The sequence below is a fragment of the Nuphar pumila genome, chromosome 5 (assembly GCF_984573655.1).
Source record: "Nuphar pumila chromosome 5, dmNupPumi1.hap1.1, whole genome shotgun sequence".
Classification (NCBI taxonomy): Eukaryota; Viridiplantae; Streptophyta; class Magnoliopsida; order Nymphaeales; family Nymphaeaceae; genus Nuphar; species Nuphar pumila.
In genome coordinates, this window is record NC_143253.1 from 101473721 (window position 1) to 101545809 (window position 72089).

The following is a 72089-nucleotide window of genomic DNA, read 5'->3' on the forward strand; positions in this document are numbered from 1 at the left end:
TTGTCTTGTCAAAGGGTCTCAAAAAATAAAAATGATATTAGTTATAGCAATTTTAACCAAAGCTATTTGAAAAATTAATTTGTAAAAGCACACTCAAAGGAGCAATATTATTTTGTTCCTATGACTTGTTCTCAAAATAAGAATCATTTTTTCTCTCAAAATAAGAAACCAAAGTCTAAATGAGTTTGGGTTCCTAAAGCTAACTCCAAGAGACCCAACCTTTTGGGTACCAAAAGGTTCACTTGCCTCTTGTGCTGTAGATAATTAAGAAAAAGAACAAGTAGATTTTGGACAGCGGGTGCTCAAAGCATAAGATGGGAAGAACCAAAATTTTCAGCACCTTGGAAAGAAAAGGAAGAGATGTAACCTCCGGAGACAACAAGAAATGTACTGCAAAATTAGAGATAATGTAATAAAAAATTAGCACCAAAACTTGAACGCTATTGCCCTAGCATTACCAAAAATCACTTCACCAGATTACTTGGGAAGATTGAACTGCAAAAATACACCATAAACTTGGACTTAATCACCCACCATGTTCATATTTTCAAAAGTAATCAGCTGCACTAAAGGAAACCTTTAAATATTGCCTGGAAAACGTGGAGAACCACCAAACTGTATCCTCATAAACAGTACAACTGCTCCAACCTCTTCTACGCGTCCCCTAAAAGCCTTATCCAACAAAGTAGAAATCGAGAGAACCACCAAGTAGATTCTCCTCTCAGAATCCACCTCAGGCCAAACATAAAAACAATCCATCCTTCTCACACTAAGAACAACAATGATCACATCCTTGTTTTAGAATTTTCCATCAGTAAACTACAACACTAAAATTAATCCATACCCAAGTACCCATCTATGAACAACACCATATTCCCAAACAAACTAATGATAATTTGCACCTGAAACAGAAGGAATAACCATAAGGGTCTTAAAAACGGAAGGAATAAACATAAGGGTCTTAAAACCAATGAAGAAGCCAGAAATGAGCAAAGAGCTTGGAAGCAAACACAGAATGAGGAAACTAGAGTTGGAGTGCAGATATTTGGATGAACTACCTCATACTTGGGTGGAAACATGGGTCTGAAAGGAGTAAAAGCTCCTTCCTCTAGGAATGAGTGGGAGGCCCATTTTCTTCATCGTCGGGATGGAGCGAGAAGGACGAGCTTGGACATTGTTGTCCAAGCTCATTACGTTAATTACACCATATGCCACATATAAAAGATGTGGCATTAGGGTTTATGGCATTCTGTAAATACATTTGGTGCCCCAGAGGCTTAGTCTTCGCCCATCCCTCCCTCCTCAACACCGTTCTTCAGGACAAAACATCATCAACAGTAGAACCGTCAGTGGCTAGGTGAGTTTCAGACTCTCGCTCTCTCTCATTACAAGGTCATATTTTGCTCCTGTCTGTATGGTTGAACACCTTGTTAATTTAATCTACAAGGAAACAGAAGGCCTATGAACTGCGTCGGCTATCAAAATTACCAGGGTAATGAGCTTCTGTGTTGATACTTGATCTTATACATGTACCTCTCTTTCTCTTTCCAGAACATCAAAGAGATGCGGCCTCTGGACGAGAAGGAGACGACGGCCGTCTTCGAGAAGCTCTTCAAGTTCGTGGGCAGCAACCTCAAGGACATCGTCGAGCGCCGGACCTCCAGCGACGGCCCAGGCGGCGAGTCCGGCCGCTTCTGCTTCCGCCTCCAGAAGAACCGCGTCTTCTACGCTGCCGAGCCCCTCGTCCGCCGTGCCACCAACGTCTCCCGCGACCGCCTCGTTGGCGTCGGCACCTGCATCGGCAAATTCACCAAGGGTGGCGACTTCCGCCTCACCGTCCAGTGCCTGGACCTCCTCGCCGCCCACGCCAAGCACAAGGTCTGGCTCAAGCCCGCCTCCGAGATGTCCTTCCTCTACGGCAACCACGTCCTCAAGGGCGGCGTCGGCAGGATCTCTGACGGCATCTCTGCCAACGATGGCGTCGTCGTCTTCTCCATGTCCGATATCTCCCTCGGCTTCGGCGTCGCCACCAAGTCGACCCAGGACTCCCGGAAGCTCGATCCCAACGGGATCGTCGTCCTGCATCAGGCGGATATCGGCGAGTACTTGAGGACGGAGGACGATCTGTAAGAGTTTCATCCTTTTTTTCGGGGTAGGGTGCTTGATTTTGGCCGTGAATTATGAGTTTGAGATGTTTTCTTTTGAGGAATTTTTGGGAAATTGGATTTCGGTATATGCTTGTTTCGTTCTTCACTAAATTATCAGAGAAATATTTGGTTAGGAGACGTTGGTCTTGCTATGTGTTTGTGATTGACCTGATTTTGGGGTTTATTTTCATGTCATTTGAGTTTTTTTAGGTATGCAGGCTGTTTGATTGGTTTTGTGGATGTTGGTGGTTTGTTATGATGAAAGTTTTGCCCTTTTTATATGAACAAGGGTAATTCTGCTACTGTATCCGTGTTGGAATGGTACTTGTATATGATTAGGCTTGTTTTATGTTATGAATTATGTGGATTTTATTGATTTTGAGTAGACTTGTTGAAGCTGGAAGAGTTTTACTAAGCTTATGTTGGTTGAGTCTTGCTATGCAGTGAGCAATCTGTTTCCATTCTTGTAGTAAGAAACAATGACTAAACACCAATGTTAAGGACATCAATTTTCATGGAAGAGGGGCTTTGATAAGTTGCTCCAGTTAAGAGACTTCTCCAATGTGCATGATTGTTTGGAGTTTGCTCTATACAACCATTGGGGTTTTCTGTTTTCTCTGATGAAGTGTGCAAATTTTCCTCCTCCCTTTTCTCTGTTGAATTACACGACCCTGTGACATTTAAAAAAGGTAAAGAGGAAGGTATATGCATAGCTGAAGCTTTTGAGATGTCCATAAGTCTTAGAATTAGCACTATAACATAGTTCCCATATACTTTTCAGACACAAGCAATCAGAAGCTACTGCTATAAACTAAAATAGGAAGCTGCGACACATTTAGGGAGCAAGCCAACTCCATTCTTACATCTTCAGCATTCCTGCAATGATTAAATATTATCTCATGTTACACCCATTGATATTCGGAAGCAGATCAGGTCATGCTGAACATGAGCATCCAAAATGCAAACAGAGGGCCACGATGTCGGCATGAGCAAAAACGCTCATGTTCAGCATGACCTGATCTGCTTCCTTGATATTCTATCTTTTTCGAATTTATCAAAAATTTCACTGCTTTTGCAGACACAAAAAAAAGGAAATTGAAAAATACCCTTTTTTGCTCTCTCTCATGAGCGAGAAAGTAAGACCCTTTTCTTTCTATAGATACCAAAAGAGCCAAGGCCTAAAACCCTCTTGAGAACCCTTCTCTCTCAACCTCCACCCACCTCTCTTTCTCTCTCTAGAATATCAAAGAGATGCAACATCTGGACGAGAAGGAGACGACGACCGTCTTCGAGAAGCTCTTCAAGTTCGTGGGCAACAACCTCAAGGACATCGTCGAGCGCCAGAGCTCCAGCGACGGCCCAGGAGGCGAGTTCGGCCACTTCTGCTTCTGCCTCCAGGAGAACCGCGTCTTCTGCGCCACCGAGATCCTCGTCCGTCTTGCCACCAACGTCCCCCGCGATTGCCTCGTCGGCCTCGGCACCTGCATCGACAAATTCACCAAGGGTGGCGACTTCCACCTCACCGTCTAGTGCCTGGACCTCCTCGCCGCCCACGCCAAGCACAAAGTCTGGCTCAAGCCTGCCTCTGAGATCTCCCTTGGCTTCGGCGTCGCCACCAAGTCGACCCAGGACTCCCGGAAGCTCGACCCCAATGGGATCGTCGTCCTGCATCAGGCGGATATCGATGAGTACTTGAGGACGGAGGACGATCTGTACGCGTTTCATCCTTTTTTTCGAGGTAGGGTGCTTGATTTTGGCCGTGAATTATATGAGTTTGAGATGTTTTCTTATGAGGAATTTTTGGGAAATTGGATTTCGGTATATGCTTATTTCGTTCTTCACTAAAGTATCAGAGAAATATTTGGTTAAGAGACGTTGGTCTTGCTATGTGTTTGTGATTGACCTAATTTTGGGGTTCATTTTCATGTCATTTGAGTTGTTTTTTAGGTATACAGGTTGTTTGATTGGTTTTGTGGATGTTGGTGGTTTGTTATGATGAAAGTTTTGCTCTTTTTATATGAACAAGGGTAATTCTGCTATTGTATTCGTGTTGAAATGATACTTGTATATGATTAGGCTAGTTTTATGTTATGAATTATGTGGATTTTATTGATTCTGAGTAGACTTGTTGAAGCTGGAAGAGTTTTACTAAGCTTATGTTGGTTGAGTCTTGCTAGCACCAGTGAGCAATCTGTTTTTATTCTTGTAGTAAGAAAACAATGACTAAACACCAATGTTAAGGACATCAATTTTCATGGAGGGGCTTTGATAAGTTGCTTCAGTTAAGAGACTTCTTCAACGTGCATGATTGTTTGGAGTTTGCTCTATACAACCTTTGGGGTTTTCTATTTTCTTTGATAAAGTGTGCAAATTTTCCTCCCTTTTCTTTGTTGAATTACACGACCCTGTTGTGAGAAAACGACAAGAGAGGAGAGAGAGGCTCTGATGGCGGTAGAAGAAACCCCAATAGGGTCTGCGGTTTTTGCTTCGGTTTTTGCTTCACATTAAGTATGCACAGGTACAATAATTAGGGTACAAAAGTACCCATTACATAATATACTAAAATTACAACATGCCATTAATGAGCATGTGTTTTAATAAATAAAACGAATTGGGTTTGAACCCTGAGATCCAGACCCAGTCGTGAATGGCGACATCTTTTCACCCTCCCTCAAGTTGTACATGGTTCAACTTGCCTTTTAACATCCAAAATATGTCTTTGATAAGTCCTTTTATAAACAATTCAGCAACTTGATCAGCAGTCCGAACATATTTTGGTTCAATTTTCTTTTCTTCGACCTTCTGTCTTACAAAATGTTGATCAATTTCAATATGCTTGGCACGACTGCGGTAGATAGGATTGAATGACATATTGATAACACTTTGATTGTCACACAAGAGAACGCTTTTAGAAATCGATTCTCCTACTCTGGCTGTAGCAATTGCCATTGATCTATATTCAACTTCTGTGCTCGACCTTGCTATGACCTTTTGTTTCCTATTGCTCCAGGAGACAAGATTTAGGCCAATAAAAACACATTATCCTGAGACGGACCTACGCTCATCTGGATCTCCTGCCCAATCTGCATTTGTGTAACTAAGAAGTTCATGCATGTGATGGCCATGCATACTCTTTCTGTACAGAAGATCATCTCCAATAGTTCCCTTCAAATATCGAAGAATGCGTTTAACAACTTTCATATGCCCAATATGTGGTTCATGCATGAACTGAGATACCTGATTGATAGAATAGACAATGTCAGGCCGAGTGAAGGTAAGATATTGAAGCATTCATACTATCCTGCGATATCCTGTAGGGTCCTCATACAAATCTCTATCCTGGAAACTGAGTTTCTGATGAAGTACACTGGGTGTGCTTAGAGGCTTGCAATTTGTCATATCTGCCTTGCTTCAATATCTTATGTTGGGTATACTTATGTTGAGTAAGTGTCATGCCTTCAAGAGTCCTGTCAACTTCTACTCTAAGAAAGTATCGCAATTTACCAAGATCCTTCATTTTGAATCTATGGTTCAGAAGTTCTTTAACCTGTTCAATATGTTCATTAGAGTTACCTGTAATGATAATGTCATCAACATATATCAATAACATGGTAACTATATCTTTGCATTTGAATATGAAAAGAGAATGGTCAAGAAGAGACCTAATAAAGCCATATTTTTCTACTTCAAGCGAAAAACTGTCAAACCAAGATTGAGATGTTGCTTCAGACCATATATAGCTCTCTTTAACCTACACACGTATTCTTTAGAGTTCCCTTCTGCATTCCCAGTGGGCTTCTCCATGTGTACTTCCTCCTTTAGAGTTTCATGTAGAAACACATTTTTCACATCCAGTTGGTTGAGAGTCCACTGGTGCTCAAGAGCCAATGATAGTATGATGCGGATAGTGCTCATTTTCACGATCGGACTGAAAGTCTCATCATAGTCTTGTCCTTGTTCCTGTGTGAAGCCTTTGGCAACCAGCCTAGCCTTGTATCGCTCAATAGTACCATCTGGCTTATACTTTATCTTATACACCCACTTTGAGCCAACCACATTTTGATTGTGTGGTCTGGTAACAATATCCCAAGTGCCACATTCAGGAAGAGCCTTCATTTCTTCGTTCATAGCTTCAATCCATCTCTTAGAATTTATTGCTTGATAAAATGTTGTGGGTTGATCTTTCTTGCCCAAAGAGGCTAAGAAGAGTTGAAAATTCATTGTGAAGTTCTCATAACTAACCCACCTATCAATTGGATGTCGAGATCGGGTAGACTTTCTGTGAAAAGGTGATTGAATGGAAACAGAAGGAGAATTCTGCTTCTGATTAGAGCTAAGAGGTATCTCCTTCTCTCGTCGAGAGTAAACAATGCCTTTATACCTTTCGGAGGCCGATAGTGGCTCAAAAATCACACTTTTCTGAGTTCTTTGCTGAGCAGTAGATACATTTCCCTCATCTCTTTGATTACATTCAGAAGAACAAACATCATTAATACTAGAAAAGAGATTTGAGTTCAACCAAGGGTGATAAACTTCAATTTCAGGAGGAGTGGTAGCATTATGACCAAAATTTGATTCGTCAAACACAACATTTTTGGATATTTTGATGTGCTTGCTCATGGGATCATAGCATCTGTAGCCTTTGTAATCATCAGCGTACCCAACGAATCTGCACTTTAAGGCCTTATCCTGAAACTTATGCCACATTGAACTGTCAACATGAACATAACATACACACCCGAATACACGCAAATCATGTTAATTTGGATGCACACCATGCAAAGAGAAATAGGGTGATTTGTTTTTCAAGATGTTCATGGGCAATCGATTTATGACATAGACTGTTGTATGAAAGGCCTCTGTCCAGAAGGTAACTGGAAGATTACTATCATGCATCATGCTCATTGCACTCTCGATAATATGACGATGCTTTCGATCAGCAATCCCATTCTGTTGAGGTGTATGAGGGCAAGACACCTGCCTACTTATCCCATTTGTCTGTAGGAAACTAATAGTCATTTGAAGAGAATTCATCTCTCCATCACATTGGAAACAAATGATATTCTAAGAGAATTGATTTTGAACAAAGGAATGAAAGTTCTGAAATAACTTGAAGGTTTCAGATTTACTTTTCATAAAGAAGATCCATGTATATCGAGAATAGCTATCAACAAAGATGAGATAATATCTAGTGCTAAACACGGAAGGAACTGGAGCCTGACCCCAAACATCAGAACATATAATCTCAAATGGTCTTGAAGCTCTTTTATCAATGGAATGAAAAGAAAGAACATGACTCCTACACTGAAGACAACTTGAACATTTTTTATTGTCGACACTTAAATTTAGACTTGACTTGGGAATAAGACTACTTGAAACAAGTTTATCAATAAAACGACTATTATAATGACCCAGACGACCATGCCAAAGATTTGGCTCAATACTTTCAGAAAGATTAAAAATACTGTTAGGAGGAACTAAAGATGATGATGCAAGCTTCAAGATGGAATCAACGGGCTGAACACGAGAGGAAGGATTCTCTTGGAACACATACATATTCCCTTGTCGTTTTCCTTCAGAGAACGTTTCCCTCGTGTGAAGGTCCTTAACACAAACAGAAAAATGAGTAAACTCAACTGAAGCATTAATGTCATCTACAAGCTTAGAGACAAAAACAATATTTTTCTTGATATTAGGAACATGAATGACATTTGAAAGAGTAAGAGAAAAGTTGGACATAGGAATTACAGAATTTCCAATGTGCAAAATATGGTGGTGAGACCCATCTCCAGTGACTATACTATTTCTACCAACATAAGGAACACGATTTAGGAGCTTACCAGCATCACCAGTGACATGAGTGGCTGCACCAGAATCAACATACCAAGTGCCTTGTTCATTCTGTTTGATATTTAATTCAGCCAAGGCAGATAATAACAGTTCTTTGACTTCTCCACTATTCTTCAATGTATATGTTCCCTTTTTTGTCTCCAATTGCTTTTCTCTATTTTGCGAGTTAAACCAGCGATTTGCCTTTATGTGCCCCCTTTTATTGCAGAGAAAGCATGTAGTTATTGTCCTTTGCCTTTGCAGATTAGGAGGCATACTGGGAGTAGGTAATATTCCACGAGCTCCTTGTCTATTCCTCTTTTGACCTCCCCTTTCTCGAGATTCATACCTGCCACGTCCTCGACCATAGGTAACTCTTGTGGCAAGAACGTCGTGGGCTCCAATGGGATTATGATTACCTTCAGAGAATCCTTTCAAAGTCATCTCATACTGTAAGAGCTTAGCACGAAGATCTTCAAATGTAGATAAGTCTAGCAAACACAACAAGGAAGTAACCATCATATGATAATTGGGTCCCAGCCCACTCAAAGTTTGTTGCACCATATTTTTGTCACTGGCCGCGCAACCCATGATGGCCAACTGATCTGTGATCATTTTCATTTTGTTTAAGTACTTCTTTCTTAGCATTTGAAACTCTATCTTTAAAAATAAAACTCTAGCTTGAGAAACTTGAGAATACGTCTGAACAAGACGATGCCATAACTGCATAGCTGTGCAGTCATCTGGGATTGCCACAAGCACCTCCTGTGACAAGGTGGAAGTGATGTAGGCAACCAAAGCTTGATCTCGCTTCATCCAGGATATATATTCTGGATTTCTGACAAAAGTAATGGAAGTGTCACATCTGGATGTCCAGAAAGATCCTGACTTCTTATGAATGAGATGATTTGTCTTTCCAGGTGAGAAAATTGGAGTTGTTCAATTTTTCAGATACAAGTTGGCTAAAAAAGTTGGAAGAAAGGCCAGATTGAGAAGAAAAAAAAAATCCATTAGCGATTGAAGGTGAAAGCAAGATAAAATTAGAAACAAGACTGGAGTAGAACAAAAGAAGTAAAAGACCGGCAAATAAAACTCAGAAATAAAAGTCAGTGACTAAGTAATTTCAGAGAACTCGGCTGCCTGACCTTTTTTTTATTTTTTTATTTTTACAGCATACGCGAGACAGAAACCGAGGTTATGCAGTAAACTGATCTGAATAAAGATCAATCAATGAAATGCAAAACAGAAACACATTATTTGGATGTAACGTGTTTTTCTTTTCAAAAAATGCAAAGAGGAATAAAAGAAAGGAAATCCAAAAAGAAAAGAAATCTAATATTTTACTCAGATTTGAATCTGTCCTTACCTTTTTTTTTGAAGAAAATGAGGAACAACTTATGAAATCACGCAAAAGATTTGCTCTTGCTTGATCATATGAAATCACGTCAAACAGTGTGAGAAGAAAAGGAAAATGCAAATGGACGTGAGATGCAGATTTTAGAATAAGGAGGATAACGATTAGATGTGAAAAGAGAAAGATTAGATGCAGATTTTAGAAATAGGGAAAATAGAATACGTTCATTGGAAAGAGATATTCTACAGAATACGTTGGTTGAGAGATTCAGAAAGAATAAGAAAAAGAATACCTTGGAAGAAGACGTTGGAGAGGATCAATGCTCTGATACCATGTGAGAAAACGACGAGAGAGGAGAGAGAGGCTCTGATGGCTGCAGAAGAAACCCCAATAGGGTCTGCGATTTTTGCTTCAGTTTTTGCTTCACATTAAGTATGCACAGGTACAGTAATTAGGGTACGAAAATACCTATTACATAATATACTAAAATTACAACATGCCATTAATGAGCATGTGTTTTAATAAATAAAACGAATTGGTCTGAATGACGTCTTTTCACCTGTGACATTTAAAAAGTCTAAAGATGTAGGTATATGCATAGCTGAAGCTTTTGAGATGTCCATAAGTCTTAGAATTAGCACTATAACATAGTTCCCGTATACTTTTCAAACACAAGCAATCAGAAGCTACTGCTATAAACTAAAATGGGAAGCTTTGACACATTTAGGGAGCAAGCCAACTCCATTCTTACATCTTTAGCATTCCTGCAATGATTAAATATTATCTCATGTTACACCCATTGATATTCGGAAGCAGATCAGGTCATGCTGAACATGAGCGTTTTTGCTCATACTGACATGGTGGCCATCCGTTTTGATCTTCACATCGTGACTCTCTCTGGGATGAGATGGAGTCATTATCTTTTCAGCCTGAAATCCCATATTCGTGGGTTGTTGTGGAGATTGCTTTGACATCCCATATTAGGTGGGAAACATGGTATGGTAGATCTGGATCTTGGATCAGTATTAGTTCTGCGGCTTCAATCTGGGTTGGGGAGATGTCTACAACCAAGTTTAGGCCTGAGAAACTGAAAAGTCCGTTTAGTAAGAGGCTTAGTAAAAATATCGGCCACTTGAAGATGTGATGGAACGAAAGCAGTAATAAGTTGCCATTGAGCCACATTTTCCCGGACAAAATAATAGTCAAGCTCAATGTGATTAGACTGATTATGAGACACAGGATTATGTAAAGGGCAGAAAGATTATCACAATAAATGGTAGGAGCTTGAGGATTATAAACATCAAGATCTAGTAAAATAAAATTATAAAGGTGATCCAAGTAATTTCTGCAGTAGCTGAGGCAAGAGAGCGATATTCTGCTTTGGTGCTGCTTAAAGGGCATTCATCTTTGAGGCAATTGCATATCTTGGAGTGATATATTAAAGGCATATTACACCTTGGCATTCGTTGGTTTTTCAAACTCCAAAATATGCAATTGCCTCCAAGATAAATGCAATAGCCACTAGTTGATCAATGAGTGATAGGGCAGTTGGCATCAGAAAATCCATATAAAACAAGTGGATTTTTGTCAAGTAAATGAATGCCAAGGTATTTTGTGCCTTTAATATATCTCAAAATCCACTTAACTAACAAAAAGTAATAATTTATAGGAGCATGAGGTCAAATTAGGCCTGGTGAAAGTGAGGTATTGAACTACCCACAAGGCTCTAGTAATAGCGGATATCATGAAATGGTTGATCATCTGACAGGGCAACAGTCTATCATAGCAGCCGTATCAAGAATCTGACAGGCATAATGACTTTGATCGAGAAAGATGCCATCATTAAAACGAGTTACTTGAATCCTCAAAAAATGGTGCAGAACACCTAAGTCTTTCATAGAAAATTAGGCATGCAAATGAGACAGAAGAGCAGGTAAGAACCTATGATAATTATATCATCAATGTAAATTAAGAGGAATATGCATATGTGAGAGCTCTTATAAATGAATAGCGAGGAGTCAGCAAAACTGCAATAAAAACTCAAGGAAAGCAGGAAAATACTGAAGCGATCAAACTATGTACGTGATGATGGACACAGGCCATAAAGAGCTTTCTTAAGACGACAAATATGATTGAGCTTGTCTAGATCATGAAAACCAGGTGGTTGATCCATAAAAACAAGCTCATCCAACAACCCATGCAAGAAAACTTTTTTTATATCAAGTTGCAAAATAAGCCATCTGTAGGCTAAGGCAATGGACAAGACAATGTGAATGGTTGTAAGTTTAATAATGGGAGAGAAAGTTTCAAGAAAGTCCACTATGGGAAGTTGGGTAAAGCCTTTGGCAATGAGTCTTGCCTTAAAACAATCTAAAGATCCGTATGATTTAAGTTTGATTTTAAAGATCTATTTGCAATCGACAATGTTCAGGTTGTTTGGGAACAAGATTCCAAGTGTTGGTCCGGGTTAAAGTAGACATTTTTTCCTACATGGCTCGGTACCACCATGGGTCGGCTAAGGCATAATTGACAGTTTTTGGTTCAAGAGGAATAGATAATTCAGCTAAGAAATACTTGGGATTAGGTTTGATAATACCATGCTTGACTCTTGTATTTATTTCATGCTGGTTAATAGGTGTAGACTGTAGAGGTAGCGCCTTGAACAAAAAAGGGTATTGGGATCAAGGTTGCCGCAGGGGAGGAGGTTTCTATAGGAGGGGTTGGTTGGGATGTCTGAGTCATAGTTTCCTCACTATAAGATATTGCTGCTTAAGAATCTTAATCCCCCATAGTAGTTTAAGCTACTTCAGGACGATCTTGTCTACTGAAAATATGATGATCAATCTCAAATGGCTCTTGTGATATATGATTATTTTCCTTTTTGATATCAGAAAACCACTGAAAAGAATCGATGAGCACAAGGGAATCACTATGAGGAAAACTGCGAAAAGGAAAACTCACCCCATTAAAAATAATGTGTTTACTCATGTAAATCTTTCGAGACTGAACATGTAAACATTTATATCCCTTATAAATATCATTGTAGCCCAAGAATATGCATGGAAGAGATCGGGGCCCAAGCTTACATTTAGCATAATATCTCAGATGAGGAAAACATTGAGTCTTAAAAATATGAAGGTAATCATATTTTGGTGTTTTCAAAAAAAGTTTCTCAAAAGGTGACATCATGCCCAAGATTGAACTGGGTAACTGATTGATAAGCCAAGTGGCAGTAAGAAAGGTTTCTACCCAATATTTCAAAGGTTTAGCATGTAATAGCATAGCAAGTCCTAGTTAAACAATGCTATGATGTTTCCTTTCCACCTGTGTGTTTTATTCAGGTGATATATTCCATCATCTTTCAAATATTTATCAAATTTATGGTTCATAAATTCTCCTCATTCATCAGATTGAAAATTTTTAATATTCCTTTAAAAACTATTCATGATCATCTTATAAAATTCATAAAATTTACTTATGAATTCAAACTTAAATATGAGTGAGTAAAACCACACATAAAGAGTGCAATCATCAACCATCACCACGTGATATTTAAAACCTTGACATGAAAGTTTAGGTGCAGGACCCTAGATATCACAATGAACTTTATCAAATGGTTCGCCACAAGAAGACTTAGAATTAAAAAATGGTAAACAACTTGACTTAGCCATTGAACAATCATGGCAAATATAATTATTCTTACTGCTTGAAAATGAAATAAAGTTTTTTCTTCTCAAAAAATCAATTGTATCTATATTGGGATGTCACGAACGATGGTGCCATTCTTCCCTACTCACGTGCCTCTGACGGTTTGAGAAGAAAACTTCTTTATTGCTCAGCTCTAGAATATAAAGATCGCCTGCCATCACTCTCTTGGTCTCCTTGTCCTTTACAAAAAATTTGTCATCATAAAATTCAAAAATTAATGACTAGTCAGATGTTAATTGACTCAGATAAAAGATTCTTCTTTATGTTAGAAACAACCAAAACATTCTCAAGCTTTAACTTTCCCAAACTAGTTGAACCATATGAGTAATTTGAAGCATATTCTCATTTTCAACCATAATTTTTTCAGACCCAAAATATGGAGAGAGTTGATTAAGATTACCTGAATCTCTGGTAACATAAAAACTAGCACCTGTGTTCGAGAACCAGACATGATCCTGTCCATCATAAACTAGCATAGCCGCCAATACTTGAGAAATATCACCAGCTTGATACATCTGATTGAATATGTGATAACACTTCAACGTTGTGTGATTAGGCTTGGGACATATCTAGCAGACAATGTTCTTAACTTTTGGTTGGTTGTTTTGGGTAGGTTTGTTGGGATGATTTTTGTTATTTAGGGAATTCTATTGATTCTGACTTGGGTTTGAATTTTGTCGGTAGGATTGATTTTCCATTTGAGTGAATCCATGGCCTCTTGAAGAAAAACAGTTTTGGAAGCCACCCCTTCTATCGAGATTCTTGTCTTGACATTGAAAAAAAAAGGCCATGTTCTGATTTGGGCAGTTTAATGGTTCAGAAGATTGAAGACTCTTAAAGGTTTCATGTCCCTGAAGAAGGGAGATGAGTTGTTTGTACGTAGGGATTGGAGGCTTCATCATTGAAGTAACAAAAGTCTCATATTCTTGTCCCAATCCATAAAATAATGAAAAACCTTTTGCCCGATCATCAACGGGCTTGCCAATGGCAGCCAACTCATCACGTGTAGTCTTTCCGGATGAACTGTATTAAGAGATAGATAGATTATCCTCACGATATGCTTGAAGTTTTTGTATGAGATAGCATTCGCACTCATGGGAATCTAATGTGAATGCTTCCTCCAGTGCCGACCATACCTGGGCTGCTGTGTTCGGGCCGACAACAAATCCGAGGACCTCCTCAGACAAGGTCCCATTGATCCAGCCTCTGAGAAGCCGATCGGATTTTTTCCATGCAACATATTCATCATTTTGAATATGGGTAGCATCGGTGCCAACCATGAACTGCTCTAGGGGAGTGACGTTGACGAAGACTTGAAGATCTTGGCTCTATATTAGGCTGAGTAACTATGTCCTCCATAGTAGGTAATTAGAACGTGTGAGTTTCATCGACACAAAGTTGGCAATGTTTAAAGTTGTTGGGTTTGGAAACAAGTAGGTCGGTATTAGACCTCTTGCTCTGATACCATAAACAAAAAGAGAATAGAGAGAGAGGAGAGAAGAGTGATATACGTGGTTCAGCAATTGGGTGCCTACGTCCACGGAGCCAAGGAAAAGATTCTAATTTCTTCAATGATTTACAAGAACTCTTGTAGCCCGTTTTATACTTTACATTTTGAGATAGAATTCTCTCTCTTTTCATGTTCATCATCTGCTTACAGTCTCCACGCTCTCCTTTCTTGTTCTTCACGTTGGACTCTCTCTAAGATGAGATAGTCTTTATCTCCTTAGCTTGAGATCCCACATTTCGTGGGTTGTTGTGGTTCTTGATCTTCACGTTGTGACTCTCTAGGATGAAATGGAGTCATTATCTCTTCAGCCTGAAATCCCATATTTTGAAGATTGCTTTGACGCCCCATATTTGGTGAGAAACATGGTACGGTAGATCCGGGTTTTTGATCAGTATTAGTTCTGCTAATACAAGGGACCTAGCTTTCTTGAACAAAATCATATTATTAATATGTTGATAATTTGACTCTTCAAGCCCACAAGGGCTCAGCTCATCTGGTAGGGGTGACTTGTGAATGTCACGAAGTTGAAGGACTTACAAGTTTAAAACCCATGAGGCTTTTTTCTACCAAATTAGATAGATATCTGGATATGAAGGATACCTGAATTTGATTACATGTAAAAAATCAGATTTAGTATGAGCTTTTGGCTATTTGAATCTAAATCTGAATCAAATTAGCCAACATCTGTGATTAGTCAGACTTGGTATTGGCCACAACTAACCCATTTACATCTCTAGCTTGTGCGCACTTTCATAATCGTTGTGCCACAGCTTAAAAGTTTTTACATATAAAATCTTATAAGGTTCATGTACATTTTTTGTTGTGACCTTTTTTTTAATAGATTTTAATTTACATTTGTCTTTGCTTTATGTGTCCACATTCACTGAGGTTAAAGTGCAGTCATAATATTTAGATGGTCAAGAGTGCCGATCAATTGCGGTTTGGATCATACTAGATCTATGTCTGAATTCTAAATGCAGAGAGTATAATAAAAGTCAGATCTGGGTCTTATCTGGTGAGGTAGAATTGAATCTGGATCTGAAATATATGTGGCAATACTAGATCCACTAAGAAAATATTAAAAGAAAAATATTTATATAAAAGTTGAAATTGAATGGGCTTTAATCCAAACCTTAAATATTGATTCAAATCTGATCTGAATCTGGAAAGAAGTCCCAATGAGCAAATCTTAATGCACGGTTGGATCCTATTTTAAGGATCTGAATCTGAAAATAGTACCTGAGATTCAGATCAGATATCTGACTGTACCAGGCAGGTTTGCATCTCTAAATCTTATAAAGTTTACACCTTTTGGCCTTGTAACAAGTATGTTTCATATTTCCCAACATGATCTCTCTCTCTCTCTCTCTCTCTCTCTCTCTATATATATATATATATATATATATATATATATATATATATATATATATATATATATATATATATATATATATATATATGCAGACGTGATGGATCCAACAGAGGCAACCTTTTAGATGCAAAAAGGTGTTACTAGCCTTGAAGTTTTATGTTGTCGGCACAACGACTGTAGGTATGGCAGGCTGAGCCAGCACGACCAGGTATTCATGCCGGGTGCGGTTACTTTGGGTTATAAATAAATAAAAAAAATGAGAAACATTTTTGTGACCAAGTTGATGAGTTTGAAAGTTAAACCCTGCCAGGCGAAAAGGGTTTGATAGCATTTTCATGATCTCTCCATCTTTCACTTGCGTTTTTTTTATGCTCAGGACAACTCATCCAAAACAAGTTGTCCAGGACAAGTTTGCCCCACCAAAGTGGGATGTAAGTGACATTTTGGTTGGACGTTGTCTTGCATTTTGATGGTGACCGCATAGTTAGCAATATGTGAAACAACAAAAAACTGTTCAATGTTTGTCTTTTAGAATAATGAAGAAACCATTTATTAGATCAGAGAAGACGACGAGAAGTCGTCAAACATAGAAAAGTAAAGATGGACTAACAGATGAAACAAATTCAAAAGACAAGATGAGATAACTCATCAAATAAAAGGACTCAAGAGGCGACTTCTGATCCACGATAAGTCTTGGTTTGGCCAAGATGCCCTGGCGGAGTGAAACAAATTTGATTGAACAACAAGGATAACACTCCTCTCATGACCAAATGAATCCTTAAACATCCTGCCATTTCTCTCCTTTCATGTTTTTCTAACCCAACGCCATCTCTTAGAGTACTTGACAAAAAGGGGTGGCCAAGGACCAGATCTCTAAGGGCTGAGCTTTGGCGAACCATGATTGTCAACTCCCCCCATGCTGCCATAAAAAGCGATTGGAATGAGGGACAATACCAAAACAAGTGCATCTCTGATGCTCATACATGCAGCAACGATTTGGAAATTGCACCCCCTACTTATTAATATGATCAAGAGTATTAACATGGCCAGCCAACAAAGTCCAAGACAGAAATTGTGCTCCCCAAATCAATCCCTTAGGTAGCCAATCCAAGTTTGGGTCTAAACATGAAGCCACCGAGAACTCACCACTTGAAGAGAGAGAGACCATTGTACTCCCGATCCATCACTAGATACCACTAAGAAGGAAGAGAAAGTATGAAAGGATTTGGATATTGCCTTTCAAATGGGAGAGCCACTTTTCCAAGAATAATGCTCAGTCCATTCAAGTGGGTTTTCACCCAATTTATATTTATGCTTCAAGAAATCAATAAAAATGCAATTTTCGGGTTGCGCCACCACCAGCGAAAGAGAGCAATGTTGAAAATTGACAGTCTCTTAATGCCTAAACCCCGACGTTGAATTGGGAAAGAAGCCCCTATTCGAATTAACAAGCAGTTTAAAGGAGTCCGATCTGCCCCAAAGGAAATTAGAGATTCACATTTCTTTTGCATGTGAAAAATGGCCAGATGATGAAGCAAAAGGCTATTAAGCACATGGCGAATAAGAATTACCTTGAATGGTTTGGTAAAGGTACATTTTGTCTCAAGTTTCAATTCTTGACCGAATTTTCTCTTCAAGAGCAAGGGATTCTTTTGGAAGATTTTGAGCGCTAAATAGTCCATAGGAAGCGCCGGATAGCCTACATCCAAAAAAGATTTTGGCTAGACGAACTTAACTCGGGTTTGCATTGATAGCGGCTGTCTTGCACTTGTTTTCACTAATTTTCAAACTTGAAACTGCTTCAAGGGCCCTTAACACCAACCAAATACGAAACATTTACGTTGGGCAGGCATCACCAAATATCAACACATCATCCGTGAATTGAAGCTGAAGCCCATCAAGGGGGATAGTTCATATAAAATGGGAATCCAAGGCCTTGTTGAACATTGTATTGAGAGCCCTGATCGCCGGGGGGGGAGGGGGGGGAGGGCAACCTTGACAAAGACCACCACGTTTCATCTCAAAGTAGGAGCCCTGATAAAATCACAAATTGTGCCCAAGAGATCAGCCACTCAATATAATTGGTGCCTGATTTTGTGAGGGAGTGCACCATTTCGTTAGCCAACAAGACCCGGTCATGAAGAAGGCGACCCTTTAAAAAAGCCTATTGGCATGGGGATATAATAGGTAGAGGAGGGCGGCACACGTTTTAGTCTTTCAACGACCACTTTCGCCAAGATCTTAACAGTGCTCTATTTAGGAGGAAAGTTGGACGGAATCCCGAAATGTCTTCGGCATGCATATCCTTTGGAAATCCCTCAAAATAAACTCAGCGATTAAGTTCTTTAAGCAGGGAAAAAATTCAAACATAAAAAGAAAGTGATTAAATGGGTGGAAAAGTCATCCGATCCAGGGGCCTTACCCGACGCTAGGGCACTAACCGCTGATCCGAGAGTAAGGGGCTGCACCAAATCATTAGGATAACCGCAAAGGGAGGGTTGACTAATTGTCCAATAGGTGCTCTTTGTAATGCCATCAATCATTGGGTCAAGTATTTTTTCAAGAAGCTATTGAAGTCCCGCATTGATCTAGTTGATTTAACTGGAAGATTGCACTCATCAGAAGAACGATGGCAATTGAAGTCGTCGATAAGGCACCAATGCAGGGGAGCTTGAGCAGCAACATTATTCAATTCATTCCAGAAAAAATATACTTTCTGGAACCAGTAGTAGGATCATATACGAGCAAAGGAGCTTTGAGAGAAGAACCAGACAAGGAGATTGACAAAAAAAAATCACCCATATCCAAAAGAGCACCAATCCAGTCAAACCGCCAAAATGCAATAATTCCACCAGAAGCCCCCAAAGAAGGTTTAATCTCTCTACATAGAGTTTGCAAAAAACAGAATCAACAAAATCAAATTTTGATTCAACTACCCCTAAAAAAACCTGGGGCAATTAGCAAGATAAAGTTGCCTGTCCCTCGCATTCTAAACATTAAAAAAAAAAACAGCTGGAAAAAAGGCATAAAAAAAAGAGTTGCTAAAAAAGGACAAAGATTCATTTTTTTATTTTATAAAATGGGTTTCAAAAAAACGGATCATGTGTATGAGTTTTTTCCTTGAAAAACGAGTTAGGGTATAGGAACCGTGAGATTCAGATTCAAGAACTGCTATGATCCAATCCAATTGGATCCATAATTGAGTTTTTTTTTTCAGTATTTTTTAAAATATATATTTTTGTGTCCTGAACGCTTCTATCAAAAGAAGGGATTTTTTTTTTTTTTTAAAAAGACGCATTTTAAGCAGAGTTTTGCTAACTATGGGTGACCGTGGGCTGCCAAACAAACAACCCTTAAGGGTGCATTTGAATACTTAGGATCTCAAATCTACATACCGACCTTGATGTTGATCTTAGATCTCCAAAAGAACATCTGAAATTCCAATTTCAGTAGAGATCCGTGTATCTTTGGAACTTGTCGATATAATCTCAGCATGACATTGGGAACTTAGACATTTAGGTACTTTCCCCATCTACCTAAAAAAAAAAGAACGAAATTTGTGGCACATAAGCCTGAAATTGACCTCGACTTGACACACTTTAATTATGTCCAATTCACATGTTGCACACTTTCACTATGGTTTGACGACTCAAGCAAGCTTGACTTGGGCATTAGGACCAGGAGCCCCCACGGTCCCACTACAGTGAACACTTCAGGACTCAAGGGGAGTTTTGCTATATATATATATATATATATATATGTGTGTGTGTGTGTGTGTGTGTGTGTGTGTGTGAGAACTGAACATATTATGATACGTTTTTAAATGTTTTATGATAGATCTGAACCGTTAGATGTGTTTAGCATGCTCCATTTAATGAGAATAGACTCTTGGATCATGTTTTTTTAACAAAAAAATATATTTTTATGAGCTGGAAAAAACTGGTACCTTCATAGCCATTGATTTTCGATCACCGAAAAAACATGTATACAGGTCAGATTCCGGTGATCCAAAAGCTGGTTCCCACTAAACAAAACCTATAGATCACATCGACCATGTTAGCCGTGAGAAAAAATACTTAAAAACATGATTTCTGAAGCGGCCTAACGAGACCTAACAAAAAAGGGCCCCAAGGAACGCGTTGCTCATATACATATACATATATCATGTTCAAGTGCATATGTTTGTGTCGTGTGTGCAGGTTTTGCTTCACTCTTACACTTCATGAAAGCCAACTTAGTGGATCAGTTTTATCAAAAACTTATGTACCCAATTCAGTCTGTAACATATACGAGCAAATGTCTGATTCACCTCACAGATTTTGAGCATTCATATATTTGTGAACAAAACCTGTAAATGGCGCAAGCCACCATGTTGAGTGAAGAATGGACTATCATCCAAAAAAACTAGTCTTCCAAAACCTTCTCTTGTACTGAAATCTCCAACCTTTGGTTTGTATACCGTTTGGCAGTTTTTCTGCTTTATACGATCAAGGCTCCAACGACACTTCCACTCGTTAGTCAAGGCTACAATACATATCATTCATCAACTTGATGTTACTCTGACAGGGTCCCATGTCCCACCAATCATGGTGCCAACTTTCTCGCCCATGATCGCTTTTGAGATGTTACCAGGCTTTGTTAAGTTGAATACAACAACTGCAACCATGTGGATCAACAATAACTGAAAAAAAACTAGACTTATAAAGAAAAGAAATGGTCTAACGTGAATACCTGGGATGTTGTTTTCTTGACACAGGGTGATAGCAGTTAAATCCATAACAGAAAGATCATTTGAAGTGACATCCTGGTAGTTAAGAGTCTCATGAAGCCGTGCATTTGGGTTTGTTCTAGGATCATCATCATAGACCCCATCAACATTTGTTGCTTTCAACACAACCTCAGCATTAACTGTATAAAGTCATGATTTTAATAGCAAGTATAGAAACATTTGCTTGTTGCGTGGGAGTATGGGCGGGTGCAGGTGTGCACGTGTGTGTGAGTTGGTGAGTGAGTGAGTGTATGCGGAGGAGGGGAAGGAGAGCGAGAGAGAGGCCAATGACTTACTTTCAGCACAGCGGAGGGCAGCTGCTGTATCCGTTGTAAAAAATGGGTTGCCAGTCCCAGCAGCAAAGATTACAACTCGTCCCTTTTCTAAATGTCTGATGGCTCTTCTTCTTATATATGGTTCTGCCACTTCTGACATGCGAAATGCAGTCTGGACTCTTGTTGGTATACCAATGCTTTCCATTGTTGCTTGCAAGAATATCGCATTCATAACAGTTGCCAACATGCTAAGATAAACCGACTTAATTAGCATATGATTCTAGCAAAACAAAATGGCAGAAATACAATATAACAAATTTCAAGCCACATCAAAAATCCAATATCAAAAGAAAGCAACCGGAAAATAATGGAAAAAAGTACCCAGGCATATACAATCTCAACATCAGGTATCATAGAAAGACCTAGTGAAGATGCAAATAGAAAACTGAAAATCATGTACTCCCTTACAGAGTTTGAGCCGAGCAACTTATCAAGCTAGCAGTGTCACAGTGCAGTACCAATATTGGCAAGAGAACAATATTTTCTTGTGCCGCTAACTCAAATTGGACATATAGCACGGATACTTCACCCTATTGGACTCTAATCTGGCAGATACTGTTTGTTTACTAATCGAAGCATCAGATTGTCCACCAGCTTAGTACATGATCACATCCAACACTCTCCAAAGTACCATTCCAATAAGAAAACAACAGACCTTGTACAGGATAAAAAGAAACCAAAAAATGTGCTCTTCAAAGCTTGAATTAAAATGCTCAGCTCTCTGTCCAGCGGTACAAGCAAATGTCTTCCAAGAGCTACTCAAATATTCAACTCAACCTCTCAAAGATCCGACTCTTTGTTCCATAATGCAGCTTCTGCCCAATGCCATGGAAAACAGATGCACAAACACTCATGCAATTTAGCAATCTTCCACCACCATTTTACTCATTGGCGAACACATGCTTATGCACATGCATTGAGATGGGAAAGCAATCTAGTTATTATACCAGAGCCTACTTCTAGAATTCGATCCTACAGTAGTCAAGTCAAGCCATTAAAGCATGTTTGGATGCCACTAAATCAAATATAAATCTTAATTGGTCCATCCATGCCTCCTCCATATATCCCCATTTGGCATCTAACTACATAAAATTTTAAACGGAACAATTGACTAAAAATATAATAAATAAACGAACAATGTAAAATAAAGTGTTCACATTATGAAAGCAAGGCTAGAAATTTCAAAGATATCCATGAGATCTATGCCATATAATTTTGCAGATATATTTTTTAAAATTACCACCATTTTTGTACTTTTCAAAAGACAATTAATATGTTGTACAAGAACACTGTGAACATCCCATGCTTGGATCAAAAACATTTATTCCCTGAGTCATAGCCCTGACCTTGTCGTTTCAAACATAGGAGGCTGACTGCCTCCTTGATGGTTTTCTGCAGTTTTTTTATCACTTATCTAGCTATCCATAGGATACGTTAACCATGCGGACCCATTGGGATCTCTTTTAGCATTCATCAATGTCAATTTCCTTGGTATCTTGTGCTTTGTTATGGGTGACACATGATGTAGGCACTGTCATATGCTGTTGCCAACAATAAGCTCATGCATACTGCTGTTATGATGTGTTTGTGAACATTTTGGAAATGACACATGCATGACAAATTGCAGAAATGGAGCATTAGCAGCACTATTAACCTACATACCTAGCTCTCAGGAAGTAATAGTGACAGGCTGCTGCACCCAGTTTTATGTGAAGTGCAGTAACCACTATATCATTGAGCATTGCATGTGACAAAGCAATTGTAGCAACACTCTGCATCATTAAGCATGTAATAGAGCATTAATAGTTGTCAGAACTAACAATTAGATGCATCTGAAAAAGGTGAATAGTGTTTCGGGTCTGGATCCTGTACCAGACCCGAATTCACTCATGTATTAGCCCAGACCCGAGTTCATTCATGTATAAGCCTGTTTTTTATTTGTATCCGGGTTCGGATATTACACCAGACCCGACCCGACCCACTGTGTACACTTAAGTGTATTAATATAGGCATTAGGTCACGATTTCTGGACGAAGAAATCGTGACAGCCGCAATCGATCTTTTGGGTTCTCTCTCTCTCTCTCTCTCTCTCTCTCTCTCTCAATACAAGTACAGATGAAAAACTTTCATGGTATCAGAGCGTAGATCCCCTAAAGGCTGAAAAGGAATTTCGGCAGAGTCGACGATCTGAAAATCCAAGGTTTTTCGTTCCTCTCTTACTCCCCTTTCTTGTTTACCTTTTCTTTTCCCCCCTTTTCTGAAGTCCCCTGCGTTCTCACATCTCCCGTGAGACTACTTCTGTCAATCTGTGATTCACGTGAAATCCATTCACGAGAACCCAGATCGTGAAAAAGGGGGGCTACAGGATTCCAAGTGTATAGATTCACGTGAACCCATTCACGAGAACCACTATTATCCATTGTTCGATCATCTTTTGCTTGTTGCCCTATCTTTCAAAATCTATATCTACATATTTGAATGCTAACGTTTGCAGTTTTCCCATGATTTCATATTCGAATGCTACAGTTTTCCCATGATTTCTCATTGCTTCGCTGTGCAATCTATCCTTTGATTACTCGTTTCTACATTTGTCAAAAAGGGAGAGGTATATTTAACGTGTGAAGGTGTTTTTCACACGTCGTTGAATATAAGTTTTCACAAGTTGAACATCAGTTCCTGCATCCTCCGATTCTGACAATTTACGACCCTCTGTTCCAAAAAAAAAGGAGGGGGGGGATTAAAATTTTTCGTGGATACTCCTATTGATTCTTATTCTCAATGGATCCTTATCACACTCAATCAAACCTTTCTTCAAGTTTTCTCAACCAGCTTGTTTCTGAAAAGTTAAACACTTCAAATTTCTTGATTTAGAAGAGACAAATTATTCCTTTCATAAGGAGTCAAGGCCTCTCAGGTCACCTGGATGGAACCACTTCAGTCCCACCAGAATTTGTCTCGAGAGAAGAAAAAGATGATAAAGGGGCGAGTTCAATCGTGTATGTCAAAAATGTTGAATTTCTCAATTGGGAAAGGAAAGATCAATCAGTTGTTGCATACATCACATCAACTTTGTCTCAAGAGATTCTCGTTGTCATTCCTGACAACTGTACAACGCTACAACTCTGAGAACGATTGGTTCAAACATATTCGCAGGTTTCTTAAGCAAGGGTTGTTTTTTTTGAAAAGGGAATTTCAGTTGCTAAGAAAAGATTCTATGACCATCATGGAATATTTGAACAAGATAAAGATCACCATAGACCAACTTGCAGTTATAGGGTGTGCCGTTAGTGATAATGACATGGTGCAACAAACTCTGAGTGGATTGGGATCTGACTACAATATGATAGTTACTTCACTATTGTGCCTTCCTGTTCTTCCTACCTTCGATGAGCTACAAGCCAAATTGATCCAGTATGAAATGACTCTGAAGAGATTCTCTGAAGAAATTCATAATCATCCAAATACTCAAGAAGTTTTGATCACAGGAGTGACTTATGGTAGAAGACGGAGATGAGGAGGACAAGGGCGAAGTGGACACGGAGGGCGTGGTTTGCTTCCCACTCCAAACATGTTAACTCATGCGCAGAGACCAAGACCCATTCCTACTTGCTTCCTTTGTAACAAGAAGGGGCATATCAATGCGATTTGTTGGCATAATCCAGAGAATAAAGGAAAGGGTCCACAGACAGAAACCAAAAGAAAGTTCTCAAATACCAGAGACAGTGGAGAGATTAAAGAATTGTTGATATCTGCCTTGTCAGAGTTAAAATTGAAGCAGAGTGATGAAAGCACCTGGTTTATCGATTCAGGGGCAGCAACTCATGTAACCGGCGATGCAGGTAAAATTTCTAACCCTATTCCTTATTTCGGAAAAAGCAAGATTGTCACTGGAGACGGATCCCACCATCCTGTTTCTCATGTTGAAAAGACTGTCATTCCCATGTCACATTCCACTCTTACTCTTTCTGACGTTCTTCATGCTCCTGACATTAAGAAAAGTATTGTCTCCGTCTCCAAACTTATTGATGATAATAATGCTTCAGTTGAATTCACTCCCTTCTCTGTGTAGGTCAAGGACCTACGCACGAGAGAAACATTCGTTGAAGGAAAGAGACGAGACAACATGTATGTCTTTGAAGAAGCCCCATGTCATGATGTTCGCCCTTCTCACCTGATTTCGAAGCCTTTATCAGAGTCATGTTCATCCTCTTCTACCAGTGTTTTTAGTATCTCTGAATGTAATAAGTCATTCTTATGGCATAGTAGGTTAGGACATTGTGGGAGTCATTTTATTGAGAAACTTGTTTCTAATAATCTCATTCCAAAAGAAAGTCTTAATGGGGATGAGAGCAGTCATAAATGTTTCAGTTGTCTTTTATGCAAGAGTCATGTATTGCCTTTCCATTCCATTAATAAGAGAGCTTCAAAACCTTTTGAGATTATTTGTTCTGATGTGTAGGGACCAGTGTTGTTAAAAGCGTTGAGGCGTAGCGAGGCGCTCCACCAAAATCTGAGGCGAGGCGTAAGCCTCGAGGCGCAAAGCGTAAGCCTCAAATTTTTTTTTTTAACTTAAAAAAAACTATAAAAATGATCTAAAATTATAAATAAATAAGAAATGCAGATTGATATTCGCCACTATGAAAAGCAAATGATGCTTTCCAAAAGAATAATAAAATATGCAAATTTAGCAGCAAGGAATTAATTTCTGGACTGTATTCTGCACAAGATGTCCAGGCTCTCTCTCTCTCTCTCACATGCCTCAAGTAAGCAAGCATTATTGACGAAAAACCAAATCAATGCATGCTTAAACAATTCAGGACATCGCATATTTGATTGCACACCAAGAAATCATCATCGCTACAGTTATATGGACAAAAAAGGAAAACAAGGGACCGCAGTCATATGGACAAAAAATGGCTACAATTATTAATAAAAATCTATTTCATATGGACAAATCAAACTATTTGCTGCAGTCAGGGCTGGGCTAGGACTGGGCTGAGCTACAAAAATGGATAAAAATCTATTTCATATGGAATCAGGGTTGGGGTAAGACTGGGCTTTTAAAAAAAAAAAAAATTAATTGTTTCGATTGGCAGGACTGGGCTACAGCCCCCCCTAGCTACGCCCCTGGTTAATAAAAAAAAAACGAAAAAGCCATACCTGAAGGAAAACGATGATCAGCGACGGGTGGTGGCCGACAGCAGTGGCGGCGGCGAGTGGTCGCACTGCGAGTGATCCCTTATCAGCAGAGGCGGTGATCGGCGAGTGGTGGCCGGTGGCGAGCAGTGGCCGGCGGCGAGCAGTGGCGGTGGACGAAAGGGGACGGAGTGGAGAGAGAAGGGGCGAGGGCTTTCCCTCGCCCTGAAGCGCCTGTGTCTTTTTTAAAGACACAGGTTCTCGATCTTTCGAGAATACGGGCCCGGATCCGGGTCGAACTCGGGTCCGGGCCATCCGATGTTTAATGCGCGCCTCACTTTGAGGCGCGCCTCGCCTCAAGGCGCATGAGGCGTACGCCTTGAGGCTGTTGCGCTTTTTACGTGCGCCTCAAGGCGAAAAGGGCCTCGCCTCGAGGCGAGGCGCGCTTTTTGCGCTTTGAGGCGCGCTTTTAACAACACTGGTAGGGACCCACCCTAATTGTCTCTAGGCCTGGAAGCAGATAATATCTAATCTTTGTTGATAGTTATTCTCAATACACTTGGATATATTTCATAAAAAATAAGTCAGAAGTCTTCTCTTTGTTTCAAAATTTCCTTTTCTTGGTCAAAAACCAATTTTCTTAGTTCATTCAATTTTTCCAATGTGATGGAGGTGGGGAATTTTCATCCCGTGATTTTATTTCTTTTCTTCAAAATAACGGAATAGGAAGAAGGGTGTCCTGCCCTCACACTCCTCAACAAAATGGGATTGTTGAACAAAAACATAGACATATCGTTGAAAGTGCCATGAGTATGCTTCATGACATCAATCTTCCCATCAACCTATGGACAAAAGCTTTTCATTCTGCCGTGCATGTGATAAATAGATTGCCGATGGTCGTTCTGGAAAATAAGTCTTCTTATCACTGTCTCTTTGGAGCTCATCCCAGTTATCATGATCTGTGTGTTTTTGGATGTGTTTGCTATGTGCGTATTGATCGGTCCCTGAGAAACAAGTTTCAAGACAAGGCCCAGAAGTGTAGGTTTGTGGGATACGCAGATGACTACAAAGGAAATAGGTGTTATGATCCCACCAACAAACGTATCAGAATCTCAAGAAATGTTGTCTTTGATGAACAAAATTTTGATGATAAAGCTAATGCAACGAATTTACCAACTGAAGTTTACTATCCTTGGTTGAGTTCAAAACTTTTTGCTGGCTCCAGTGAAGCATGTTCATCGGATTGCGTGCAGCAAGAAGAAGAGATGTCTGAAAACACTGAGACGTCGGAGCCACAGAATTCAGAAAAAGTACCGGGCAGATACAAAGGCATTGTCTATTCTAGACAGAGACCGACAACATCAAGCCATTCAGATCATGTCTCAGTCAGCAATCTGACTCCTTCTCACACTCTTGAGGTCAGAAAATCGAGCCGCATACGACATCCCATTGACAAGTGGGTTAGCTATAACAACTTCTCCTTGGATCTTCAACTTTTTTTTAACTGCTCTCAATAAGATGAGCCCACTATGTACTACCAGGCAGCCACTTCTACCAAGTGGGTAGAAGCCATGAATGATGAAATGCAAGCTTTGCATGAATGTGGAACTTGGGAAGTTGTTCCCAGACCGCCTGACAAAAATGTGGTCAGATGTAAATGGGTCTACAAGATAAAGTACAAGCCAGATGGAACCATTGAACGATACAAGGCAAGGCTCGTGGCCAGTGTTGTGAAAAGCGTTGAGGCGTAGCGAGGCGCTCCACCAAAATTTGAGGCGAGGCGTAAGCCTCGAGGCGCAAAGCGTAAGCCTCAAAAAAAAAATTTATTAAAACTTAAAAAAAAACTATAAAAATTATCTAAAATTATAAATAAATAAGAAATGCTTTATTGATGAAGCAAGAACCAACAAAAAATAAAAAATCTCAAATAAATATAGAAAAAATATGAGATTAACATGTAAAAGTAACATTAATGCAACAACAAAAAATAAAAAATCCCATCCTACATCTTTAATTGTTGGTCAACTTTACCACATGAAAAATAAACACAGAATGCATATAATAAACATGATCCAAGGATTGGTTTTGGCCTTTGAGTTTGGATCTATAGAAAACACATAATGTACTGCTAGAATGAGTCAAATAACCTGTCATTTTGCATCTGGTTACATGTGTTCTAAATCAATAGACAGAGAAAAGAAAGCATAGTTCAATGGCACATATATAAAGCAGCACATGTAGGTGCAAGCGTTGGTTTGTTACCACTAGCTAGCTAGCTAGCAACTAATGCTGTTGACCCGAGTCATAATGCAAGTGGGGAACCCAGAAACAGATTCATACTTCAACTCAAAGGGGCTGGTAGAATATGCATGGAGTCATGCAGTCATACCAGACAACATGTATCTCCTCATATCTCACGTTTGTGATTTCAAGTTTCTCAACTGAACAAATGAATGTGAAACTGCGAGTTGAAAAAGTTTCTCAAGTTTCTCACGTGATACAACATTAAACTGTACAAAGATGGGTAAAAACAGATACAGGGTAGAGAAAAAAGCAAAAATGAAAAAGAGAGAGGGGCGACTGTATCACGCGCGAGAGAGAGAGAATGTTGTATCACGTGAGAGAGGAGAGAAGAGATAAGAAGAAGAAGAAGAGGAGAACGAGAGAGAAAAGAAAACCCGTACCTGTTTCTGGTCTCCACCACAAGAGAGAATGCTCTGTCGTGAGGGAGAGAAGGTTGCCGTGAGGGAGAGAAGGTCGTGAGAAAAAAAACAACGATAGGGTGAGAAAAAAAGTAAAGGAATAACATAAAAGAGTCAGTAGGGCTTTGTTTAAGTCCTAGTTTTTGGTCGAATGAGGGTTTTGACCCTCATTTGACCAAATCAATTGAGGCGTGTACGCTTCATTCTGAGGCGCGCCTCGCCTCGAGGCGTGCGCCTCAAGGCCTATGAGGCGCACGCCTCATAGGTTTTGCGCTTTACCCATGCGCCTCAAGGCATGAAGCCCCTCGCCTTGAGGCGAGGCACGCTTTTTGCGCCTTGAGGCACGTTTTTAATAACATTGCTCGTGGCAAAAGGATTCACTCAAGAAGCAGGGCAAGACTATGATGAGACTTTTAGTTCGGTTGTAAGAATGGGAACAATTCAGATTATTATCTCTCTGGCTGTTGAACATGGATGGAAGTTGAGTCAGCTTGATGTAAAAAATGCTTTCTTGCATGGGGACTTGAAGGAGGAAGTGTACATGGAGCAACCCTCTGGATATCAAGAACAAAATTGTAAAACTCATGTGTGCAAGTTAAAGAGAGCTATCTATGGTTTGAAGCAAGCATCTCGCTCTTGGTTTGATAGCTTCTCACTAGAGATTCAGAAACATGGATTTTCACGTTCCATGCTGGACCACTCATTGTTTATTTTCAGAAGTTAGACTGTGACCACTCTGTTATTAATTTATGTCAATGATATTGTTATCACAGGAAACTCTGCGGCCCACATCCAAGAAGTAAAAGACTTACTAGGTCAGAGGTTCAAAATGAAAGATCTTGGAGCTCTGCGCTATTTTCTTGGTGTGGAAGTTGATAATCAGGCTCATGGCTTGACACTCACTCAACACAAGTACATCATAGATGTTCTCAACAAGGCAGGCATGAAAAACTGCAAACCTCTGAGAACTCCGAGTGTGCTTCATCAAAAACTTAGCGTTCATGATAGAGATCTATGTGATGACCCCACCAGGTATCGAAGCATAATAGGAATGTTACAGTACCTCACATTCACTAGACCTGATATTGTTTATTCAGTCAATCAAGTGTCTCAATTTATGCATGCGCCACGTACTGGACATATGGAAGTTGTCAAGAGGATCCTTAGATATCTGAAAGGGACTATTGGGGATGGATTGACATACTCACCACAGCCATATGGCAAAGATGAGCATAGACTCACTGTATATTGTGATGCAGACTGGGCAGGAGATCCTGATGAACGAAAATCTACATCAGGATATTGTGCCTTCATTGGAAGAAATTTAGTCTCTTAGAGCAGTAGAAAACAAAAGGCTATCGCAAGATCAAGTACTGAGGCTGAGTATAGATCTATGGCTGCTGCTACTGCCGAAGTCACATGGATCAGACATCTACTGACTGAAGTAGGAGAAAAGATCTCCCACAGTATCTTGCTATGTGACAACCTGATCATGCATATATTTCAGGGTTAATTAACATTAAAATATGCATGATTTCATGAAAAAATGTTTCTAAAACCCAATTTTATGCTGGTTTTGAGTGAATGAGCTAAAATGAATTAAAAATTAGAAAATGTTTGAAAATTAGTGTTATTTTGCAATTTAATGAATATTTTAATGTTTGTCATTATGAGTTCCTAAAAATAAAATAAAAATTAGAGTTAAAAATAGAGTTAGTTAGTTTTTAAAAAAAAAATAAGTTGAAATGAGGTTTAGTGTAAATATTTTTAAGAAGTAGTCTTTAGATCAAAATAGTCAAATGAGGTTTTTAGCAAATAAGTTTTTTTTTAAACAGTTTTTTTTTTGAAAATCAATAACAAACCGGTTTACATGGTTTTGGGCTTTTTGAAAATACAACAACAACAACAACTACGCCTTCATCCCAAAACAATTGGGGTCGGCGATATGAACCAACAAAGAAAATCATTATGGGTCTTCCAGATGAATCCTTCTCCTTCATTCATTTCTATCCAATGCCATGTCCTCGGTGAGGTTCAAAGCATTCATATCCTTTCTTATCACCTCCATCCATGTCTTCCTAGGCCTACCCCGACCTCTTTTAACTAATATATTTTCCCATTTCTCCATCCTTCTAACTGGAGCATCATTAGGCCTTCGTCGAATATGTCCAAACCACCGTAAACGATTCTCTCTCATCTAATTTTCAATGGGTGCAACGCCTACCTTCTTACGTATCTCCTCGTTCCGAATCTTATCTTTTATTGTATTTCCACACATCCATCTCAGCATACGCATCTCAGCTACACTCATTTTTTGAATATGATGTCTCTTGGCAGCCCAACATTCCGTACAATATAGTAAAGCGGGCCTAATAGTCGTCCTATAAAACTTTTCCTTCAACCGCAATGGCATTCTACGATCGCACAACACTCCAGTTGCACTCTTCCATTTCATCCACCCAACCTTTATCCTATGATTTATATATCCATCAATTTCTCCATACTTTTGCATGATAGATCCCAAATATTTGAAAGAATCATCCACCGGTATTTCGTGCTCACCAAGCTTCACTACACTCCCATCACTACTTTGTTGCTTACTAAATCGACATTCCATGTATTCTGTCTTACTCTTACTCAACTTAAAACCTCTTGCTTCCAATGTCTGTCTCCATAATTCTAACTTAGCATTAACCCCAGCTCTAGACTCATCAATCAAAACAATATCATCAGCAAACAACATACACCACAACACATTTTCTTGAATTGATCTCGTAAGCCCATCCATCACTATAGCAAATAGGAAAGGGCTTAAAGCAGATCCTTGATGTAACCCAACCGTTATAGGAAAATTGGTTGTCACCCCTCCACAAGTGCGGACATTGGTTACTACTCCTTCATACATATCTTTAATTATACTAATGTACTTGAGGAAACACCTTTCTTCATCATTGTCCACCAGAGAACGTCCCTAGGTACTCTATCGTAAGCCTTCTCCAAATCAATAAAAACCATATGCAAATCTTTGTTCCTCTCTCTATTTCTCTCAATAAGTTGTCTAAGAAGATGTATAGCTTCCATAGTTGATCTTCCAGGCATAAAACCAAATTGATTCTCCGATATCATGACAATCTTCCTCAACCTAGACTCAATCACCCTCTCCCAAAGTTTCATAGTATGACTCATGAGTTTTACACCACGATAGTTTAGGCTTTTTGAAAATAACAAACCGGTTTATACGGTTTGTGCTTTTTAAAAATCGATTTGCTTTCTTTAAAAAACTTAAAAAAAAAAACTGAAACGGAAAAACAAACAGTAACAAACCGGTTCAAACCGGTTTGCTTGTTTTTAAAACCCAAAAAAATGAAAAAAGAGGCGTCTTCACCCATTCTCGCCTGAACCTCTTCCTATTTCCCCTCTTTCCCTCTCTTCTCACCTCCACTACCGGCGGTGGTTTCTAACCTCCTCCTTCCCCTTCTCCCTCTTTCTCTGTTCAATATCCAGCCGGTGGTGGTGGTGGATCTTCAGTCCGGCGACGGCGTGGACGGTGGAGGCCGCCATTTCTCTTCTAACCCCTCTGGTACGGTAGGTAATCCTCTTCTTCTTCTTCTTCTTCTTCTTCTTCTTCTTCTTCTTCTTCTTCTTCTTCTTCTTCTTCTTCTTCTTCTTCTTCAAATTCTCTTCTTCTTTTTCTTTCAAATCAATTTTTGTCGTGTTGTGTTAGTTCTGAAAAAAAAAACCGAAAAACAAAAAAGAAAAAGAAAAAAAATCGATAGTTGTTTCAGATTTGTGTCATCGTCCGATCTTATGTTTCTTTTATTCGTTATTTGGATTTTTTTAATTCATTGGATTTAATTGTTTGTTAACATTTAAGTTTCATTAGTTTAGTTCATTAGTTATTTGTTAAATCCTGTTTTCGTTCATTACATTAAGTAAATTTCTGCTGTTCAGTTTTTTTTAATTTCCTGTTACCGATTATTCCTGTTTTGTTACATTTTTCATTGTAATTTCCTGTTTTTTTATTGCATCTTTTATTTCCTTTTTAGTGTAATCAATCATTTTCTGTATTTCCTGTTTTGCTTAGTATTCTTTGTTGTTCTATTGTTTTTTTTTTACTTACGAATTTCCTGTTTCAAGTGTTCTTCATTTTCTGTATTTCCTGTTTGATTTGTTTGTTACAGTATTGCAGTTCATCTTCATAATTCTCATTCATTAGTTGTTTGCATCATGTTTTCATTTATCACATTAAATTTCTTATTGTTCTCTCATTTTTTATCTTTCATTCTCTGTTTTTCTCTGCATTAAAGTCTTGTGTTCATTCAATTTCTGCCGATCAATTGTTAGATGCTTGTTTGTTCATTTACTGAAATTAATTTCCTGTTTTTCTTTAGTTGTGTAATTGCTTGTGTGTCAAGTGATTTCCTGTTGTGTATTCATCCGATCATCGTTAATTTTCTTGTTGTTTATGTCATTTTCAATTTCTGTTTTGATTCATTATCAGATTTCCCGTTTTTCTTTTAAATCCATTTCCTGTTGTGTCCAATTCATTTAGTGATTGTTCTCTTTTTATCTTTCATTCTCCTGTTTTTTCATTCTTTAAGTCCAGTTTTAATTCATTTCATGTCCTGTTTATAGTTAGTGCAGTTTCCAGGTTTTGCATTAAGTCTGTTTTCCTGTTTCACGTTTTGTTTTTTTTTACTTCAAGTCATTTTTTCTTGTTTACTTCATTTTCCAGTCTTTTAGTTCATTTCCTGTCATTGATTTCCTGTCATTCAATTAATTGTCAGTTCATTTTCTTGTTTTTGTTAAGTAAGTATTAGTTGTTAGTTAAGTAAACAGTTAGTTAATTGATTTGTAATTAGTTAGTTAGTAGTAGATTTAATTAGAATCAGTTTTCAATTGTAAGTAGTCATTTAGGTTTCTTTTCTGATTTCTTTCATATTTCTAGCAATTAATTAGTTTTTTTTTAGTATACGTGTTATTTCTTCTATCTCTAGTACTGCTCGTGTTCATTTGATTTGTGCAGGATAGCACAGGAGTGGAGCTGAAGCGATTACGTGACACGAAGTACGAAGATAGAAGATTTTTACTTTTCAGTTTAGAATTAGGAATTTAATTGGGTTTGTAAATATTGCATTTTACGTCCTCTGCGAAGGGTATTCATTTGTTGTAATAGATAGTTGTTTTTACTTTTCTCGAACATTTTCCTTTTAATAATTCGGCAATAAAGAAATAGTTTAGACTTGTGTGTTTGAATACGAAATATTCCCGTTCCTTGAGTTCGACTCGGTCTCATCACTAGTGAGAACCGGTTTTTATTATTTGATGTCTGGTTTTCGCATGTTTTACATATAAAAATCTTTTCAAAATTACAACGATTTAAAAGAAGACATCAATTTTTTTGCGCCGTTGCCGGGGAACAGCGAAATACTAGTATTCACTTTATTGCCTAGTGTTTGTTTGCATTTAGGTTTAGAACCACGTAGACGAACTTACTTTTCTGCACAGCCCACCTACTAGGATCCCCTTAGAGGTGACTGTGTACGATTGGTACCGTACACATAGATTTCATATTTCTTTTGCATAATCTCTGTTATGTGTAATTGCATGGTGTTTGTTTAGTTTTTGTTGTTTTTAGTCTACTCGCTTTGTGGTTTGCGTGGTTTGACCGCTTAGTGTGTTAGTTAGGTAGAAAACCCAAAGTTAGGACGCGTGCTACACCGGTCTACTCCAATGTGTACGCAATAGCTGACGATCATCATTTGATCTGTCCTTTGAGGGAGTACTTCATGCCAAATACGTATACTCCCGCCTCCTGCATCACGAGACCTGATGTAGGAGCGAGCCATTTTGAGATTAAAGCCAATGTGATTCAAATGCTACCTTTGTTTTATGGCCTTAGCAATGAGGACCCATATCGTCATCTCGACGAATTCCTTGAGATTTGCTCGACAGTGCGAATCAATAACTTTGAAGATGACGCTATGAGGTTGACTTTGTTTTCGTTCTCTCTCAAAGATAAAGCCAAGCACTGGCTAAAATCTCTTGAGACGGTTCGTATTACTACTTGGGAAGGAATGCAGCGCGAATTTCTCAAAAAGTACTTCCCAATTGGTAAAACGAATCAGTTTCGTAAAGCTATAACCAGTTTTTCTCAAATTGAGGGAGAACAGTTTCATGAGTCTTGGGAGAGATTGAAAGATCTCCCCAAGTGTCCCCATCACCAGGTACCTCGTTGGCAGTTGGTGCAGTATTTTTATGACGAGCTTACTGAGAAGCACCGTCAAATGGTTGATTCGTCTTGTGGGGGCACTTTTATGCTCAAGAGTGAGGACGAGGTGTGGTCTCTATTCGGGACCTTGAGTGAAAACACAATGCATCATACCTTGTCTTCACGGCTCGATAGGACTACATCTCTGTCTAGTGGTCCTAGGAAAGTTGGGATTTCCGAAGTTGGGTCTGAGTTAGAATTGCGTACCATGGTTGACCAGTTGACTAGGAAGTTAGATCAACTCCTAGCCAATTCTTCGCGAAATCCAATAGAAAGAGTGCGCGAGCTATGTGCTAGCCCTGCACATTGTGTTTCAGATTGTCCGACAGCACCGCTATATCCTGAATTCGTTCAGGAGCAGGTGAATGCTGCCCAAGGTTTCGCTAGACCCATGCTTGATTCAGTTACACCACCCTATAACCCAGGTTGGCGAAACCAGTCCATACCCTCATCCCATCAGCCCTCCCAGACACAGTATAGACAGAGTAACCCTTCACAAGGTTACTTGCATCCCATATTTCCACAGGTTCATCCCCAATATAGTCTACCGTCTCTTCAGGAGCCCATTCCAAGTTCATCATTTCAGGAGAAGATGTTAGAGGCCTTTTCTGATATCAAGGCCACTCTTTGCGCCCATACGCAGTCAATAGCCAAGCTAGAGGCTCAAATGGGACAGTTAGCTCAGACATTGAGTAGACAAAGCCATGGGAACCTTCATAGTCAGTCTGTTGTTACATCCAAGGGAGAGGATCCCATGTCATTTGACTTGCAACCCACTGCTTCACATCATGAGCAAGTCAAATCTCTTACATCCCTTCAGAGCGGAAAGGCGTGTCACCTCATTCAGGAATCGACTCATGAGCCTCATATCATTTCTACTGACGAGTCGATCGCCATGATACCTCAACAGAAGGGGCAAGAGCATCAGCTGTTACATTCTTCACATATTCATAAAGCCCCGTTTTCTCAGCCTTTAGGATCACCGATTCCTTTTAGTAAACAGGAGATACAGATGTAGAAGGTACTTGACCAAGTCAAGCCTGATCATATTCACCACTTGTCTGAAGTTGCCTTCATTGATAATCGGTCGATCCTAGACTCTCATTTCTTGACCAGTCTCTCAGATGAGACTAATCTTTGTTCTTCATGTCGAGAGAGATTTGATAATACATTTAGAGGTAGACGGGATGGAAACACAGTGCGTAGTGTCACAGATGACACTCTTTTCTTTATAGAGCCCGATTGAGCCTGACTTCATGTCCATTGATCTCATGGACGATGAAGGTTTTTCCAGGGATCCGTCTGGCTGGGGACGTGAAACTTAACGCTTTATGCGAGGCAACCCATATTTTGTATAGTATTACATTCGTTATTAAGAATTGTAGATTTTCTTTGGTTTTATTTTTTGTTTTCTATCTTTTTCTATGAGTTTTATGTTTTGTAATGTAGACATTGATTACATTCATAGAACGTGCATTTTTAATTCATGTCAAGTTGTTTCTACTCTTTTCCCTCATTTATTTCCTCTCATGTGCATTCACTTAGTTTCATATAAGCATGGAGGAGTGTCACCGGGACGGTGTCATTCAAGCATAGGGGAGGGTGTAGTTTGCACACCTTGATATTTGTGTTCACGTTCTTGCACATGTTTACATATCTCTCATGAAAAGTAGGTTTTTTAAGAAAGAGTTTGAACTTATATGAATGTTATTTCAAATCTGATGTTTTTAGAGGATTTTTAAGCCCCATGAAAAAAAAATTCTGACATAGATCTAAAAATTATGGTTGTTTATGCGAATTTCAAAGAAATGATGATAGATACATATTAGAATTTATTTTGAATCGCAAATATGAATATGCACAGTTTTATTTTTGAAAAACTAAGCAAATGAACAAAAGTGTAAAAATGAGCTCAAAAAGAGAAAAAAAGAGCATGTGTTAGGTTGTTTGGATAATTCCACAATCCTTAGTAGATGGAACTTAGAGGTAAGTTGAAATTTTTAATTCCATTTCGAAAAGGAGAGTGAAAAACTTCGTGATCATAAGTAGCTGAGAACAGATACAAGTTGAAATGTTTGACTCTCACTTTGCAAAGGTGAATGAAGGAAGTCACTTTTATGCCTTAGTTGATATCTTTTGTTATGCATTGAAAAAGTATAGAAGATATTGACATTGCACAAGGCATAAAAGCATACCACACGCAAGCTATAAGAGAAGAATGAATGCGCAAAAAGAAAAAGCGTGAAAAATGAAAAAATCGAGAAAGAGCTTAAAAAGAAAGAAAAGTTCAGTGCTTAGAAGTGTGATTGAGAAAACCTGTGCAGAAAACATATGAGTGAGGATAAGTAAATAATAATATGCTTTTATTGGATTTTCTAAGAATAAAACATAAATAATTGTGATATTTAGAAAAGTGAAAGAAATTTTTTTCTGTGGTGGTATATAAAAGACTCTAATTATGTTTTGATTTTGAAATAACAGGAAATATTTGTGGAAATAAAGTTTTTAATTAACTACTGCTTATGAAGATGCATAATATTTTGCATACATGACAGAGATGTTTGTGGGTAGCATCACTGCAAACCCTCACGAGACCTTACTCGTCCACTGGGGTAACCCAGGAGTTGAAAGGGCTTGTTGCATGAGCTAAATGCAACCGTGATTCCTACGAAAGTGAGTTAGGTGATAGTTTGATTTCTTGCATTTTTCTAATTTGCTCGAGGACTAGCAAAACATAAGCATGGGGGTATTTGATCATGCATATATTTCAGGGTTAATTAACATTAAAATATGCATGATTTTATGAAAAAATGTTTCTAAAACCCAATTTTATGCTGGTTTTGAGTGAATGAGCTAAAATGAATTAAAAATTAGAAAATGTTTGAAAATTAGTGTTATTTTGCAATTTAATGAATATTTTAATGTTTGTCATTGTGAGTTCCTAAAAATAAAATAAAAATTAGAGTTAAAAATAGAGTTAGTTAGTTAGTTTTAAAAAAAATAATAAGTTGAAATGAGGTTTAGTGTAAATATTTTTAAGAAGTAGTCTTTAGATTAAAATAGTCAAATGAGGTTTTTAGCAAATAAGTTTTTTTTAAAACAATTTTTTTTATTTTTGAAAATCAATAACAAACCGGTTTACATGGTTTTGGGCTTTTTGAAAATAAAAACTGAAAATAACAAACCGGTTTATACGGTTTGTGCTTTTTAAAAATCAGTTTGCTTTCTTTAAAAAACTAAAAAAAAAAAACTGAAACTGAAACTGAAAAAACAAACAGTAACAAACCGGTTCAAACCGGTTTGCTTGTTTTTAAAACCCAAAAAAATGAAAAAAGAGGCGTCTTCACCCATTCTCGCCTGAACCTCTTCCTATTTCCCCTCTTCCCTCTCTTCTCACCTTCTCCACTACCGCCGGTGGTTTCTTACCTCCTTCCCCTTCTCCCTCTTTCTCTATTCAATATCCAGCCGGTGGTGGTGGTGGATCTTCAATCCAGCGACGGCGTGGACGGTGGAGGCTGCCATTTCTCTTCTAACCCCTCTGGTACGGTAGGTAATCCTCTTCATCTTCTTCTTCTTCTTCAAATTCTCTTCTTCTTTTTCTTTCAAATCAATTTTTGTCGTGCTGTGTTAGTTCTGAAAAAAAAAACAAAAAACAAAAAAAAAAGAAAAGAAATCGATAGTTGTTTCAGATTTGTGTCATCGTTCGATCTTCTGTTTCTTTTATTCGTTATTTGGATTTCTTTAATTCATTGGATTTAATTGTTTGTTAACATTTAAGTTTCATTAGTTTAGTTCATTAGTTATTTGTTAAATCCTGTTTTCGTTCATTGCATTAAGTAAATTTCTGCTGTTCAGTTTTTTTTAATTTCCTGTTACCGATTATTCCTGTTTTGTTACATTTTTCATTGTAATTTCCTGTTTTTTTATTGCATCTTTTATTTCCTTTTTAGTGTAATCAATCATTTTCTGTATTTCCTGTTTTGCTTAGTATTCTTTGTTGTTCTATTGTTTTTTTTTTACTTACGAATTTCCTGTTTCAAGTGTTCTTCATTTTCTGTATTTCCTGTTTGATTTGTTTGTTACAGTATTGCAGTTCATCTTCATAATTCTCATTCATTAGTTGTTTGCATCATGTTTTCATTTATCACATTAAATTTCTTATTGTTCTCTCATTTTTTATCTTTCATTCTCTGTTTTTCTCTGCATTAAAGTCTTGTGTTCATTCAATTTCTGCCGATCAATTGTTAGATGCTTGTTTGTTCATTTACTGAAATTAATTTCCTGTTTTTCTTTAGTTGTGTAATTGCTTGTGTGTCAAGTGATTTCCTGTTGTGTATTCATCCGATCATCGTTAATTTTCTTGTTGTTTATGTCATTTTCAATTTCTGTTTTGATTCATTATCAGATTTCCCGTTTTTCTTTTAAATCCATTTCCTGTTGTGTCCAATTCATTTAGTGATTGTTCTCTTTTTATCTTTCATTCTCCTGTTTTTTCATTCTTTAAGTCCAGTTTTAATTCATTTCATGTCCTGTTTATAGTTAGTGCAGTTTCCAGGTTTTGCATTAAGTCTGTTTTCCTGTTTCACGTTTTGTTTTTTTTTACTTCAAGTCATTTTTTCTTGTTTACTTCATTTTCCAGTCTTTTAGTTCATTTCCTGTCATTGATTTCCTGTCATTCAATTAATTGTCAGTTCATTTTCTTGTTTTTGTTAAGTATTAGTTGTTAGTTAAGTAAACAGTTAGTTAATTGATTTGTAATTAGTTAGTTAGTAGTAGATTTAATTAGAATCAGTTTTCAATTGTAAGTAGTCATTTAGGTTTCTTTTCTGATTTCTTTCATATTTCTAGCATTTAATTAGTTTTTTTTAGTATACGTGTTATTTCTTCTATCTCTGGTACTGCTCGTGTTCATTTGATTTGTGCAGGATAGCACAGGAGTGGAGCTGAAGCGAATACGTGACACGAAGTATGAAGATAGAAGATTTTTACTTTTCAGTTTAGAATTAGGAATTTAATTGGGTTTGTAAATATTGCATTTTACGTCCTCTGCGAAGGGTATTCATTTGTTGTAATAGATAATTGTTTTTACTTTTCTCGAACATTTTCCTTTTAATAATTCGGCAATAAAGAAATAGTTTAGACTTGTGTGTTTGAATACGAAATATTCTCGTTCCTTGAGTTTGACTCGGTCTCATCACTAGTGAGAACCGGTTTTTATTATTTGATGTCTGGTTTTCGCATGTTTTACATATAAAAATCTTTTCAAAATTACAACGATTTAAAAGAAGACATCACAACCAAAGTGCTATAAACATGTCATTCAATCCAGTACATCACAGTCGTGCTAAGCACATTGAGATTGACCAACACTTTGTGAGATAGAAAGTTGAAGAAAAAGAGATTGAGCCTGAGTTCGTCAATACTGAAAGACAAGTTGCGGACCTATTTACGAAAGGGTTAACAAATGATCATTTTTGGACGCTTAAAGGCAAGTTGTGCATGGTCCATAACCATGATCAACTTGAGGGGGGGTGAAAAAGGTGAATAGTGTTTCGGGTCTGGATCCTGTACCAGACCCAAATTCACTCATGTATTAGCCCAGACCCGAGTTCATTCATGTATAAGCCTGTTTTTTATTTGTATCCGGGTTCGGATATTACACCAGACCCGACCCGACCCACTGTGTACACTTAAGTGTATTAATACAGGCATTAGGTCACGATTTCTGGATGAAGAAATCGTGACAGCCGCAATCGATCTTTTGGGTTCTCTCTCTCTCTCTCTCTCAATACAGGTACAGATGAAAAACTTTCAGCATCATCATTACAGACACACATTTAGGAATGCAAGTAGCTTGACTAGGAATGGGTTCAGGTCTGGATTTGTTAAAACCTAACTAAATCTGAGAAAGGTATTACTTCAGGTCATATTCGGGTCATGGTATGTCAGATTAGATTGTAAATCAGGCATACATATAGGTCCAAGCACAATGCTTGAAGAATCAGATTCAAGTCCAGGACTGGAATACAAACTACATCAGATTCTTTCCTTAATTGTTCAGCCAAGTCTTTAGTGTTTCTCAATCAGATTGATTTAAACTGGATCAGATTGGACTCCAACACTTACAAGCCTCTTTTACATATCATCATCAAGCCTTATCCCAACTACACCACGTTGGAACACTTATAATTTGGACATTGTTTCATTCATACTAGATACTAACTTTGACCTAGACACATCAAAGTACAAAAAGACATCACATAGATCAAGATACAAAGATGGACAAGACGGATACAAATACAACTGGGCAATTTCTTGAAACGTAGCCAGTGAGGCATGTTTATTAAGCTTTTAAATTGTTGAACTATATATAATGTAATATGCATTAAAATATGTAGGAGTATATATACTTATAATTCCCAAAAGTTATAACTTATCAAGTCAAGACTCAAGATCATTGGACAAGTGGGGAAAACCAATGATATTAACCACGTTGCATACATGTTTAATCATGTCCAATGCCACTGTTAGGGTCATGTCATTTCAAGACAATTATAGACTGTGGCATAAGTGACAGAGATTCCAAGTCATTAAAAGTATTCTTTGTACACATAAAACATAGCAAAACCATCTGCCTAAGATTACTTAGTGTTGGCTGAGAAAAAATATCTACATCCTGCTCTGCTTGTTCTAAACCTAGAAGTATGCAAGCAACTAACATACTCCAATTACTCAAAAGCTAATTTTAGAAAGGTAGATATAGCCTGACCATGCATATCTGGATAAAGCAAAGCAAAACATACAAAACTTTCCATTTATATCATTCAAAAATAAAATATGGATGATTGACAGGGTCAAATATGAAAAGGGGACAAAATTAAACAGCATTAGGAGCATTAATAAGATAATAAAAATTACTAAGTACCTAGCAGTTATTAGTGAAGGCCACGTTCAAAATTCTATTGAAGAAATAGGCAAAAGCCATAAAATCCCTGAATAGGAATAAGTTACATACAATAACTATTCAATTGAATTTAATGAAGGATAATCTCTTAGATTTAGGGTTTCTGAATTCCCTGCAGAGAGAAAAGACGACGATAGGGTTTGGGCTGAACACACACGATTCCCGATATGGGAAAACCGTGTCTATCACTATCATTTTACATTGACTTTACAATTGAAATTACATGACTAAAATACCCTCAACTACATAAAATACAAAGGCATATTAATGAGGGGCATTTAAAAAATAAGACATAATTTACAGAATATACATATTAGACAACATTAGATGTGATCTGGATCTGGGATGTGATTTGGATCTGAATCAAGATTCAGATCCGACCCCAACCTCACACTAATGTTATCAACCTATGTAACACAAACTCTTTTTAAAGGGCACCGCACCCACGTCGCACCCGCACCCAAGCAGGTGTGACACTTGGATGTAGCTTCCTTTGCGTTAGGTGAAGTCAACTACACTGAGGTCCATTTCTATCCAAAAGTAGATTCAGTTAACCTTAATCAAGTCCATTTTTATCTATATTATATATATAAATACATAAATGCATACACATACACGTAATGCTAACTTAAAACTGTTAAAAATTATATATATATACCCTCCCAGCACCCCCGCACCCAAGTTTTTTTAAAGTGCCGCATCCGCACTCGTACTCGTACCCGCACAAACACCCATACCTATGTGACATAGTTATCAACCATGGATAACTTGCTTCTTAAGTACCAAAATCTATTCTTCATGAGGCCTTTGTGAATAAGTCTGAAATCTTGATAGCACCTTGATTATCACATAACAATAGTGACTTGGGAATAACTTCTCTCAAACCATACTGCATGTGTCTGATCCAAGTTATTTCAGCAGTAACGATATTCTACCTCTGTACTGGACCTTGCGACAACCTTCTATTTCTTACTACTCCATGAGACCAGATTTCTTTCAATAAAAACACAATATCCAAAAACAAACCTTTTCTCATCAGGATCTCCTGCCCAATCAGCATCTGAGTAAGTTGTGACCATCATCATATGTTCATGTGTTGCCCTTCTTCTATAAAGTAAACCATCTCCAACAATCCCCTTCAAATATCTCAAAATACTTTTCACGCCTCCATGTGTGACAATCTGAATTGTGACATCTGATTAACAGCAAAACCGATATTTGAACGAGTAAACGTAAGATATTGCAACATTCCAACTATGCTTCTAAATTTTGTGGAATCATGATATAATTCTCCTACATTTGCTCCAAAACTCTAATGAATAGGAACTGGAGTTGCAGTCCTTCATGCCCGTTTTACTTTTACTTAAGAGATCCATCATGTATTTATTCTAAGTTAGAATAAGAGAATCATCATGTCAATATACCTCTAGCCGAAGAAAATACCTCAAAAGACTAAGATCTTTCATCTTAAACTTTTTATTCAAAAAACTTTTCACTTCAATATGTTTATCACAACTACCGGTAACAATTATATCGTCAACATAAATGAGTAACACAGTAATAAGAAAATACCTCAAAAGACTTAAGATCTTTCATCTTAAACTTTTTATTCAAAAAACTTTTCACTTCAATATGTTTATCACAACTACCGGTAACAATTATATTGTCAACATAAACATTTTGTAAATGAAGAGCGAATAATCTAATGGGGACCGAGTAAAACCATAGCCTTGAATTGCAACAGAAAAACTCTCAAACCAAGATCTCAAAGCTTTCTTCAACCCATAAATGGCTCTTTTTAACCTGCAAATATAAGCCTTTGGATCATCCTCACTATACCCCGGTGGCTGCTCCATATAAACTTCTTCCTTAAGATGCCCATGTAAAATTATATTTTTTACATCCAATTGACTTAATTTTCACCCATGATCAACTGCTAGAGAAAGAATAATCTGAATAGTGTCTATTTTAACAATAGGGCCGAAGGTTTCATCATAATCATGCCCATACACTTGGGTGAATCCTTTTGCTACTAGTCGAGCTTTGTATCTCTCGATGGTATCATCGGGTTTGTATTTTATTTTATACACTCATTTTGAGCCAACAATATTTTTATTAGGTGGTCTTTTCACTATCTCCCAAGTTTGACACTCATGGAAGGCCTGCATTTCTTCATTCATGGTTTCTATCCACCTATTCGATTGTACTGCATGCCGAAATGTTTTGGGTTCTTGTTGCTTCCCAATCTGAGTGAAAAAATACTGAAAGTCAATGCTAAAATTTTCATAACCTACCCATCTTTTGATTGGATGTCTCGCCCTGCTTGATCTTCTTATTGATTCGAGTTGGCTCTCTTGATCTGACAATTGTTGTCGGTCTTGCAGGACCGACTGCTAGTGGCTTTGATTGTGTCTTCTGTAAACACATCCTTCTTTGAATCTACCTGATATGGGCTCTGCATAGTCTGAACTAGTTTTTGTGTTGTAACTTCATTCAATAGGAAGATCTTCTGAAGCATCATATGCTTGATGAGAGTCATGATTTGGTTGTCGCACTCTATTGTTCATTGTTGAAAATAGGCTATCATCTAGCCAGGGATGATATACTTCAACGTTATTTCTGTTCTGCAAAATATAATGATTGCACTGATCATTAGAAAAATTGCACTCATCAAATACAACATTCCTAGATATTTTAATTTTTTCTGACTTGGGATCATAGCACCTATAACCTTTATAATCATCAGCATATCCAACAAAATGGCAAACTTGAGCCTTTTATTGAAATTTATTTCTTAGCTGGTTGTCCACATGAATATAACATACACAACTAAACGCCCTCAACTCACTGCAATTTGGATGCTTCTCGAATAGCATAAAGTAAGGAGAATTATTTTGCAAAAACTTCATGAGCAATTGGTTTATAATATAAACAATCGTATGAAATGCCTCAATCCATAGTTTTATGGGAACTTTACTTTCATGAATCATGGACATCGTACTCTCTACAATATAATGACGCTTCCTTTTAGCAATGTCATTTTGTTGAGGTGTCCACATGCATGAAACTCTTCGAATAATTTCATTATTTTGTAAAAATTCAATAAATTCCTTTGACGAGTATTCACCATCAAAATAACATTGAAAATTTAGAATATTCAAGAAAAGTTGAGTACAAACATAGACACAAAAGTTTTTCAACACACCAAAGACTTCAGATTTGTGCTTCAAGAAAAATATCCAAGAGTAACCAGAGTAATCATTAATAAACGAAATATAATATTTACTACTAGAAGATGAGAGAAGTGGAGACGGACCCCATACATTAGAATGAATAATGTCAAAAGGTCTCGAAGCCCTCTTATTATATGTTTTGAATGGTAGAACATAACTCTTACAAACTTCACAACTAGGATACAGACTATCACTAGACTCTCACCCAAGACAGATTTGGGCAACAATTTATTTGAAACTAATATTTCAATAAAGACTTCACTACAATGACCTAAACTACTATGCCAAACATTTATTGACCGGACTTTAAAATATTGAAGACACACACAAAGGACTCAGGCTTCGAATGACTATCCAACGTAGCTCGAGCAATCAAGGGATCTTCTCTAAAGACGTACATGTTGCCACATCTTTCTCCTTCAGCGAACATCTTCCTCATTTGAAGTCCTTGACATACACAGAAGATAAGAGTAAATTCAATGTAAGAATTGGTATTATCGACAAGTTTAGAAACATAAACTATATTCTTTTTTATATTGGGAGAACACAATACATCAGACAGCTGGATGGGATGAGATTTAGACAAAGGAATGAGGATATCTTCAGAATGTGTGATAGGGTGGCATCTACCATCTCCAATAACAATATTATTTTTACCAAAATAAGGAATCAGTTCAGAGAATTTATCAGTGACCCCTATGACATGGCTAGCAGCTCCTGAATCAACATACCAAACACCTTGATTATTTTGTTTGAAGCTTAGTCCAGAAAGTGCAACCAACAAAAGTTTCTTGTCAGGACCATTTTGCCCCTTGTTCTGCCCTTGATCTCTAGGCAAAGGCTTACCTCTATCTTTAAGATTGTATCTCGGATCATCCTTGAACCAACATTTTGCTTTTACATGGCCATTTTTCTTGCAAATATAGCATGTTGGAATGTTGTTATTAGAGAAACCTCTTCCTCCTAAAGGAATATTAGTAGGAAGAATTTCTTATCCTCCCTGATTGTAATGTCTGCCTCTATCATTCCATGGCTTAAAAATGATCTCGTAAACAATACATCATGTGAATCTGCTTCAGCTTTGTTTGTATCTAACATCCTCTTTAATGACATCTCATAGCAAAGGAGTTTGGCCTTTAGATCATCAAAGTCAGAAACAGTCATGGTATATTGTAGAGTTGTGGACAACACATGAAACTTAGATCTCAAACCATCTAGAGCTTGCTGAATTCTTTCTTTATCGAATATTTGGCATCCAATTAATGCTAACTGATTTGTGATGGACTTAATTTTATTGAAATACTCCATAATAGACATGGATACTTTTTCTTCAACATCTGGAATTCTCTTTTCAGATAAATAATCTTATCCTCTAAAATTTGAGAGTAAGTTAGTTGCAATGTATTTCATAACATCATGACAATGCAATCATCTGGTATTCCCAACAATACCTCAAGGCTTGATCCTTCTTTATCCAATTGATTAAATCTGGATTACGAACGGTCCTCATTGTTGTGACAGCCCCTTTGTCATCTTTAACTTCCTGCACCAGAAACTCAGATGGAGCATCTACTGATCCATCTAGGTGACCAGTAAGATCTTGGCTCCTAATAAAAGGAACAATCTATCTTTTCCAAGTAAGACAGTTGAAATTATTTAATTTTTTAGAAATCAATTGACTGAGAAAATTCACAGAGATAGATCCTGGAGAAGAACTTGAATCCATGAAGAATGAACGAGGGGACGATACAAGAAAGTTGAATCAGGGCAGCCATTGAGCAATAAGAAACAATATCACTCGGCAAAGAGAATACAGGAAATCGGCAACAATAAGAAGCAATAATCTGTCATGTCTTTTTATTTTTTGCAGAACAAAACGTGAACTTAACAATCAAAGGTAGTTGCCACAAATAAATTTTTTTGGCAAGTCCACATATCAAGAACAACCTTGAATTGAATTTTCACAATTATCACAAATTAAAAAAAAAGTGGGATTTAGAATGACATCAATTTGATTCCCTGATGGATCAGATTTGACCAGGAAGGAATAGAATAGGGAGGAAGACAAAAAATGTGACCCAAATACGATTCAAGGAAGGTCTATGGAATAAACTTCAAATCCAAGAGTTCAAGAAAGGGAAAATCAAACAATATGCAAATTTGATTCAAGAAAAAAAAAATAACAAGAGAAAGAAACGCAAATTTGAGGAAGAATGAGGGAACGAGAAGAAAGAAGAAGATTAGAAGAATCAGCTACTACCTGAAGGAAAGAGAGATTGAATCTTGAAGTTCACAAAGATTTTTCAGCCCTACTCCGGATCATGGTTCTGATACCATGTTAGATTTAGGGTTTCTGAATTCCCTGCAGAGAGAAAAGATGACGATAGGGTTTGGGCTGAACACACATGATTCCCAAAATGGGAAAATCGTGTATATCACTATGATTTTATATTGACTTTATAATTGAAATTACATCATGACTAAAATACCCTCAACTACATAAAATACAAAGGCATATTAATGAAGGCCATTTAAGGAATAAGACATAATTTACAGAATAAACATATTAGACCACATTAGACGTGATCTGGATCGGGATGTGATTTGGATCTGGATCAAGATTCAGATCCGACACCAACCTCACGCTAATACAATCTGGTTTCAAAATTCTAAATAACTTAGAATAAGATTTATAAAACTAATGTGTATTTACTGTATCATCATCCATCAAAAGTAATAATCTGCTACAGAAAAATGGTCCTATAGGAGCCACATCAAATGCAGGTGCTAAAAATACAAAATTCATCATACCCAATGTAATCAGCAGATGAGCGTTCCAACCCACTACACCCTGCCCAAGAAGATCCACGGAAGAAATTTCCCCCACCAACCACTACAGCAACCTTCATAGTTCTCAAAAGGTTCATCCTAAAAGTCAATCAATAGAAAGGTGTTGTGTCATGAGATTATCAAACTAGAATGTCAGAAGTACCTCAATACCAAGCCGAGTAACCGAAGCAACTTCTCTTGCAATTGACATTGTTATCTGGAACATTCAGATTACAAGAAAAAATGTCATGTGACTCACTATAGAAGACACCAATCTGTTAGCAGGAATTGCTTACAGCAATGATACCACAAGATAAACCCTATGATTGTTTTATTTTGGAAAAGTACGGTCAAATTTAAATATGTGTCTTCAATAAAAAAGAACGTAGATCTGCAAAGTACTGTAGCATAAAGGGTTGGTATGCATGCTCACATGGAGACAGAACTGTGTTCCATGAGGTTGATCTTTTTTATCAAATCACAAAATGAAGAAAATTGGAAATCAACATTGCCATGTAGCAAAACAGGAAGCATACCTAGTAATCAATCAGATAGGAGCTGCAACTAAATTTATCAAATTCAGGGAACTATGTTTTTCTATATCTCCTACCTCTGGGTCAATATTTTGTGAATGTTCACCAGCAAGTGCTTCGCCGCTGACTTTAAGCAACACTCTCTGCCATTTAAAAGATGGCTTGGGCATGATGACCTCATCCTTTGTTAAATTGAAGGCTGCCATTGATGCTTGGGTTCTGGTTAATTGCCAGAAACATTAGATTAGAGAAAGCACAAGCCACTAATAAAGTGATCTGACATATGAATTCAACTGTGGAGAATTAATTAAAAGAAGAAAGTAGTAAACAAAAGCTTAAACCAGAATGAAAGGAAGGAAAAAATTATGTTTCAAGACTTCAACAACCAAACAACGACAGCATGAACTTGTGTGCACACTATTTGATGTTATTATTGCCACAATTTTCAAAACAAGTCTTAAGATTTAATTTAAACAGCTTGAATTCCCGGAATATTCAAGCCCTCACTCAATGTAAAACTATAACCAATAAACCCATGACATAGAGATCAAATCCACAACACACACACATGCACATGCAAGCATGGAAACATGGATACACACACATGCAAGCATGGAAGCATGGTGATGGGCACAAGTGCCTAACACCAAACACATAATTTTGTTGAGTCATGAAAATGACCACCTCGATAAGTTTTTGATGATTCCAAATAATAAAAGAATCAAAGCACTAACTTATGAAGAAATGAACTCAAAGTGATGCATACAAGGATATTTTTAAGAAGTTCAAATGAGGACATGAAGATTGTTGAAAGGCTTGGACATGCTCAAAGGTCAGCAATGAAGGCTCGGACATGCTCAAGGGACAGCAAGGAAGGCTTGAATATATTTTGTCTTGTTTTAGATAGTATGTAAAAGAGCCTGGAATTTTGTGTCTCAGACTTAGTCATGTTTGCCTAAACCGATTTTCATAACTAAGTTAATCTACAAACCTAAATTCAACCTCATTTTCAGTCGACTTATAAGATTTTCAAAGTCAACTATTTTGAAAAATGTTTTTCCTTCTTCAAGTCAATTTTGTTTAGTCAAGAACACAATGTTATTTTTTTTTTCTTACTCAAAGTTTGAAGTCATAGTTCAAATTGACATTAGGATACTTTTTTTTTATTGTTCATAATTTGAGTATGAATTAAGAATTAACCTGTCACAGGGATTCGGCCAGCCGGGTGCCACACCCGCGTCGACGCGACGTGACACAAGTGCGGGTGCGGGTGCGGGTGCGGGTGCGGGTGCGGCACTCGGTGTGGTCAAACCGACCCTAGGTGTGGTCAACGCACCCAAGGTCTTAAGTGTCCAATTTTTGGACTTAAAAAAATTTACCTGATGAAATGGGCTGAGAGGGGGATTAGGGCAAAAACATTTTGCCCCCTCCTCCTGACCCCGATGCCTCCGCTTCTCTGTCTCCAACCTAGCAGCGGCAAAGCGACCAGTTCAACGTGGCGATTCAGACATAACGAGGAGGTATGTCTCCATTATCTCTCTCTCTCCTTCAATCTCTCTCTCTCAATCTCTCTCCCCTCGTCTCTCTCGCTCTTCTCGGCTAAACCCCCACCCCCCTCTCTCTGTGTACCTCTCTCTCTCAATCTCTTTCCCTCGTCTCTCTCGCTCTTCTCAGCTAAACCCCTGCCCCGCTTTGTCTGTGTACCTCTCTCTCTCTCAATCTCTCTCCCCTCACACACTTTTTTTTATCATGTGGTTATTTCTCAGTGTTACTAATTTACGATGTTATATACCACCGTCACCCCCTCATTTTACTAAATTTGGCCACTGCATGCTGATCTAATTTGGATGATAAATTTTTTCATTGTATGAAAAGCTACAAAGGCTTCTATTCCGTGGGGTGATGATGTTGAACTCCTCCATTTTGTATGATTTTATGAATAATGTGTATCCATATAATTTGTGTGTGTGTGTATTCTGCCTCCCAACCACCTAGTGCTGGGTCTTTTCTTGACCAGTACTTAGTCCATATATGTGTGATTCAGAAGCCCATTAATTGATGAAAATTCTATAAACTTTCTTCATCATTGTCATGCGATTTTTGTGGATGCATAATGATGAATCAATTTGATGATATTATGATAATTGTTTTTTATTTCATTAGTTTTATTGTTAACTGTTAAAAATTATATAAATATATATATATATATAATTATATATATACTGATGCAGTCGAGGTGCCGGATTTCTGGAATGCTTGGGGGCCGGCTCCAAGGAAGCCACGAGCTCAGCGTGGGTAACGAACTGGAGTTGAGGCAGAGAACAGGCCACCGGCTGGGTGGTGTAAACTGAAACCTTTGTCTTTATTTTTATTTTAATGAGAATCAACGTAACAATGAACTCAACTTAATGAAAAAAGTAAAACAAACAATTTAAACCTTAACCTAACAAGGAACGTAATAAGAAACAGAAAAAAAAAGAAACTGTGGCTGCACTTTCTAAATATTCTCTGCCTGCTCACAAAACCCTAGAGGGGTTTTAAAGACTTTTGGCTGGATCCGGTTAGCGGGTCCGGCCCCAGACCCGATACCGATGTTGCTCTGGCCTGCTGTTGGATCTGGAGCGGTCCGACCCATAATCTCTATGCTTGCCTGGCATTGGTACACAGTGGTACCTCCCCTCCACGTTTTGGAACCAGTATCGGAATTGGACCCACTGCTTGGATCCAATTCCCAAAGTGCAAATCCAGTCCCCTACATGAGTCACGCGGTATGAACACAGGCCCATCCTGCTCTGCATCATTCTCCCCTGGTTGGGAAAAAGTCGACTCCGACGACTTGTTGTTCTTACAGTAAACACTTAGATCAGGCACAGTAAATGTAGGAGAAGAATGCTAATTTTTGGGTAGCTCAAGGAGGTAAGATCGGTCTAGTAGGTTCGCGAGCCGGGGCAACCCGGTCTCCTTTGTGGGAAGGAGAACTATCCTATGACCCTGAAAGACAAATGTGCACGTATTCCTACGGCCATCATGAATGGTCTTATGGTCAAACTGCCAGGGACGTCCCAATAGAATGTGACACGCACTCATGGGCGCCACATCACACCACACTTCATCGTGGTAATGCTCCCCCATAGAGAACCGAACTAGACAACGCAGGGTGATGGGCACCTCGTTGCCTTTCTTGAACCATGCCATTTTATAAGGTTGGGACAATTTTTCTGTTTTTAGGTTCAAGGTGGACACGACACTCTCGGACACCATATTCTCGCACGCTCCAGTATCAATGATAACATCATACGCACGCCCCTCACAGTTACACCGGGTTCTAAAAATATTATTTCGCAACCATTTTGTGGGGGCCGACCCTCGGGATGTGGTCAACACATGACGGATGGTTAACAAATTTTCGATGCTGCCATTGAACTCTATGACTTTCACCTCGTCATTCCCCTCAACAAGCGACTCACCCTCGCTCTCGCTATCGGACGCAGACTCAACAATGCCCTCTGCTAGATGAGTGTTCTTATTCATGGTGGGACACTTGGACGCAATATGACCTAACTCTTGACACCTAAAACAACGAACAATGGACTCATTGGGTTTACCCTTGGATCTGGTGTGGTACGCGGGTCCAAACTGGTCAGGTTTGCTAAATTCTGCGCTAGGGGTAGACTTTGAGTCCTCCTTCCTAGGGGAGCTCGCTCCCCTGGTTGGGAAACTCGACTTGGGTTGACTAGACTGATCACTACGGGATGTCCTATGTTCCTGTCTCATTTTCAGTTTCTCCTATACATTCATAGCATAACTACTTGCCTGATCCAGTGACTCGACTGTGATACAACTGAAGTCGTCAGAAATAGCAGGACGGAGACCAGAAATATACCTTGTGACCTGCTGGCGGGAGGTCTCCTCGATCTGCACTCGTAGGAAAAGGCAATGGAACTCCGCAGTGTAATCCGCCACAGTATTGGTGCATTGACGCAGGGTCAGGTACTCCTTGTAGGCTCTCTCGGCGTGATCTGACGGCACGAACTTAGACTGCATCAACCGCTGCATCTCTTCCCAAGTCTGTACACGCTCTAATCCCTGTCGCTCCCTCGACCGCTGCATCTCAACCCACCATGTCTGCGCTAGGCCTCTCAACCGAGTAGAGGCTAGGGAGACACGACGGTGCTCGGCGACATCATGGTAGTCGAAGAAGAATTAGACGGCATATGACCAATCAAAGAACTGCTCTGCATCGAACCGACCTGCGAACTCTGGAAGCTCTAACTTCACCCCATACGTGGAGGGGCGCTCTGGTGCTCTCTGCTGTCGGGCCCCTACCATTCCTGCAGGATGCTCGTTCCAGAAGGTGTCATCATTCCACACTGCTCCAACTTCGTGGCCCTGTTCGCCTGGCTGTTGGGGTTGGCGAATTCTGACGACCTGCTGTCGGCGCTCTGGTCGCGCCGGACCCTGCTGAGTTTGCCTCGGTCTGGCTGGCCCATGGGCGGGAGCCATCTGTGGTCGGCGTTGTGGCACCGGTATGACAGGAGGTCCCAAGTAAGAGGGATGGGTCTCGGGTTCTAGGTGGGTAGGAATGACATAATATGGGTTTGGGTTAGGATACTGGAGTTGGGTCGGATAAGGTACTGGATTCTGGATCAGAGTTGGGTTGAGGGTTTGGTTCTGGTTTGGGTCTAGGGTCTGGTTGGTATATTGTTGGGTTGATTCGCCCGATGGGATGTGGATCGGGTCTGTTCCTAAACTACTCGTCGGACCCAGATATGGATAGGTTGGATCGAGGGTCGAGTTGTGGGGATAAGAGGCTTGGTTTGAACTCGATCCATGATCCATATGATTATGGGTCTGGTTTTGACCCGGCTCAAATCCAAACTGAAGCTCCGTCCGGGGCCGATATGGGTTTGGGTCGGTATTGGATCCATTTTGGGGTTCAAAAATAATGGGTTGGGTTTGATTCGAGACGAACCGCGAACCAAACCCAATTGGGTTGGCTGGGTAAGGGGGTTCGGATCCCGGACCCGATCCCAGGGACCCAAAGGGTGGTCCCCGAGATCCAGGCCTGGGTCCCGCTGAAAAATGTTCCGGACAAGACCCTCTCGGGTTCGGACCCATCCACACGGGTCCACCAGGTTCCACCCGTTGGTTGGTCGCCACAAGGCCTCTACGCGCGGGACCAGGAGGGAGAACAAGATCCTTCCCGGGTCGGGTCGCTGCGCTGGGGCTTGCAGCGGGGTTCCGCGTGCTGCTGGGTTCTTGCGGACCAAACCCGACCTGCGGCAGACCCACATGAAACTGAAACCTGGTTTGGGGTGCACTAGGACCCAAACCTGCGGCAGGACCCGGCGTGACACGGGGTTCCTACAGGCCCAGCCCTGCCTGCGGCATAGCCCCTGTGACTCGAGGCCAAGGCAATACTGCACCCTCGACGTGGGGTTGCCCTGCCCTATTTTCTTGGTTCAGATGGAGGGTACCAACTGCGTGTGACGTCGTTGCTGTCGAACCCAGGAATGGAGGGGGGGATGTTGGTTGAGGGGCAGCAACATAGTCGGGCTGAAAGGGCGTCGGCTGGATTGCTTTCGCGTCTGCTACGACATCCAACACAGCCCCCAGTCTTTGCAGTGAGGTCGCGGAGGGCTCCACCGGCGACTCAAGGGCAGCGACTCGCCCTTCGACCCCATCAAGTCGTCGTGATATGATTGCCACGTCCCGGCTGATACGCATCACATTTTCCTGCATCTTCGTCATCATCTCCATCATCTGCAACATCAGATCTGTGTTACTGGCATCCTCTTGCTCGATCACCGTCGCCGGATCGCCCCTCACCTCCGAAGCCATCTTGCGAACGAGGGGATAGGCGTTGGCTCTGATACCATTCTGATGCAGTGGAGGTGCCAGATTTCTGGAATGCTTGGGAGCCAGCTCCAAGGAAGCCACGAGCTCAGCGTGGGTAACGAACTGGAGTTGAGGCAGAGAACAGGCCACCGGCTCGGTGGTGTAAACTGAAACCTTTGTCTTTATTTTTATTTTAATGAGAATCAACGTAACAATGAACTCAACTTAATGAAAAAAGTAAAACAAACAATTTAAACCTTAACCTAACAAGGAAAACCATTGAACTGAAATGAATAACAGGGAACGTAATAAGAAACAGAAAAAAAAGAAACTGCGGCTGCACTTTCTAAATATTCTCTGCCTGCTCACAAAACCCTAGAGGGGTTTTAAAGACTTTTGGCTGGATCCGGTTAGCGGGTCCGGCCCCAAACCCGATACCGATGCTGCTCTGGCCTGCTATTGGATCTGGAGCGGTCCGACCCATAATCTCTATGCTTGCCTGGCATTGGTACACAGTGGTACCTCCCCTCCACGTTTTGGAACCAGTATCGGAATTGGACCCACTGCTTGGATCCAATTCCCAAAGTGCAAATCCAGTCCCCTACGTGAGTCACGCGGTATGAACACAGGCCCATCCTGCTCTGCATCATATACCCTCCCGCACCCTTGCACCCCCGCACCCAAGGTTTTTTAAAGTGCCACATCGCCACACCCGCACCTGCACCCACACCTATGTGACATAGAAATTAACAGTTACCTTTTGAATTTTGTGACTGTTATTGATGTTAGGACAATTACCTTTTGAACTATATCACACAGGTGCGGGTGCGAGTGCGGGTGCGAGTGCGGGTACAGGTGCGGATGCGGCACTTTAAAAAAAAATGGGTGCGAGGGTGTGGGGAGGATATATATTTTAACAATTTTAAGTTAACACTGTGTATTTGTGTGCATTTATGTATTTATATATATAATATAGATAAAAATGGACTTGATTAGGGTTAACTGAATCTACTTTTGGATAGAAATGAACCTCAGTGTGGTTGACTTCACCTAACACAAAGGAAGTTGTGTCCAAGTGTTGCACTTGCCTGGGTGCAGGTGCGATGCCTTGTTAGAAGAGTCTGTGTGACATAGCTTTTGAATTTTTGACTGTTAGAATTTTATTCAAAAGTTTGTTTCATTTCTAAATTAATGTTGGACAGTTATTGTGACTGTTAAACCTTGGTCAACATAAATTTTCAAAATGACGTTGGAAGGTTGTGACTGTTAGAGCTTGGTTAAATTTTTTTTTCAAAAGTGGCGTTGAAAGATTATGCATTGTGAGTCGTGACTATTAGACCTTAGTCAATATAAAATCTTATGTATTTTCAAATTGATGATGGGTAGGTTATATTTTGTGACTATTAGAATTTAGTAAAAATAAAACCTTGAGAATTTTCAAATTGACGTTAAGACCAGTTTTAATTATTTTTTGAAAGGTCACAACTCTTGGAACCCCAATGAAGACCTTTCCTATTCTTTAAATAGAGATTATAATTCTTGGATCTATCATCAGATTTATACAGACTTCAAAAGTGAAAATTTCAGTTAAAAATTCTTGCTACAATGCTGAAAACATTCTTGTGATCCAACTCTCTAACTTAGAATTAAAAAAAAATAGTGAAGAACCTATTTAGCTTACTATTTTCACTGAGATCACAAGATTCCAAGGCTTATAGGATTTGGATTGAAATATTCAACTTCAACTAAGGTCTGTAAAGGTTTCTCTTGATACGAGAAACAATAGGTTTGATTTTTTTGTTTTATTCAGGCAGATATATTTTTTTGATGAGGGTGTTCATCAAAGGTTGTGTATTGGCTTGATCTTGCGCCAGGTTAAGCAAGATTGGTTTAGTTAAATCTTAAGCGGGTTGTTTAAGGACTGGACGTAGGTCTGGATTAGACCAAACCAGGATATATCTTGTGTTATGTGTGGTTTGATTTGATATTTTATTTTTATTTTGCATTTATCCTTGAACACTATTCACTCCCCCCCCCCCCCCCTAGTGTTCGTTGCCTATCGATCCACAGATTTTCATTTGGTACCAAAGCAAGGTTTTCCTAGAAGTGATCTAACCATCCAACTAGGAACCATGGCAACTGTTGGATCTTCGCAATTCGTTGAAGGACACTCCGTCGGACCACCCTTCTTTGATGGCATATAGAAAAACATAATGATGATATATCTTTAATCTATTGACTTCAGCCTGTGAAAGATCGTTGAAGATGCATATAAGAGGCCAACCACTAATTATGAAAGCTGGACAGACGAGCAAAAGACAAAGGCCACTCTCAATACCAAGTCAATGAATGCCTTATTTTGCACTATTAACAAGATTGAATATAATCAGGTGTCTACATCCAAGACTGCACACGAAATTTGGCACACATTCGAGGTAATGCATGAAGGAACAAGTAAGGTAAAAGAAACTAAGATTAATTTGTTTGTGCACAAATATGAATTATTCAGGATGAAGAAGGAAGAGTCCATTAACAAGATGTTCACCAAATTCACTGACATCACTAACTCGTTGAAGGCACTAGGAAAGGAATATAATCAAGAGGAATTGGTAAGAAAAGTGTTGAAGTCTTTGACTTCCGAATGGGAAAAAAAAACTACGGCTATAGAGGAAGCAAAAGATCTTAACACCCTCACTTTGGAAGAACTTTTAAGCAGCCTTATGCCTATGAGGTTCAGTTGAGAGAGATAAGAGAAGAATCCCTAAATAAAAAGACTATCACATTCAAGGCTACATCAGATTATGAAGAACCTGAAGATGATGATGAAGAATTGACACTCATCATGAGAAAATTCAAAAAAAAACATGAGGAAAATTCTTCAAAAATAAGAAGAATCATCAAGGAAATGAGCAACTTTGCTTCAATTGTAAGAAGCCAGTACACATAAAAAGAGATTGATCATTGTTGAAGAAATCAACAAGGAGCAAACATATAAAAAGAAGAAGTCTCTCTAAGCCACGTGGGATGATAGTAACTCATCCTCTGATGAAGATTCTTCCGACCAAGAAGTTGCAAATGTATGCTTCATGGAAAGCATCGATAAGGTACAATATTTCAATTCTGAAGACTTTACTTTTGATGAACTTTTTGAAGCTTTTATTGAATTATTTGCAGATTCTCGAAAAATGATTTTGAAAAACAAGGCTTTGAAAAATGATTTTTCAAAACTTAATAATGAGAACATTGTTTTGAAATGAGAGAATCAATCTTTGAGAAAGGAAATATCTGATCTAAAGACGAACGGTGGGACTTTAGAAACGGATATATATAGTCTCAAAGTTAAGATAAATGATCTTTTGAATACAGTTTTCAAGTTCACCAAAGGTAGAGATAACTTCGAGAGACTATTGTCTTGTCAAAGGGTCTCGAAAAATAAAAATGATATTAGTTATAGCAATTTTAACCAAAGCTATTCGAAAAATTAATTTGTAGAAGCACATTCAAAGGAGCAATATCATTTTGTTCCTATGACTTATTTTCAAAATAGGAATCATTTTTTCTCTCAAAATAAGAAACCAAAGTATAAATGGGTTTGGGTTCCTAAAGCTAACTCCAAAAGACCCAACCTTTTGGGTACCAAAATGTTCACTTGCCTCTTGTGCTGTAGATAAATAAGAAAAAGAACAAGTAGATTTTGGACAGCGGGTGCTCAAAGCATAAGATGGGAAGAACCAAATTTTTCAGCACCTTGGAAAGAAAAGGAGGAGATGTCACCTTGGGAGACAACAAGAAATGTAATGTATTAAAAAATTAGCACCAAAACTTGAACGCTATTGCCCTAGCATTACCAAAAATCACTTCACCAGGTTACTTGGGAAGATTGAACTGCAAAAATACACCATAAACTTGGACTTAATCACCCATCATGTTCATATTTTCAAAAGTAATCAGCTGCACTAAATGAACCCTTTAAATATTGCCTCGAAAACGTGGAGAACCACCAAACTGTATCCTCATAAACAGTACAACTGCTCCAAAAAAGGTCTCCTCTTCTACGCGTCCCCTTAAAGCCTTATCCAACAAAGTAGAAATCGAGAGAACCATTAAGTAGATTCTCCTCTCAGAATCCACCTCAGACCAAATATAAAAACAATACATCCTTCTCACACTAAGAACAACAATAAGCACATCCTTGTTTTAGCATTTTCCATCAGTAAACTACACCAACACTAAAATTAATACATACCCAAGTACCCATCTATGAACAACACCATATTCTCAAACAAACTAATGAGAATTTGCACCTGAAACAGAAGGAATAACCATAAGGGTCTTAAAACCAATTCTTTTGAAACATTAAAACCAATGAAGAAGCCAGAAATGAGCAAAGAGCTTGGAAGCAAACACAGAATGAGGAAACTAGAATTGGAGTGCAGACATTTGGAGGAACTACCTCGTACTTGGGTCGAAACATGGGTCGCTTCCGAGGGAAGAGCAACTCAAAACCATTCTCTTGGCACCCAACGTCTTTTGCTCTTGAAGCCTTGCAGAAACGAACCGAGACCTCAGAACAGAGTCCTCTGGTTTAGAGGAGCAGAGGGGGAAGGAGAAGAGAGGTGAACCCGCCATTGGAGGGTGTACCCACTAGATATCTCATGCATATGACCGCTTTTTAACTCATGGCTTCTGTTATCTTTTGTAAGAAAATCTTGGGTGGGGAGATGGGATATAAATAGCAAGTTTTTGGAGTGCATTTTAAGACGCCCTCCCAATTAATGAATTCAAACCGTAGCTGGACTTCCTATCTAAATATCTCGTGGGTTTACATTAGCGGTGTTAATGGGTCGGATTTGACCTGAGCCTGATCCATATCAAACCCTATCGAGTCAGGGTTAGGTGATAAAAAAAAGTTCAAATAGAAACTGAGTTAAACCCAAAGGATCCCATTAGTACATGGAGTCGGGTATGGTTTGTGATTTTTTATACCAAACTCAGTAAAAAAAAAAATTATATATATATATATAATATATATATTATTTTACCGAGTATGAGCTGGGTAAGGTTCATGTAATCTTGATCTGGGTATGGTTTTTCATATAGCAGACTTGACAGGATCTAAGTCTGTACTCGCTATCATTACCTCAAAGACAAATCTGGGTTTGAACTCACCTGGATACGAACCAGATCTGACCTTTTGACACCCCTAGTTTTTAGGCTGTGGCTCACTCACGGCTTGTCTAGTTTTTTGTTATAAAGTGTAATTTACATATAGCCACCCAACGTAGGGCAAATTTAAGCTTAATTGCTGTAATTTTTAATTATTTAAGATAAGCGAGAAATGATTCAGATGATTGACTCGGTTACTTTTACCCTTTAAAATTATTTATTTATCCTTAATTGTAGCGACAAAAATGATGAAAAGCCCCACTGATTGAGCTACAAAAATGCTACGGTGCACCTACTATAAATCATAGTTGTAGGTTGCATCTTCACGATCAGACCTTATAAGTGTACTTAACATAGTTTATTTGATAGGAATCATGTTTTGGATTATGTTTTATAACATAAAAATAATATTTTTTAAGTCATAAAATTTTGGTACATTATGAGCGGTTGAATTTTGAAGATTATAAAAAACCTGTGTGTCATAATCACATGATCCAAAACTTGTTTTCCACTAAATAATGATTGTAGATCATATCTATAGAACCTGATCACCAAAAATGCTCAATCTTTTTGGAATTATGAAGCTTTTATTAAATTATCCTTTTTGAGAAAAACATGACATGACCAGCCCAGCCTGTGTCTAGTTTTTATCAGGTTGATAGGCTCATCTTACCGAATGGACCAGGCTTGAGCGCAAATAGGACTGATTTGGTACTAGAAAGGCCAACCTGGGCCCAACCAAGACAGGCCAGGCTGGGTTGCAATCGGCAGACAGGCTGTTCAGCTTAATTAATGTCTGTCCTAAGGGTGCCCCCCTGAAAGGTTGAACATAGATCTGATCCACTTTAGGTTTGAAAGGTTTTTAATTGGGCCATGCATTTTGTAGATATAATCTATAACTGATGAGGTCTTACAATTGATCACAGCACCGAATCTGCACCACAGTGTCTGCTTGATTTTTTTTTATTCAATTTCGTTTACATCAGCATATTGTACGTCGAGATGCAAGAAAATTTACATCGACACTCTTGTTGGATTCTCCATTTCTTTCAAACGAGGCCTTCAACATCATGAAATTTGCTACAATGAGCAGTTCATGAATTCTTGCTTGCTTGAAGCATGAACTGGGTCATGTTGCACATGATTTCTGATCAATTTAGGCAGCATTTGGCACCCCGTCTGGGACTTAGATGTTGAAGGCCTTCCAGGACGTGGGCTCCATGTTTCTTAGATTGGAAGGAGTTTGGATGCCTTAAATAAAACTTATTCCTATCTAAAATTGTGATTTTAAAATTGCTTTGGAGAAGAAATCTGCAACCTGTAGTGAGATAGTTCCTTCTAGTTACTCTTCGCGACAACAGCGACAATCAATATCAATGTCCTTGGTGCATTTGTGAAACTCCGGTGATAATATCGATGATTTAACTGTGACAATATGAATGACATTTTCACTATGACAATGTAAAGGTTCAGGCTGAGATATCTTCACACTAGTGTCAACAATATAGCTGATATTTTGAAAATATGGTGATAATTTAGTTCGACGATATTATAGGCAATATACTACGATATTTTGAAAATATCACCAAAACTCAAAATATCATGATATTATCATAGTAATAGCACTATATTTTCAGGAAAAACTCGTGTTTTTATATTTTAGGCTTACATTTTTTTGTTTTTTTATATTTTTAAACCTTTTAAAACTTGCTTCTTTATGTTTTTGCAAGAAAATACTGCAAGACTTATTATTTTCTTATTATATTTTTTAATTTTTTTTAAACTCCCAAGATTTTCACGAGAAAACCCATCTTTTGAAAATCTCTTCAAGAAAAACTCTCAACAAGAAATTACCTTGAACGATACATGTGACTATGCTTCAAAACAAGAAAACCTTAGCATCAACATTGGATTGAATGGAACCGTAGGAGGCATTGAGCATGATAATCAGTGCAATCGTACTTGGTTTCAAATCGAATGGTAGAATGGTGCAAGTCAAAAGCGCAATAGTTTTTGGTCAAACTTATTACTAGACACCACTGAAGTGTACAAGTAGCTAATATACACTTGAGTGTACAAAATCATGCTTATATATAGTGAAAATAAAAGTTGTAAAATCATATACCATATTAGGCATGTTTTTTAGAAAACAAAGCATATTAGGCGTTCATTAACAATTGTATCTTAACATATTAAAATGGGGAGATGATCTAAAGTGCGGTTTAGAAATATTTTACCTTTTGCTTAAACTCAAAAGTATAAAATATCATGCGGTTCCAAGCACATAAGATATCCATCAAAAATATATTAAAAAATAATAATTGAAAGCAATATCCAAATAAAGGTAAGTGTTGCGTCGTACCTGATACAGGTGTTATCACCTCTTCTTTTGTGAAACTATCTTCTTGGGTTCCAATATCATGCAAATATAAACAATCTAGATTGCTACATGGCTTAACAAAATGATATGCCTCAATAAATGGAATACAACACAACAACATATGCATGCATGTCACTTATATGTCAAAACATGAATTGAAGATTTTCCTGAAACACAATTTCCACATACCATATTCTTTAGCCATGCAAGGCAATACTTTATAGTTTCATAATGTGCCCTGCAAAGGAAGCATTATTTGTTCAAAAAAGCATTTGGCTGCCCCGTTTAATCCACCTTCCAAATAATTGTATCAAGCAACACAACATCATTTAAAAGATGCATGCAATTAACCTCAAAGGCTTTCCTTCCAACACAAAACCGTTCACTGCTTGAATACATCGAATCACCTTCTCTTCTTTTGTATAAGTAAAATATCTTGAAAAAATGAAAAGATAAGAAAAAGCACAATCACTGCATCCCGCAAATGAATGGCATAAAGTGGGCAACAGAGGTAGAAAACAAAGAGAACAAAGCAGCACAAGTGGAAGAGAACTAATTTGATGACAATAGATGTCCTAGAATCAAATGTTGATCCCAAGGCATCCCTTATCATCAATCACTTCTCCAAATGCATCACTATATTCCAGCAAAGCAGAGGGTGAACATAATACCAAGTAAAATGGATGTACAGAGATGCTAATCCTGTTGGACATTATGGGTTACGGGTCCAACCCGCAGTCTGACCCGGTTTGACACCATGTTAGTGGGTCACGTAAGTGACTGGATGATGGAGGTAGTGGGTGGGAGTTACGTGAATGTGGAGAGACCACATTCACGTAACTGCCCAATTCTCCATTATATATATGGGGTTAGGGGCTACGAAGTTGATGAGAGTTCATAGCCATATCCTGCCCTAACTCACTTCTGCATTCAAGCTTAAGCAGAACAGGGTCCTGCTCACCGTCGACATAAGGCCTGGGCTCATTGTGGGCGTCAACCGGCTGAGGAGAATGCCGAATCACCTACACGATCAATGGCGAATCAAGGTACGCTCCCTGTCTATTTGTTTACACAGGGTTTCGTCCTACATTGGATTATGGGCCCACTGCCACGCATTTCCGTTGCGCGTGGCTGTGTAGGCAGTAACGGCGTTTTGGCGTCGGTGGAGTCGCCGTGGGACGACAACCACCGATTAGCCGAAGACTGTCGCTGTGAGGCGACAGTCATCACCGGCAAATGTCACCGGGAAAAAGGCGACATCTTTTTTCCCTGTTCTGGCAAACCTTAAAAAAAAAATGTTTTATACCTGTGGTCGTTGGGCTGCAGGCCAGTTTTGCCGTCGCCGGGGCGTCTGCCGGTGATTCCAGCCGGTGCCAGCAAATAGGACGTCGCCGTAGGGCGCCGTCAGTCACCGGTGTGCTTTCGCCGGAAGATGTCGTCGACCGATGGCGAAAAGGGGTTTAAAACCCCATTTTTGATCTGCCCTGCTCCTTCAGCCATCGGGCTGGGTTGATCGCCGTGGGGCGATTCGCCGTGGAGGGACAGCCACTGGCCGGCGGCATCCTTGCTGATGTCGCCGGGGCTGCCGCCGGACTGGCAGGCGCTGCCGAGCTCTTCAGCCATCGGATGGCAGCCACCATCGTCGCTGTGGAGCGACGTCTTCTGTCGGGGAGGATGACGCCGGACCGACGTCACCGTGGGGTGATGCAGGTCGCCGGCATTTGCGCCGGTCGCCGTGACGGCGACGTGGGTCGTCGTGGAACCGAAAAAAGGGGGAAACCGAAAAACCCCTTTTCTGTTTTCTTAAAACTGAAACAGAAACCATCGGGTTTCTGTTTAAGTTTTAAAATCGGACCGGATCAGGTCCGGCGACGCGACCCGTGGACAGACCCGATCCAAACCCTTTTGAGTGGATCGGGTATGCTCCATTACCTTTTGGATCTGACCCGGACCCATAAAGGTACCGGGTCTGGGTCTGATCCGGAAAGGATTGGGTCCAATCCAGACCCATTTTGGATCGGGTCCGATCCGGGACCATTAATGACCGGGTTGGACCCGGATCCGGGTCGTACCCGGGGTCCTTTTCGGACTGGGTCGAACCCAGTATTCGGTTTGGACCGGGTCATACCCGGGTCCATGGAGGACCGGGTCATACCCGGGTCCATGGAGGACCGGGTCTGACCCGGGCCTGTTTCGGACCGGGTCTAACCCGGGTTTTGGTTTGGGCCGGGTCCGACCCGTATTAAGTATGGGTCGGGTCAGACCCGGATCCCATTTGAAACTGGGTTGGATCCATAAAAACAAGATCCAAACACTATTGAGACTGAATCAGATCAGGAACCTGATCCGACCCCTTCCGGAACCGGTTCAGAGCCATTTTTGACCGGTTCTTTCCAGTTTTTCACCGGTTCCGGGATACTAAGACCATGTTTTCATAGATTTAAAGAAATACAGGGATTTTGGTATACGGTTATAGGGTTTTATGGAACTTTTGTTCATATTAAGTACCGATTTATAAGGTTCGGAACCGGTTCGGACCCTTAGATGACCGGTTCGGGGTGGTTTCAGACCGGTTCAGAGTGTTTTTAGACCGGTTCCTACATGTGGACCTTGGGTTTTACCCATATGAGCATGCTTTTGTTATTTTTCATGCTTTATAAAGTATTTATTTTGAATAATGCATGACTTATGCATGTTAATTCATGTATTTAGCGTTGGTTAAGTTATGCATGATGATTTTAAGCATGAATTATGACTAAATTTATGATAATTAGTTTATACATTTTTGTTGTAGTGTAAACTGATATTATGTCATGAATATACATGCATTAAAATGTGTGCATGGGTGTGCTTCATAATACGAATAGTTTTTTCGGTAAAAGATTTTGATTAACCGATTCATGAATCACCAAAGTGATCTGAGTCGTGATAATTGAGGATTCTTTGGACCGTATTAAGATTCGTAATTATGATTGTGTGTGAATTTATGAAACATCGATTCTACCCAAAGGTAGGTCGTTGTGTTCCAAATTTACACAGGGTGTGATAGTAGATATGCATTCCAGCCCATGAAGCATGTTCGTACCCAAAGGTATAGTGCTGAATTGCCTCTGGATTCATGATCTACTAGTTTCATCAACTGAAGTCAATTCCTTGAGAATTGAAGAGACGGAGCAATTATGAGTATTATCGTTTTCACCAAAGTGAAACGATAATGACTCAACTATGCTTGTCTCAGAAAAGGTGAAAATAAAAGGTCTCACTTTTACCTTTTCAACACGAGTCTCGTTTGAGCAATAATAGTAACATCTTTCCATTTTTCGTTCCTTTTATCAGGTTCCTTCCATATCGACGGTTCTAGTAGTATCCCTATCTTAGACGGATCGAATTTTTCTGATTGGAAAGAAATTGTGTTGTTCACTTTGGGCTATATGGATTTAGATCTGGCCCTTAGAATTGACGAACCTCCCACTCTTACAGAGCAGAGTACAGCTGATCAGAAGGCTGCCTCTGAGAAGTGGGAGCGCTCGAACAGACTTAGCCTGTTGCTTTTGCAATCTCGGGTGGCTAAGAACATTCAAGGCGCAATTCCTCACTGTAGGACTGTGAAGGGATTTCTGGGAGCCATTGAGGCTCAATTCGTCACTTCTAATAAGGCAAGGGTCAGTACCCTTATGTCCAAATTAGTGTCTATGAAATATGCTGGTGACAGTCACATCCGACAGCACATTTTGGAAATGAGGAATATTGCGACTCAACTGAATGACATGAAGTTCGCCATCTCTGACTCATTTTTAGTCCATTTGATCTTAACCTCGTTACCTACTGAGTATGGACCCTTTAAAATCTCCTACAACACACATAATGATGAGTGGTCTTTTAATGACCTCTTGAGTAAGTGTGTTGAGGAAGAGGAGAGGTTGAAGGGTGAGAGGGTGCCAAGTGCACATATGGCCTCTCATAAGGATAAACAGAGGTCGAGGCCAAAGAAAAGCTCCTTCAAAAAGAAGAATCAGAAGCGAGCCACTGGGGAGAGTTCAAACTCTCAGGCGAAAGCCAAATCCCATTTTGGTGGCCCTTCTATAAAGTGTTTCTTCTGCAAAAAGAAAAGGCATAAGAAGGTGGACTGTTTGAAGTTCAAGAAGTGGCTCGAAAATAAAGGTAATAAGTCATTCATTTCTTATGAGTGCAATTTAATTCATGTTCCATTGCATAGTTGGTGGATTGATTCTGGTGCCACGGTGCACATTGCCAACTCTTTGCAGGCATTTCTGAACAAAAGGGAACCAACGGAGCATGAAAGAAGCATCTTCTCAGGAAATAAGATGTGTTCGCATGTCAAGAGCGTTGGGACCTGCAGAATTGTGTTGGAGTCGGGATTCATGTTGGATTTGGTCGATACATTTTATGTTTCATCTTATAGTCGGAGCCTAATTTCAATTTCAAAACTTGATAAGTTTGATTTTGTGTTTAAATTTGAAAAATCTGAACTTATTATTATGAAAAATTCAATGAATATAGGTTTTGCATATATGTGTGATGGTTTGTATCGATTAAGAACCAAACTCCAAATTCAGGAATCTCACTCCATTGAGAACACAATGATTGACAATAAACGTGGTCTAAAGGATTATCAATCCTATTTGCTTTGGCATCGGAGGTTAGGACATATCTCGAAAGAGAGAGTCCAAAGACTCGTAAAAGAGGGAATCCTTGGATCCCTTGATTTTACGAATATAGAGCCATGTGTTGACTGCATAAAGGCTAAGCAGTCTAACACATATAAGAAAGATGCCAAACGCAGCAATGGAAAGTTAGAAATAGTGCATATGGATGTCTGCGACCCTTTTTCACCGTGTTATACGAGTGAAAAGTATTTTGTCACCTTTATAGACGATTACTCATGGTATATGTATCTCTACTTATTATCTGAAAAATCAGAAGTCTTTCAGGTTTTTAAGGACTTCAAGAAAGAAGTAGAGAAACAAATTGGTGAAGTTATTAAGGTTGTTAGGTCAGATAGAGGTGGCGAATATTATGGTCGTTTCACTAAGATGGGACAAAAGGAAGGTCCATTAGTGTGGTTTCTAAAAGAGGAAGGCATTGTACCTCAGTATACCATGCCTGGTAGTGCTTATCAGAATGGTGTAGCTGAAAGGAGAAACCGTACGCTTAAAGAAATGGTTCGAGCGATGTTGAATCACTCAAATCTTCCTTTGACCTTGTGAGGTGAAGCTCTTAGGACTGCAGTGCATATTTTGAATAAGGTTCCTACGAAGGCTGTTCAAAAGACTCCTTACGAGTTATGGACATGTAGAAAACCTTCTTTGTCATATATGCACATATGGAGATGTCCAGCAGAAGCTAAATTGTATAACCCACATATAAAAGCTTTTGATCATAGGACAACTAATGGTTTCTTCATTAGTTATCCAGAAAGATCGAAAGGCTTTAGGTTTTATTGTCCATCTCATACACCACAGATAGTGGAAACAGATAAAGCAAGATTTCTTGAAAATGGTTCTGTTGGGATAGATGCATCTCAAAATATTAATTTTGAGGAAATGTAGGATTCAGGTTTCTCACCTACTAAGGATAATGACCCGACTTTCTCTATCATTGTTCCTTCGAGTAATGTAAGAGAAAGTCCAGTCAATGAACATCAATCCCAACTAGATCTAGTTGTTGATGAGAATATACAACAACAACAGGATACAGAGGTTTATTTTGACCCACCTGTAACACCTGTATGGAGGTCCACCAGAATTAGGAAATCTGCTATCCATCCGGACTATGTGGTGTATTTACAAGAGTCAAATGATTTCATAGACATTGATGAAGATCCCTTCACATTTGCAGAAGCCATTGAAAGTGAAAGATCAACACATTGGATTAATGCCATGAAAGAAGAGCTTGACTCTATGGCAAAGAACCAAGTGTGGGATCTTGTACCTCGACCTGATGGAGTTAGACCTGTTGGTTGTAAATGGGTTTACAAAACCAAAACAGACTCTAAAGGTCATGTGGAGAGGTACAAGGCTAGGCTTGTTGCAAAAGGTTTCACACAGATAGAGGGCATTGATTATAATGAGACTTTTTCTCCTGTCTCAACTAAAGATTCATTAAGAATAATCATGGCCCTCGTAGCTCATTTTGATTTAGAGCTGCATTAGATGGATGTGAAAACTGCCTTTCTGAATGGGGATCTGGATGAGGAGGTATACATGCAACAACCTCCTGGTTTCAGTATAGATGACTCAAATAACTTAGTTTGCAAATTGAATAAGTCAATTTATGGACTTAAACAGGCCTCCTGCCAGTGGTATAAGAAGTTCAATCAGGTAATTATGAACTTTGGATTCACTGAAAACATTGTTGATCAGTGTATTTACATTAAGACTAATGGGAGTAAGTTCATAATTTTGGTATTATATGTTGACGATATTCTTCTTGCAACTGATGATTTGAGTCTTTTACATGAAACAAAAGATTTTCTTTCCTCTCATTTCGATATGAAAGACATGGGTGAGGCCACTTATGTCCTTGGAATTGAGATCCGTCGTAACAGAACTAAAGGTGTCCTTGGCCTATCTCAGAAATCCTATATCCTTAAGGTTCTTAAAAGATATGGGATGGAGAATTGTTCTCCCAGTTCGGCACCTATAGTGAAAGGGGATAAATTGAGCTTGAAGGACTGTCCTCAGGATGATATTGCGAAGGCTCAGATGGATGCTGTCCCATATGCTTCAGCAGTTGGGAGTTTATAGTACGCGCAGACCTGCACTCGACCTGATATAGCATTTACTGTGGGAATGCTTGGTAGATATCAGTCAAATCCAGGCATTGCGCACTGGAAGACAGCAAAGAAGGTCATGCGTTATTTACAAGGAACGAAAGACTATATGTTGATCTACAGGAAAGCTGACCACCTAGAGGTCATTGGATACTCTGATGCGGACTTAGGAGGGTGTATTGACAGTAGAAAATCCACTACTGGATACATTTTCCTTCTAGCGGGTGGTGCTGTCTCATGGAGAAGCGGAAAGCAGTCTACCACTGCTGCTCATACCATGGAGGCGGAATTTATTGCTCTATACGAGACTTCGTCACAGGCCATTTGGATAAGGAACTTCATTATGGGTCTTAGTATAGTGGACTCTATTGAGAGACCACTAAAGATCTTTTGTGATAATGAAGCAGTCGTGTCCTTTTCAAATAACAACAAGAGCTCAACATCGTGTCGACACATGGAGTTAAAATATTTTGTTGTTAAAGAAAGGACTAAGAATCATTTGGTATGTATTGATACAATTGGGACGAAGGAAATGACTGTGGATCCCCTTACTAAAGGGCTAGCACCGGGATTGTATTCCCAACATGTAAAGGGGATGGGTCTTTTTGATTCCTTCTGATGTATGACAATACATTATGTAATCACATTTGTGTTTATGTTTTGATTCTCAAAGGTTTTGAATTATTGTTGATTTTGCATAAAGAATCTCTCATATGGGTTAGAGAGAATAGCAGAATAACAATATTAAAGGACCAATAGAATAGGTGAGAGACCAACCTATTCATAAAGGTAATTTCTTTACATGCCTAAGCACTGAAGGTGAATTGTAGTGTAGTACAAGAAAATATGACATTTCATAAAGGGGTGTTCATATCCTTGACTCATACGATTCATCCTTGTGATAAAGGGTGGCATGTGAACCCACATGAAGAATTAAATCGAGATAACGGTATACACCTCGATTTAGTACACTTTTGGTGTCAATGGGTCAAGTGGGAGAATGTTGGACATTATGGGTTACGGGTCCAACCCGCAGTCTGACCCGGTTTGACACCATGTTAGTGGGTCACGTAAGTGACTGGATGATGGAGGTAGTGGGTGGGAGTTACGTGAATGTGGAGAGACCACATTCACGTAACTGCCCAATTCTCCATTATATATATGGGGTTAGGGGCTACAAAGTTGATGAGAGTTCATAGCCATATCCTGCCCTAACTCACTTCTGCATTCAAGCTTAAGCAGAACAGGGTCCTGCTCACCGTCGACATAAGGCCTGGGCTCATTGTGGGCGTCGACCGGCTGAGGAGAACGCCGAATCACCTACATGATCAATGGCGAATCAAGGTACGCTCCCTGTCTATTTGTTTACACAGGGTTTCGTCCTACAAATCCAACTTCCACACTAAAAGTATTGTTATTAGTATGTAGAATACCGGCAGCCGTTCGAGAAATAGACACCTTTAGAACCTTTTCGTACTGGCCAAAATACCCTTTCAGCTTAAGAATATGAATAGGATGATAAAATCCATCAAAAAGCATGACCATGCATATTCTTCATTATAGAAAACATATTTAGAGTCAATTGATATAACTCTTTTTTTGCTAAATTAGGAAGTATTCCAACAATATACACTAGGTTTCTCTTAATCACCTGGACATTGCTAAGATGCTTATGTCCTTCTGATTCTTTAGATTTTGACTTCTGCAATTTTTGTCTTTTCTAGAAATTCTACCAACCTAGTTGAACACGAAAGAAGATTAAAACTTACAGGCTGTCGCAAACTAAATAAAAATTCATGACTATAACCATGAGTCACAAAAAATCATTTTCATTCTCATCCCATGGGTTACATCTAGAATAGAAAAAGGCCAAATGATATGAACCATGGATTAAGCCGTTTTATGAAATGTAAGAAATACAAAGAAGCATACAATTGACAGTTGATCGAACAATTTTCTCTTTAGGAGAAGGTGTTCGATAAACAAGACATCTTCCTTTTGTTTCATCCTTTTCTGCCATATCCATGATATGGTTCCAACACCAAACACGTACATGTTTGTTAATATATATATATATATATATATATATATATATATATATATATATATATATATATATATATATATATATATATATATATATATATATATATATATATATATATATATATAAGAGAATTAAATTAAGCATACACCAAACATTCCTCATGAAGAAATGCCAAAGGGGACCCAATCAAGAAAGGATAAAAGAACAATTACAAATATCAAAACAACTTTCAAATAGACGATTTATTAATTCGAAGATGACAATAAGAAAAGGTGGTCAGTTGGAAATCAAAAAACACTTAAATGAGGGAACAAACCGAAATACAAGCTAAGAAAGTAGAAAAAGGAATGACACTTGAGCAATAAGTCAAAACACCACATACCAAAATCATCATGCTATCTCAAATTGTAGCTACAGTCTCAGTTCTAAATCAAAATCCACACAACTACATGAGATGTTTGTTTTAATATCTCCACAAGTTTAAAACATACAAAGGTTTTAGAATCAATAATTAAATTCAGACTCATAGCCACATTTACATGGCTTTAGTTGTTGGTATGTCAAGTCCATATCCTATGTGCACAAGGGGCATAATCATTCTCCCTCCTCGCTCATGGTGGTCCTAAAGAACAAAACAATTACAATAAAAATCAAGAGTAACAAACACATTATCCTGACAGATCTTGATTGCGTCATGCATCAGGGATGCCCCTTGACTTTCGAATTTTATAAGTCAAGATCCCATGAATGAAATCATGCCAAATTTTAACACAAACCTGTTGGATGTGTTCTCTACAACATATCCAAAAATTAGGTTGATCAGAGATTGGAAAGTGCCTGAACCTAGCCATTTTCGACCGGATAGGCCTGCTGTAGATTTAGAAACCAGATTTCGTATTTGGGTGATTCTGATCTGATCGGAAATGGGTTTCTTCTCAAAAAAATCACCAAATGTTGAGGACAGCCTTATCTAAAAGAAAATGATTTTTTGAAGATTTTTAGATTTGTAGAAGGCTATCAACTTTATGTCAAACCAGAGATAGGGATACAAGGTGACAATCTTTACCTCAATGGCGGGTTTCGTGTGCAACATTGGAGGGTTTAGGCTGGCCAACCCCTTCGACTTTGCCTTGGATGTAGAAGAGGGTTGGAGAAGAGAGAAGAAGGGGTAAGA

At 38.9% G+C, this 72089-nt stretch overlaps 1 protein-coding gene and 2 pseudogenes across 5 annotated transcripts; 2 read left to right on the top strand and 1 right to left on the bottom strand.

The window, feature by feature from the left end:
- Positions 1-1261: 1261 nt before the first annotated feature.
- LOC149837931 (uncharacterized) lies at positions 1262-2529 on the top strand (annotated as a pseudogene). 2 transcript variants are annotated; one of them, XR_016432136.1, is made up of 2 exons: positions 1262-1357; positions 1552-2529. The product of XR_016432136.1 is annotated as an uncharacterized LOC149837931, transcript variant X1 (transcript). The 2 variants fall into 2 exon arrangements; XR_016432137.1 differs by lacking the exon at positions 1262-1357 and adding an exon at positions 1364-1392.
- A 633-nt stretch (positions 2530-3162) lies between these two features.
- Positions 3163-4445, top strand: LOC149837932 (uncharacterized; annotated as a pseudogene). The gene has a single exon (XR_016432138.1). The product of XR_016432138.1 is annotated as an uncharacterized LOC149837932 (transcript).
- Positions 4446-20145: 15700 nt separating this feature from the next.
- Positions 20146-59223, bottom strand: LOC149837933 (uridylate kinase PUMPKIN, chloroplastic-like). 2 transcript variants are annotated; one of them, XM_090006276.1, is made up of 7 exons: positions 58983-59223; positions 48769-48910; positions 48322-48375; positions 48141-48232; positions 20985-21211; positions 20652-20828; positions 20146-20576 (listed from the first exon to the last, which is right to left on the bottom strand). In XM_090006276.1, the coding sequence occupies exons 1-7, from the start codon at positions 59156-59158 to the stop codon at positions 20464-20466; spliced, it is 981 nt and encodes a 326-aa protein (XP_089862402.1). In that variant the 5' UTR covers positions 59159-59223; the 3' UTR covers positions 20146-20463. The 2 variants fall into 2 exon arrangements, with proteins under 2 accessions (XP_089862402.1, XP_089862401.1); XM_090006275.1 differs by having other exon boundaries at positions 20146-20828.
- Positions 59224-72089: the final 12866 nt, after the last annotated feature.

What these genes read in the sequence shown, in the direction of transcription:
- LOC149837933 (XM_090006275.1), bottom strand. Translation starts at nt 59,158, where the DNA reads ATGGCGGGTTCACCTCTCTTCTCCTTCCCCCTCTGCTCCTCTAAACCA. An exon ending in TGTTTCGACCCAAGTACGAG is followed by an intron (nt 48,911 to 58,982) that starts GTAGTTCCTCCA and finishes GCAATTAACCAG; the next exon opens with AACCCAAGCATCAATGGCAG. An exon ending in TTACTCGGCTTGGTATTGAG is followed by an intron (nt 48,233 to 48,321) that starts GTACTTCTGACA and finishes AGAACTATGAAG; the next exon opens with GTTGCTGTAGTGGTTGGTGG.